Source organism: Coregonus clupeaformis, chromosome 24, assembly GCF_020615455.1.
Source record: "Coregonus clupeaformis isolate EN_2021a chromosome 24, ASM2061545v1, whole genome shotgun sequence".
NCBI lineage: Eukaryota > Metazoa > Chordata > Actinopteri > Salmoniformes > Salmonidae > Coregonus > Coregonus clupeaformis.
This window is the reverse complement of record NC_059215.1, coordinates 1,584,858-1,656,946: the sequence shown is the minus strand read 5'-3', so window position 1 is coordinate 1,656,946 and position 72,089 is coordinate 1,584,858. Positions and strand designations below refer to the sequence as shown.

The 72,089-nt window shown below is 43.0% G+C and overlaps 2 protein-coding genes across 4 annotated transcripts in view; both read left to right on the top strand.

The window, feature by feature from the left end:
* Nucleotides 1–34,714: 34,714 nt before the first annotated feature.
* Nucleotides 34,715–58,301, top strand: LOC121537616 (RNA-binding protein Nova-1-like). The gene is made up of 4 exons (XM_041845200.2): nucleotides 34,715–35,052; nucleotides 37,982–38,125; nucleotides 48,100–48,266; nucleotides 49,753–58,301. The coding sequence occupies exons 1-4, from the start codon at nucleotides 35,049–35,051 to the stop codon at nucleotides 50,770–50,772; spliced, it is 1,335 nt and encodes a 444-aa protein (XP_041701134.2). The 5' UTR covers nucleotides 34,715–35,048; the 3' UTR covers nucleotides 50,773–58,301.
* Nucleotides 58,302–69,930: 11,629 nt separating this feature from the next.
* Nucleotides 69,931–72,089, top strand: part of alkbh6 (alkB homolog 6) — a 5,112-nt gene continuing 2,953 nt past the window's right edge. The window contains exons 1-6 of one of the 3 annotated variants that reach the window (XM_045206827.1): nucleotides 69,931–70,145; nucleotides 70,340–70,435; nucleotides 71,047–71,115; nucleotides 71,222–71,282; nucleotides 71,372–71,523; nucleotides 71,745–71,843. In XM_045206827.1, the coding sequence (XP_045062762.1) occupies nucleotides 70,382–70,435; nucleotides 71,047–71,115; nucleotides 71,222–71,282; nucleotides 71,372–71,523; nucleotides 71,745–71,843 (435 nt within the window). In that variant the 5' untranslated portion in view covers nucleotides 69,931–70,145; nucleotides 70,340–70,381. Of the gene's footprint in view, nucleotides 70,146–70,254; nucleotides 70,436–71,046; nucleotides 71,116–71,221; nucleotides 71,524–71,744; nucleotides 71,844–72,089 lie in introns of all 3 variants that reach the window. The other 2 variants (XM_041845201.2, XM_045206828.1) reach the window with 2 other exon arrangements.

The window sequence follows — 72,089 nt, the reverse complement described above, 5'->3', positions numbered from 1 at the left end:
TGTAGAACTGCACCAGGCTGGGAAGACTGAATCTGCAATAGGTAAGCAGCTTGGTTTGAAGAAATCAACTGTGGGAGCAATTATTAGGAAATGGAAGATATACAAGACCACTGATAATCTCCCTCGATCTGGGGCTCCACGCAAGATCTCACCCCGTGGGGTCAAAATGATCACAAGAACGGTGAGCAAAAATCCCAGAACCACACGGGGGGACCTAGTGAATGACCTGCAGAGAGCTGGGAACAAAGTAACAAAGCCTACCATCAGTAACACACTACGCCGCCAAGGACTCAAATCCTGCAGTGCAAGACGTGTCCCCCTGCTTAAGCCAGTACATGTCCAGGCCCATCTGAAGTTTGCTAGAGTGCATTTGGATGATCCAGAAGATGATTGGGAGAATGTCATATGGTCAGATGAAACCAAAATATAACTTTTTGGTAAAAACTAAACTCGTCGTGTTTGGAGGACAAAGAATGCTGAGTTGCATCCAAAGAACACCATACCTACTGTGAAGCATGGGGGTGGAAACATCATGCTTTGGGGCTGTTTTTCTGCAAAGGGACCAGGACGACTGATCCGTGTAAAGGAAAGAATGAATGGGGCCATGTATCGTGAGATTTTGAGTGAAAACCTCCTTCCATCAGCAAGGGCATTGAAGATGAAACGTGGCTGGGTCTTTCAGCATGACAATGATCCCAAACACACCGCCCGGGCAACGAAGGAGTGGCTTCGTAAGAAGCATTTCAAGGTCCTGGAGTGGCCTAGCCAGTCTCCAGATCTCAACCCCATAGAAAATCTTTGGAGGGAGTTGAAAGTCTGTGTTGCCCAGCGACAGCCCCAAAACATCACTGCTCTAGAGGAGATCTGCATGGAGGAATGGGCCAAAATACCAGCAACAGTGTGTGAAAACCTTGTGAAGACTCACAGAAAACGTTTGACCTGTGTCATTGCCAACAAAGGGTATATAACAAAGTATTGAGAAACTTTTGTTATTGACCAAATACCTATTTTCCACCATAATTTGCAAATAAATTCATTAAAAATCCTACAATGTGATTTTCTGGATTTTTTTTCTCTAATTTTGTCTGTCGTAGTTGACGTGTACCTATGATGAAAATTACAGGCCTCTCTCATCTTTTTAAGTGGGAGAACTTGCACAATTGGTGGCTGACTAAATACTTTTTTCCCCCACTGTATGTCTAAACAAAAGACTCCATTATTCAAGTAACATTTACATTTACATTTACGTCATTTAGCAGACGCTCTTATCCAGAGCGACTTTCAAATTGGTGAATTCACCTTATAGCCAGTGGGATAACCACTTTACCATTTTTTTTTTTGGGGGTGGGGTGGGGTAAGGGGGGGATTAGAATGATTACTTTATCCTATCCCAGGTGTTCCTTAAAGAGGTGGGGTTTCAAATGTCTCCGGAAGGTGGTGAGTGACTCCGCTGTCCTGGCGTCGTGAGGGAGCTTGTTCCACCATTGGGGTGCCAGAGCAGCGAACAGTTTTGACTGGGCTGAGCGGGAACTGTGCTTCAGCAGAGGTAGGGGAGCCAGCAGGCCAGAGGTGGATGAACGCAATGCCCTTGTTTGGGTATAGGGACTGATCAGAGCCTGAAGGTACAGAGGTGCCGTTCCCCTCACAGCTCCGTAGGCAAGCACCATGGTCTTGTAGCAGATGCGAGCTTCAACTGGAAGCCAGTGTAGTGTGCGGAGGAGCGGGGTGACGTGAGAGAACTTGGGAAGGTTGAACACCAGACGGGCTGCGGCATTCTGGATGAGTTGTAGGGGTTTAATGGCACAGGCAGGGAGCCCAGCCAACAGCGAGTTGCAGTAATCCAGACGGGAGATGACAAGTGCCTGGATTAGGACCTGTGCCGCTTCCTGTGTAAGGCATGGTCGTACTCTCCGAATGTTGTAGAGCATGAACCTACAGGATCGGGTCACCGCCTTGATGTTAGCGGAGAACGACAGGGTGTTGTCCAGGGTCACGCCAAGGCTCTTCGCACTCTGGGAGGAGGACACAACGGAGTTGTCAACCATGATGGCGAGATCATGGAACGGGCAGTCCTTCCCCGGGAGGAAGAGCAGCTCCGTCTTGCCAAGGTTCAGCTTGAGGTGGCCATACTGATATGTCTGCCAGACATGCAGAGATGCGATTCGCCACCTGGTTATCAGAAGGGTGAAAGGAGAAGATTAGTTGTGTGTCGTCTGCGTAGCAATGATAGGAGAGGCCATGTGAGGATATGACAGAGCCAAGTGACTTGGTGTATAGCGAGAATAGGAGAGGGCCTAGAACTGAGCCCTGGGGGACACCAGTGGTGAGAGCACGTGGTGCGGAGACAGCTTCTCGCCACGCCACTTGGTAGGAGCGACCGGTCAGGTAGGACGCAATCCAAGAGTGAGCCGCGCCGGAGATGCCCAGGTCGGAGAGGAGGATCTGATGGTTCCCAGTATCAAAGGCAGCAGACAGGTCTAGAAGGACAAGAGCAGAGGAGAGAGAGTTAGCTTTAGCAGTGCGGAGAGCCTCCGTGACACAGAGAAGAGCAGTCTCAGTTGAATGACCAGTCTTGAAACCTGACTGGTTTGGATCAAGAAGGTCATTCTGAGAGAGATAGCAAGAGAGTTGGCTAAAGACGGCACGCTCAAAAGTTTTGGAGAGAAAAGAAAGAAGGGATACTGGTCTGTAGTTGTTGACATCAGAGGGATCGAGTGTTGGTTTTTTTGAGAAGGGGTGCAACTCTCGCTCTCTTGAAGACGGAAGGGACATAGCCAGCGGTCAAGGATGAGTTGATCAGCGAGGTGAGGTAAGGGAGAAGGTCACCGGAGATGGTCTGGAGAAGAGAGGAGGGGATAGGGTCAAGCGGGCAGGTTGTTGGGCGGCCGGCCGTCACAAGTCGCAAGATTTTATCTGGAGAGAGAGGGGAGAAAGAAGTCAAAGCATAGGGTAGGGCAGTGTGAGCAGGACCAGCAGTGTCATTTGACTTAACAAACGAGGATCGGATGTCGTCAACCTTCTTTTCAAAATGGTTGACGAAGTCATCCACAGAGAGGGAGGAGGGGGGAGGGGGAGGAGGATTCAGCAGGGAGAAGAAGGTGGCAAAGAGCTTCCTAGGGTTAGAGGCAGATGCTTGGAATTTAGAGTGGTAGAAAGTGGCCTTAGCAGCAGAAACAGATGAAGAAAATGTAGAGAGGAGGGACAGAAAAGATGCCAGGTCCGCAGGGAGTCTAGTTTTCCTCCATTTCCGCTCGGCTGCCCGGAGCCCTGTTCTGTGAGCTCGCAATGAGTCATCAAGCCACGGAGCTGGAGGGGAGGACCGAGCCGGCCGGGAGGATAGGGGACATAGAGAGTCAAAGGATGCAGAAAGGGAGGAGAGGAGGGTTGAGGAGGCAGAATCAGGAGATTGGAGGAGAAGGATTGAGCAGAGGGAAGAGATGATAGGATGGAAGAGGAGAGAGTAGCGGGAGAGAGAGAGCGAAGGTTGCGACGGCGCATTACCATCTGAGTAGGGGCAGAGTGAGTAGTGTTGGAGGAGAGCGAGAGAGAAAAGGATACAAAGTAGTGGTCGGAGACATGGAGGGGAGTTGCAGTGAGATTAGTAGAAGAACAGCATCTAGTAAAGATGAGGTCAAGCGTATTGCCTGCCTTGTGAGTAGGGGGGGGATGGTGAGAGGTGAGGTCAAAAGAGGAGAGGAGTGGAAAGAAGGAGGCAGAGAGAAATGAGTCAAAGGTAGACGTAGGGAGGTTGAAGTCCCCCAGAACTGTGAGGGGTGAGCCATCCTCAGGAAAGGAACTTATCAAGGCGTCAAGCTCATTGATGAACTCTCCAAGGGAACCTGGAGGGTGATAGATGACAAGGATATTAAGCTTAAATGGGCTAGTGACTGTGACAGCATGGAATTCAAATGAGGAGATAGACAGATGGGTCAGGGGAAAAATAGAGAATGTCCATTTGGGAGAGATGAGGATTCCTGTGCCACCACCCCGCTGACCAGATGCTCTCGGGGTATGTGAGAACACATGGTCAGACGAGGAGAGAGCAGCAGGAGTAGCAGTGTTTTCAGTGGTAATCCATTTCACTGTATTGTTTACACCTTCTGTATCCTGTGCATGTGACAAATAAACGTTGATTTTATTTGATATAGCGTATGCTTACCAGAGACGGTAATGTAAAGAACAACATGACCTGCACCAAAGTCAAATTAGGATATAACGTTAGGCCAATGAGACAGTGTCCAAGTTCTAAAATTCTCCGGTAGAATGCCCTGCTTTTATTTCATCCCACTCACAACCGTAAGCTATTTTCTGTAATTAGCTCGCCATTAACTTGTAAATAATGATCTTGTTGTGAGTTTATTTTCCTGTAATAACAATTACAAATTAGCTCAAGTTAAGATGTTGTCAGCTATATGATATGGTCATTATTAATGTTAGCTAGCTAGCTAACAAGCTAGAAATGAACCAAAACATTGTTTAGAAATTTGCTTTTAGTTGCATGGTTTGCTAGATTGACATATACTACATAAATTTTTTAACGAATGGGTTTATTGGTGTTAAAATACACCAGTTATGCTATTTTGGACCACCAGGCTGCTGATGTCATACAGCCTGTCGTTTTTGTGTTTATACTTTTTCATAACGACAATGACAAGTTTGATATCGGACAACAATAGAATGTTCATGATGTCACTCTGACAACTGTGCTAAACTAGCCTTTAGTCTTGAAATCTTTGGTTTAGTACACTACCGTACTCACTCTGTTTAGCACATGGCCTCACGTTACTCCTTAAAGAGATGGGTGGGGCTAAGGCTTCAGAGGGTGTGAACGATGCTGAATGGGTGTAGACAAAGAAGAGCTCTCCAGTAGGAGTACCAAAACATTCAAGGGCCATTTTCTCAAAAGTGGAGTTACAAGTTTATCAACTTTCAAAGCAGAATTACTTTCCCATTGTTCCTCAACTGCCGTGTATGATATACCATTTTCTAGTCTGAGTCTCTACTTTTATCCAATGTAAAAAAACAATTTTTTATACATAACACCAAATCGAGCCGGTCGGTCACATATAGATTAATGTGCCAAATCTGTTTATGGTCCAATAGCATAATTAAAAGGATCCACCTTCCTTGCGGCTCTGTTTGAACAGTTTGCACATTCAGATCCAAATTATTGTTAATTAATATCATCACCCCTTTTGAGCTTCTTTGATGATGGGAGAAATATATCCCCCCCAGTCCTTTTTCCATACAACTTCGTCTAAAGGTGTAGAATGAGTTTCCTGTAAACAATATATATTATATTCCTTCTCTTTTAGCCAGGTAAAGACTGATCGTCTTTTCTTATTATCTGCTAAGCCATTACAATTATAACTAGCTATACTTATTTCACCACTTACCTTAATGAGATACAAGTTTTGATTATAAACTCAGCAAAAAAAAGAAACGTCCCTTTTTCAGGACCCTGTCTTTCAAAGATAATTGGTAAAAATCCAAATAACTTCACAGATCTTCATTGTAAAGGGTTTAAACACTGTTTCCCATGCTTGTTCAATGAACCATAAACAATTAATGAACATGCACCTGTGGAACGGTCGTTAAGACACTAACAGCTTACAGACGGTAGGCAATTAAGGTCACAGTTATGAAAACTTAGGACACTAAAGAGGCCTTTCTACTGACTCTGAAAAACACCAAAAGAAAGATGCCCAGGGTCCCTGCTCATCTGCGTGAATGTGCCTTAGGCATGCTGCAAGGAGGCATGAGGACTGCAGATGTGGCCAGGGCAATAAATTGCAATGTCCGTACTGTGAGACGCATTAGACAGTGCTACAGGGAGACAGGACAGACAGCTGATCGTCCTCGAGGTGGCAGACCACGTGTAACAACACCTGCACAGAATCGGTACATCCGAACATCACACCTGCGGGACAGGTACAGGATGGCAACAACAACTGCCCGAGTTACACCAGGAACGCACAATCCCTCCATCAGTGCTCACACTGTCCGCAATAGGCTAAGAGAGGCTGTACTGAGGGCTTGTAGGCCTGTTGTAAGGCAGGTCCTCACCAGACATCACCGGCAACAACGTCGCCTATGGGCACAAACCCACCGTCGCTGGACCAGACAGGACTGGCAAAAAGTGCTCTTCACTGACAAGTCGCAGTTTTGTCTCACCAGGGGTGATGGTCGGATTTGCGTTTATCGTCGAAGGAATGAGCGTTACACCGAGGCCTGTACTCTGGAGCGGGATTGATTTGGAGGTGGAGGGTCCGTCATGGTCTGGGGCGGTATGTCACAGCATCATCGGACTGAGCTTGTTGTCATTGCAGGCAATCTCAACGCTGTGCGTTACAGGGCAGACATCCTCCTCCCTCATGTGGTACCTTTCCTACAGGCTCATCCTGACATGACCCTCCAGCATGACAATGCCACCAGCCATACTGCTCGTTCTGTGTGTGATTTCCTGCAAGACAGGAATGTCAGTGTTCTGCCATGGCCAGCGAAGAGCCCGGATCTCAATCCCATTGAGCACGTCTGGGACCTGTTGGATTGGAGGGTGAGGGCTAGGGCCATTCCCCCCAGAAATGTCAGGGAACTTGCAGGTGCCTTGGTAGAAGAGTGGGGTAACATCTCACAGCAAGAACTGGCAACTCTGGTGCAGTCCATGAGGAGGAGTTGCACTGCAGTACTTAATGCAGCTGGTGGCCACACCAGATACTGACCATTACTTTTGATTTTGACCCCCACTTTGTTCAGGGACACATTATTCAATTTCTGTTAGTCACATGTCTGTGGAACTTGTTCAGTTTATATCTCAATTGTTGAATCTTATTATGTTCATACAAATATTTACACATGTTAAGTTTGCTGAAAATAAACGCAGTTGACAGTGAGAGGACGTTTCTTTTTTTGCTGAGTTTTACTTACCATAATATGTTTGTAAACTTACAACTAAGAAGTACCATGATAATTGAGTGTCCATATAGCTGTACCATGATATTTGCAATGTTAAGCATACTGTAGCTGCAACTAAGTAAACCTCTCATTGCCCTCCAATATTCCACCCGCTAAAACCTCCCCCCAACCCAAGTTGGATTGTTGTCCCAGTGACTGGCTGACCATCCTTGTACACATGGATCCTAGGACCTGTAAGAGATAGGGGACAATCCTTTAAAAAGAGCACATGGTGCCACCTACAGTACAGAACCAGATCTGCAGACATTATCATTTTTAACACCCTCCTCTCTGTTGTACTGCATCTAGTTATTTAAATATATATACAGTGGATTCGGAAAGTATTCAGACCCCTTCCCTTTTTCCACATTTTGTTATGTTACAGCCTTATTCTAAAATTGATTAAATGAAAAATGTTCCTCATCAATCTACACACAATACCACATAATGACAAAGCGAAAACAGGTTTTTAGAAATTTTTGTAATGTATTAAATAAAACAACTGAAATACCTTATTTACATACAGTGGGGAAAAAAAGTATTTAGTCAGCCACCAATTGTGCAAGTTCTCCCACTTAAAAAGATGAGAGAGGCCTGTAATTTTCATCATAGGTACACGTCAACTATGACAGACAAAATGAGAAAAATAAAAAATAAAAATCCAGAAAATCACATTGTAGGATATTTATGAATTTATTTGCAAATTATGGTGGAAAATAAGTATTTGGTCAATAACAAAAGTTTCTCAATACTTTGTTATATACCCTTTGTTGGCAATGACACAGGTCAAACGTTTTCTGTAAGTCTTCACAAGGTTTTCACACACTGTTGCCAAAGATTTTCTATGGGGTTGAGATCTGGAGACTGGCTAGGCCACTCCAGGACCTTGAAATGCTTCTTACGAAGCCACTCCTTCGTTGCCCGTGCGGTGTGTTTGGGATCATTGTCATGCTGAAAGACCCAGCCACGTTTCATCTTCAATGCCCTTGCTGATGGAAGGAGGTTTTCACTCAAAATCTCACGATACATGGCCCCATTCATTCTTTCCTTTACACGGATCAGTCGTCCTGGTCCCTTTGCAGAAAAACAGCCCCAAAGCATGATGTTTCCACCCCCATGCTTCACAGTAGGTATGGTGTTCTTTGGATGCAACTCAGCATTCTTTGTCCTCCAAACACGACGAGTTGAGTTTTTACCAAAAAGTTATATTTTGGTTTCATCTGACCATATGACATTCTCCCAATCCTCTTCTGGATCATCCAAATGCACTCTAGCAAACTTCAGACAGGCCTGGACATGAACTGGCTTAAGCAGGGGGACATGTCTGGCACTGCAGGATTTGAGTCCCTGGCGGCGTAGTGTGTTACTGATGGTAGGCTTTGTTACTTTGGTCCCAGCTCTCTACAGGTCATTCACTAGGTCCCCCGTGTGGTTCTGGGATTTTTGCTCACCGTTCTTGTGATCATTTTGACCCCACGGGGTGAGAACTTGCGTGGAGCCCCAGATCGAGGGAGATTATCAGTGGTCTTGTATGTCTTCCATTTCCTAATAATTGCTCCCACAGTTGATTTCTTCAAACCAAGCTGCTTACCTATTGCAGATTCAGTCTTCCCAGCCTGGTGCAGTTCTACAATTATGTTTCTGGTGTCCTTTGACAGCTCTTTGGTCTTGGCCATAGTGGAGTTTGGAGTGTGACTGTTTGAGGTTGTGGACAGGTGTCTTTTATACTGATAACAAGTTCAAACAGGTGCCATTAATAAAGGTAACGAGTGGAGGACAGAGGAGCCACTTAAAGAGGAAGTTACAGGTCTGTGAGAGCCAGAAATCTTGCTTGTTTGTAGGTGACCAAATACTTATTTTCCACCATAATTTGCAAATAAATTCATTAAAAATCCTACAATTTTATTTTCTGGATTTTATTTTCTCAATTTGTCTGTCATAGTTGACGTGTACCTATGATGAAAATTACAGGCCTCTCTCATCTTTTTAAGTGGGAGAACTTGCACAATTGGTGGCTGACTAAATACTTTTTTTCCCCACTATAAGTTTTCAGACCCTTTGCTATGAGACTCGAAATTGAGCTCAGGTGCATCCTGTTTCCATTGATCATCCTTGAGATGTTTCTACAACTTGATTGGAGTCTACCTGTCGTAAATTCAATTGATTGGATATGATTTGGAAAGGCACACACCTGTCTATATAAGGTCCCACAGTTGACCGTGCATGTCAGAGCAAAAACTAAGCCAAGAGGTCTAAGGAATTATCCGTAGAGCTCCGAGACAGGATTGTTTCGAGGAACAGATCTGGGGAAGGGTACCAAATCATTTCTGCAGCATTGAAGGTCCCCAAGAACAGAGTGGCCTCCATCATTCTTAAATGGAAGAAGTTTGGAACCACCAAGACTCTTCCTAGAGCTGGCTGCCCGGCCAAACTGAGCAATCCGGGGAGAAGGACCTTGGTCAGGGAGGTGACCAAGAACCTGATGGTCCAGAGTTCCTCTGTGGAGATGGGAGAACATTCCAGAAGGACCACCATTTCTGCAGCACTCCACCAATCAGGCCTTTATGGTAGAGTGGCCAGACGGAAGTCACTCCTCAGTAAAAGGCACATGACAGCTCGCTTGGAGTTTGCCAAAAGGCACCTAAAGGACTCTCAGACCATGAGAAACAAGATTCTCTGGTATGATGAAACCAAGATTGAACTCTTTGGCTTGAGTGCCAAGCGTCACGTCTGGAGGAAACCTGGCACCATCCCTACGGTGAAGCATGGTGGTGGCAGCATCATGCTGTGGGAATGTTTTTCAGCGGCAGGGACTGGGAGACTAGTCAGGATCGAGGGAAAGATGAACGGAGCAAAGTGCAGAGAGCTTCTTGTTGAAAACCTGCTCCAGAGCGCTCAGGACCTCAGACTGGGGCTAAGTTTCACCTTCCAACGGGACAACGGCCCTAAGCACATAGCCAAGACAACACAGGAGTGGCTTCGGGACAAGTCTCTGAATGTCCTTGAGTGGCCCAGCCAGAGCCCGGACTTGAAGCTGATCGAACATCCCTTGAAAGACGTGAAAATAGCTGTGCAGCGACGCTCCCCATCCAACCTGACAAAGCTTGAGAGGATCTGCAGAGAAGAATGGGAAAAACTCCCCAAATACAGGTGTGCCAAGGTTGTAGCGTCATACCAAAGAAGACTTGAGGCTGTAATCGCTACCAAACGTGCTTCTACAAAGTACTGAGTATAGAGTCTGAATACTTATGTAAATGTAATATTTCTGTGTTTTATTTAATACGTTAGCAAACATTTGTTATTAAGGGGTATTGTGTGTTGATTGATGAGGGAAAAAAACAATTTAATCCATTTTATAATAAGGCTGTAACATAACAAAATGTGGAAAAGTCAAGGGGTCTGAATACTTTCTGAATGCACTGTATATAAAAATCTTGCATATCTTAATTTATTCCCACAATTGATAAATAATATTTGTATTTTTTTTTTTACATTTTAGCAGACGCTCTTATCCAGAGCGACTTACATGAGCAATTAGGGTTAAGTGCCTTGCTTAAGGGCACATCAACAGATTTTTCACCTAGTCGGCTCAGAACCAGCGACCTTTTGGTTACTGGCACAACGCTCTTACCCACTAAGCTACCTGCCGACACTAATAATAATATAATAATATAATATAATTATAATAATGTAATAATATAAGCACTTCTACGAAGGATTGTTACCTATAACAAGGGCTGGCAGTAGGACTTCTACATTTTGTCAATAATAATATGTCATTTGCATACATTTTTACGTATGGGTGGTCCCGGGGATCGAACCCACTACCCTGGCGTTACAAGCGCCATGCTCTATCAATTGAGCTACAGAGGACCACATGTGGGATGCATACACTCACAACCACAAGGTCAAATGTTCACCAGTTGTTCCATCCCCTAGCCTAACTCAAGAGAAGACTTGATGTGTGAATGCGTATACAGTTTGGCTGTTTAAGAAGGCATGCCAAATTGCCAAATTGAGCAGGAATGGGAAGATCTGATTAACCAATATCTAGTCCTAGCTGGTGGAGCTCAGATACTCCCATTCCCCACAACCCCACACACGTTAGTCCCCCATTGTGACCCAATCCTAATCTAGGGCACCTGATTCTAACTAGCTGGTTGATAAGATACAGAAGGGTAATTCTCCAGGAGATCTGAACCTCCATCTAGTCCCCCCACCCTTTTCTCTTGTAACCTCTCTCCCTCTACTATAGCCGTCTTTGGTGATTGAAGTGAGAGGGGATGTAAACACAGACAGCTTGCAGCTACCACATTTAACAATGTGTGATTCATTCCTCATTTCATCATCATTTAAAAGACAGTGAATAATCTTTGTTTCATATTCTTGTTTGTTTGTGCTAAGGGAGGTCCAGTAGGTTAATATGAATAGTACTGATGACTGTATTACAAATATGTTGGTACAATTGACTTGAGTGAAATATTGTTATGTTTTGGTATTGTAATACTTTCTGTAACTGGTCTCATTACCTGCTGCTTGCATTTCAATAGCTAAGTTGTTTATGAATTACACAATTGTCCAAAAGTGAGGATGAATCAGGCTAAGATGCTGCAACATCAGTCAACAGTCATCTTAGTGCAGAACAACATTGCCTGTGTCACGCCCTGGCTCTGGGGACTCTTTTATGTTGAGCCAGGGTGTGTAGGTTCTATGTTATAGTTTTCTATGTTTTGTTCTAGATCATTTATATCTATGTTGGCCAGGGTGGTTCCCAATCAGAGAAAGCTGTAGCTCGTTGTCTCTTATTGGGAACCATACTTAGGCAGCCTGTTGGCACTTTTGTATTGTGGGATCTTGATCCGTAAGGTTTGTGTTTAACCCTAGGACTTCACGTATCGTTTATTGTTTTGTTCGTGTGTGTACTCATTAAAATAATGTACGCTTATCACGCTGCGCCTTGGTCCGCTTCTTATGACGATCGTGACAGCCTGGTTACGTGTACATCTGGTTTGGGCTTAGTGGGACTATAATTTGTTTTTCAACAGGACAATGATCCAACACACCTCCAGGCTATTTTACCAAGGAGAGTGATGGAGTATTGCATCAGATCACCTGGCCTCCACAATCCCCCGACCTCAACCAAATTGAGATTGTTTGGGATGAGTCGGACTGCAGAGTGAAGGAAAAGCAGCCAACAAGTGCTCAGAATATGTGGGACTCCTTCAAGACTGTTCGAAAAGCATTCCAGGTGTAGCTGGTTGAGAGAATGCCAAGAGTGTGCAAAGCTGTCATCAAGGCAAAGGGTGGCTATTTGAAGAATCTCAAATCTCAAATATATTTTGATTTGTTGAACACTTTTTTAAACACATGATTCCATATATGTTATTTCATAGTTTTGATGTCTTCACTATTATTCCACAATGTCGAAAATAGTAAAAATAAAGAAAAACCCTTGAATGAGTAGTGTATACTTAAGTATCAAAAGTAAAAGTATAAATAATTTCAAATTACTTCTATTACACCGGCTCTGACACTCGTCGGATGTGGCAGGGCTTGAAAACTATCACAGCCGCGAGCTGCCCAGTGACACAAGACTTCCAGACGAGCTAAACCACTTCTATGCTCGCTTCGAGGCAAGCAACACTGAAGCATGCATGAGAGCACCAGCTGTTCCAGATGACTATGTGATCACGCTCTCAGTAGCCGATGTGAGTAAGACTTTTAAGCAGGTCAACATTCACAAGGCCGCAGGGCCAGACGGATTACCAGGACGTGTACTCCGAGCATGTGCAGACCAACTGGCAAGTGTCTTCACTGACATTTTCAACATGTCCCTGACTGAGTCTGTAATACCAACATGTTTCAAGCAGACCACCATAGTCCCCGTGCCCAAGGACTCTAAGATAACCTGCCTAAATGACTACCGACCCGTAGCACTGACGTCTGTAGCCATGAAGTGCTTTGAAAGGCTGGTCATGGCTCACATCAACAGCATTATCCCAGAAACCCTAGACCCACTCCAATTTGCATACCGCCCCAACAGATCCACAGATGATGCAATCTCTATTGCACTCCACACTGCCCTTTCCCACCTGGACAAGAGGAACACCTACGTGAGAATGCTATTCATTGACTACAGCTCAGCATTCAACACCATAGTGCCCTCTAAGCTCATCACTAAGCTAAGGATCCTGGGACTAAACACCTCCCTCTGCAACTGGATTCTGGACTTCCTGACGGGCCGCCCCCAGGTGGTAAGGGTAGGTAACAACACATCTGCCACACTGATACTCAACACGGGGGCCCCTCAGGGGTGCGTGCTCAGTCCCCTCCTGTACTCTCTGTTCACCCATGACTGCATGGCCAGGCACGACTCCAACACCATCATTAAGTTTGCCGACGACACAACAGTGGTAGGCCTGATCACCGACAACGATGAGACAGCCTATAGGGAGGAGGTCAGAGACCTGGCCGTGTGGTGCCAGGACAACAACCTCTCCCTCAACGTGACCAAGACAAAGGAGATGATTGTGGACTACAGGAAAAAAAGAGGACTGAGCACGCCCCATTCTCATCGAAGTGGCTGTAGTGGAACAGGTTGAGAGCTTCAAGTTCCTTGGTGTCCACATCACCAACTAACTATCATGGTCCAAACACACCAAGACAGTCGTGAAGAGGGCACGACAAAGCCTATTCCCCCTCAGGAGACTGAAAAGATTTGGCATGGGTCCTCAGAACCTCAAAAAATTCTACAGCTGCACCATCGAGCATCCTGACTGGTTGCATCACCGCCTGGTATGGCAACTGCTTGGCCTCCGACCGCAAGGCACTACAGAGGGTAGTGCGTACGTCCCCAGTACATCACTGGGGCCAAGCTTCCTGCCATCCAGGACCTCTATACCAGGCGGTGTCAGAGGAAGGCCCTCAAAATTGTCAAAGACTCCAGCCACCCTAGTCATAGACTGTTCTCCCTGCTACCGCACGGCAAGCGGTACCGGAGTGCCAAGTCTAGGTCCAAAAGACTTCTCAACAGCTTCTACCCCCAAGCCATAAGACTCCTGAACAGCTAATCATGGCTACCCGGACTATTTGCACTGCCCCCCCCACCCCATCCTTTTTACGCTGCTGCTACTCTGTTAATTATTTATGCATAGTCACTTTAACTATACCCACATGTACATATTACTTCAACTATCTCAACTAGCCGTTGCCCCCGCACATTGACTCTGCACCGGTACCCCCCTGTATATATAGCCTCCCTACTGTTATTTTATTTTACTTCTGCTCTTTTTTTCTCAACACTTTTTTTTGTGTTGTTTTATTTTTAACTTTTTTTGTTAAAAATAAATGCACTGTTGGTTAAGGGCTGTAAGTAAGCATTTCACTGTAATGTCTGCACCTGTTGTATTCGGCGCATGTGACCAATACAATTTGATTTGATTTGATTTGAACATTAGCAAAACAAAAGAGCTGATTGTGGACTTCAGGAGGAATGAGGCTGGACACGCCCCCATCCTCATCAACGGGGCCGCCTCGGCGTACACATCTCAGAGAAGCTGAAATGGTCTAACCACACGGACACCGTAGTGAAGAAGGCACGACATCGACTCTTCAACCTCAGGATGCTGAAGAAATTTGGCCTGTCCTCGAGGGCCCTCACAGTGTTCTACAGGAGCACCATCGAGAGCGTACTGTCGGGCTGCATCAAAGCCTGGTATGGCAACCCATCACCGCGGACCGCAAGACTCTTCAGAGGGTGATACGTGCAGCCGAACGCACTGCCCGCCCTACAGGACACCTACAACACCAGGTGTCGCAGGAAGGCCAAGAAGATCATCAGGGACCCTAGCCACCCAAGCCATGCCCTGTTCTCCCCGCTTCAATCACTCAGATGCGGGCAGAACAGGAGCATCATGGCAAAGACTGGCCAATAGTTTCTACCCTCAGACCATCAAGCTGCTGAATAGCCACTACTAGTCAGCTACCTGCTCCCCCCTCCCCCACTGCTGCTCCCCCTATGGATATTCTCTTTTTTTATGAGCATGGCCTTAATTCTATTACAGCATATTAGATGACTGTCATTCATATTCGATTCACCGAGCTCAATGTAACATTGATAGGTTTAGGATATTACATGATACTCAAATGTTCCTTATACCCATCATGAGGTTGCTACAACCTAGCCTATGAATGAAAGTTTACAATGTAGGTGCACAGGTCAAGACAAAGTTGAGTAATAAAGGTGACAGACAGTGAGTGACACATTCAATACCATCTTGCACACTCTTAACTGCATCTAGCTGATCTAGGGTGTAATCATTAGTCCAACAGTTGCAAACGAGAGTTTCTATTGGACAAATTCAGGTCTGTTTATCCCTCTTTTGTTCCGTTTGCTTCCGTTTAAGAAACCTTTTTCAACAGAATCGGTGGAATGAATACACCCCTGATCACACGCAAACACAGTTTACTTTCATAGTAGCCACATAAATTACAAACAGCGTGATCCCTTTGATCGTTGGATAATTCCCTCTCGCATCTACGCGCTTTCCTCGTCTCACCTTTTCCCTTCACTTGTGGACTTCAGTGCACAACGCATCAGCTGTCTGTGACCAGGTGAAAAAACCTTTCCAAGCCAAACCGTCATATCATAACCGCTGCACACAGCCTACATTGTTGCCACCATATTAGCTAACGTCAAGTCAACATAACTACTAGAATTAACGCTTTAGTAAACCCACTACAATCATGCAATACAGTTAGCAAGCAGTTTGGCAGTTACACCGGTGGGCCTCGGTGGCAATAAATTAATAAAACCAAAAGCTTACCTTGAGTTCCAGTGTTGGATAGCCATAGCCAGCTAGGAACATAGCATCCCTATCTGTTTGAGCCGGGTGTTTGAGTAGGCTAAACTAGCTAGCTGCATTGGCTAGCTAAGTAAGTGAAAGTGAAGAAAAAAATACAAAATATAGGTAGCTCTCCCACTCTCTCTTGCTTCTCCTTAATTTTTTAATAAATTAATTTGTTCAAAACTGTTCAACTATTGTCTTTCTCTCTCTTTGAGTCAACTACTCACCACATTTTATGCACTGCAGTGCTAGCTAGCTGAAGCTTATGCTTTCAGTACTAGATTAATTATCTGATCCTTTGATTGGGTGAACAACATGTCAGTTCATGCTGTAAGAGCTCTGATAGGTTGGCGGATGTCCTCCGGAAGTTGTCATAATTACTGTGTATGTCTATAGAAGGGGGTGAGAACCATGAGCCTCCTAGGTTTTGTATTGAAGTCAATGTATCCAGAGGAGGACGGAAGCTAGCTGTCCTCCGGCTACACCATGGTGCTACGCTACAGAGTGCTGTTGAGGCTACTGTAGACATTCATTGTAAAACAGTGTGTTTTAATCAATTATTTGGTGACGTGAATATATTAAGAATAGTTTTATCTAAAAATTATAACTTTTTTGTTTCACTATTTTTATTTTTATGAAATTCAAAGAGGAGGATGGTCCTTCCCTTCGTCCTCTGAGGAGCCTCCACTGGTATATAGTGTTATTTCTATTTGTGTTGTTTTATTACCATTTTAATTATTATATTTCACTTGTAGCTTGAAGCCTAAGATTTTTACTGTACCCTGCAATCACACCTGCAACCCTGTACATGTGACTATTAACCTCTACGGGATCGGTGTCCCGTATTAGGGACGGTTGAGCTAACGTGCGCGAATGTGATTAGCATTAGAAAGCTTAAATTCTTGTTAATCTAACTGCACTGTTCAATTTACAGTAGCTATTACAGTGAACAAATACCATGCTATTTTTTGAGGAGAGTGCACAACAACAAAAAACTTATCACGGCAACTGGTTTGATACATTCACCTCTGAAGGTAAATAATGTACTTACATTCAGTAATCTTGCTCTGATTTGTCATCCTAAGGGTCCCAGAAATAAAATGTAGCATAGTTTTGTTTGATCAAATCCATTTTTATATTCAAATGTTGGAACTGGGTTCTACAGTTTGAACCCCTGCTGTCTCTGGCTCCACACCCTATATACGTAATATTACACGTTTCTTCAACAACATCTGTTAACCATCAGTGGGCACTCCCTTCTTTAATGTTATTACCTTGTACCCCAAGTCAGTATTTCATGTCCATCAATCATTCTAAGATAAACCTCAGTAAGCTCCCTCGACATAATGGAATCCTTGGTACTCAGACTGTGCGGCACGCATAATCACTTATCTACTAAATTTAACCTGGTTCCCACAACACTATGAAATGACATCATAACAATCCTTCTTTTTTTTTGTGGTAAGTAACATTACTCAGATATAACATTACTTGACCCCAACAATTCACATATAACTTGATATAAAATAAAATGTTCTCCAATCAGTAGTATATATATATGATTAGAGTCTAAACTATGCTTGATAACTGAGTATTCATCATTCTCTCCTATACCTGAATCCAACCAGATTCTCAATATATTTAATCAACAAAGGTATACGTTCTCAGTCACTTAGCTCATGCACAATCAAACCTCTCAAACCTTTATGTAGTCAGTGTCACACCCTGGCTCTGGGGACTCTTAAATGTGTAGTTTCGATGTTGTGTTTTCTATGTTTAGTTTCTAGATCGTTTAGATCTATGTTGGCCGGGGTGGTTCCCAATCAGAGGCAGCTGTAGCTCGTTGTCTCTGATTGGGGACCATACTTAGGCAGCCTTTTGACACCTGTTAGTTGTGAGATCTTGTTCCGTGGAAGGTATGTTGTTTGTATGCTACCTTGGACTTCACGTTTCGTTTGTTGTTTTGTCGTGTGTTTAGTCGTTAATGAATATGAATGCATATCACGCTGCGCCTTGGTCCTTCTCGTTCGTAAACGATCATGACAGAAGATCCCACCAATCCTGGATCAAGCAACGTGACGAGGAGAGAGGATGGACTTGGGAGGAGATGAGCGAGAGTCTGGCAAGAGGGATGGAGGCCATGATCACGGGGGAGAGACAATCCCAAACATTTTTTAGGGGGGGGCTCACGCCGTGGACGACGAGGCAGCAGGAGGCCGCGATAGAGCGGTTCAGCTGTTTAGCAGACGAGGCCACCAGATTAGGGGGGTCATTGGTTCAGAGGGAGCAGAAGGAAAGTGTAGAGGCACGGCGAGAGGAGCTGGTTAGGCAGCAGAAGGAGCGGGGGTTAATGAAGGAACCCAGTCCCGCTCCTCGCATCAATCAAGTGGTGCGTGTCGCCAGTCCGGTCCTGCCCGTTCCTGCTTCCCGCACTAAGCCAGTGGTGTGTGTTCCCAGTACGGTTCGGCCCGTTCCTGCTCCTCGCATCAAGCCAGTGGTGCGCGTCGCCAGCCCGGCCCGGCCTGTTCCTGCCCCTCGCACCAAGCCAGTGGTGCGCGTCGCCAGCCCGGTCCGACCTGTTCCTGTCCCTCGCATCAATCAAGTGGTGCGTGTCGCCAGTCCGGTCCTGCCCGTTCCTGCTTCCCGCACTAAGCCAGTGGTGTGTGTTCCCAGTACGGTTCGGCCCGTTCCTGCTCCTCGCATCAAGCCAGTGGTGCGCGTCGCCAGCCCAGCCCGGCCTGTTCCTGCCCCTCGCACCAAGCCAGTGGTGCGCGTCGCCAGTCCGGTCCGACCTGTTCCTGTCCCTCGCATCAAGTCAGTGGTGCGCTTCGCCAGCCCGGCCCGGCCTGTTCCTGTCCCTCGCACCAAGCCAGTGGTGCGCGTCGCCAGCCCGGTCCGACCTGTAGCTGTCCCTCGCACCAAGTTAGTGGTGCGCGTCGCCAGCCCGGCCCGGCCTGTTCCTGCTCCCCGCACCAGGCCAGTGGTGCGCGTCGCCAGCCCGGCCCGGCCTGTTCCTGCTCCCCGCACCAGGCCAGTGGTGCGCGTCGCCAGTCTGGTACGGCCCGTTCCTGCTCCCCGCACCAAGCCAGTGGTGCGCGTTGTCAGCCCAGTCCGCCCGTTCCTGCTCCCCGCACCAAGCCAGGGGTGCGCGTCATCAGCCAGGTTCGGCCCGTTCCTATTCCCCGCACCAAGCCAGTGGTGTGTGTGTCCAGTCCGGCACGGCCCGTGCCTGTTCCACCGGTGCCTGTCAGCTGCTCCACTCCGGAGCCAGAGCAATCCGCTCCACCGGGGTCCAGTCCAGCTCCGGTCAGCGGCTCCACTCCGGAGCCAGAGCAGTCCACTCCACCGGTGCCTGATCCAGCTCCGGTCAGCGGCTCTACTCCGGAGCCAGAGCAGTTCGATCCACCGTCGTCGGGTCCAGCTCCAGTCAGCGGTTCCAGACCAGACCAGGGGCGCAACAGGGAGGCGGATAATAGGTGGTGGTCACGCCCGGAGCCGGATCCGCCTCTGAGGCGGAATGCCCACCCGGCCCCTACCCTGTTATGTTTTGTTTAGGTTGCGCGGTCGGAGTCCGCACCTTTGGGGGGGCTCTGGGGACTCTTAAATGTTGAGCCAGGGTGTGTAGTTTCGATGTTGTGTTTTCTATGTTTAGTTTCTAGATCGTTTAGATCTATGTTGGCCGGGGTGGTTCCCAATCAGAGGCAGCTGTAGCTCGTTGTCTCTGATTGGGGACCATACTTAGGCAGCCTTTTGACACCTGTTAGTTGTGGGATCTTGTTCCGTGTAAGGTATGTTGTTTGTATGCTACCTTGGACTTCACGTTTCGTTTGTTGTTTTGTCGTGTGTTTAGTCGTTAATAAATATGAATGCATATCACGCTGCGCCTTGGTCCTTCTCGTTCGTAAACGATCGTGACAGTCAGTCTGAGTAAAAGATCGATACATGATTAACTAATATATATTCATGCAAAAAAATCTATGTAGTCAAAACCTTACTGATATATAAGGAAAAATCCCACATAGACTATCCTTCTTTTTTAAATGACCACCTTGTAAACATAATTTTCATATATACCCATCCTCTTAGACATGCTACCAAGAAAAACATACATTTACATTTACATTTTCATCATTTAGCAGACACTCTTATCCAGAGCGACTTACAAATTGGTGCATTCACCTTATGATAGCCAGTGGGACAACCACTTTACTTTTTTGGGGGGTGGGGGAGGGGGAGGGTAGAAGGATTACTTTTATCCTATCCCAGGTATTCCTTAAAAAGGTGGGGTTTCAAGTGTCTCCGGAAGGTGGTGAGTGACTCCGCTGTCCTGGCGTCGTGAGGGAGCTTGTTCCACCATTGGGGTGCCAGAGCAGCGAATAGCTTTAACTGGGCTGAGCGGGAAATGTGCTTCCGTAGAGGTAGGGGAGCTAGCAGGCCAGAGGTGGATGATCGTAGTGCCCTCTCTTGGGTGTAGGGTCTGATCCTGAAGGTAAGGAGGTGCCGTGAAGGTGTGAAAAGTCTTAGGAGGGCAGTTCTTACACAGTATGTATTGTTGTGTATTGGAGATTGAGGAGAAATGGTACCTTTCAATTGTTCTCATACACAACAATACATTTACTGTCTCTAAGCATAACCAAACCCCCTTATTCATCGCAAAGACATATCTGTAAACCTCCCCCCCAGCCCACTGACTTTGACAGGTCATTCTTGTCAATAGTAGCCCTTGGCAGGGGATTTTTGTAGACGTGTCTTTCTTTGTATTGTGTTTTGAGAATCTGCAGAGAGAAGAATGAGATGGTTGTGTCATTACTGTTGTAGTCTTGATTTTATACCTTTCAGTGTCCCTTGCTCGTTTTTGTCCTACAATCTTGTTGTGCGCATAACTGCAAGGTGTGTCACCTTTCCCATGATGTCAAGCAAAGAGGCACTGAGTTTGAAGGTAGGCCTTGAAATACATCCACAGGTACACCTCCAATTGACTCAAATGATGTCAATTAGCCTATCAGAAGCTTCTACAGGCAACTTAATGTATGCAAACTTCTTACCCACTGGAATTGTAATACAGTGAATTATAAGTGAAATAATCTGTCTGTAAACAATTGTTGGAAAAATTACTTGTGTCATGCACAAAGTAGATGTCCTAACCGACTTTCCAAAACTATAGTTTGTTAACAAGAAATTTGTGGAGTGGTTGAAAAACAAGTTTTAATGACTCCAACCTAAGTGTATGTAAACTTCCGACTTCAACTGTAAGTGATTGAAAGTTGGGATTCAGTAGTCATAAAAGTATGCCTTATGTACTTTGAAGAACTACTAAAATAGTGATTTTGTCAGACAGCATAGGCAGCAGCTCTATAGAGATGAGATAATGACTTGGAATTAAGTAATAAATTAATCAAATAAAACAAATATTTTATTAAATTAAAGTAATGTGAATAAATGAAGTGATAAGCAGTAATGGGCAGTCACTACCACCATGGGACTTTTATTAATTGTTTTATGCAGTGTTGTTACAGCATTAAACCCACATAATGCATAGTGCATTTAATGTCAATTTTAAAAAATCTAAACTGAAATTCGAAAAACCGTAGTAAAGTTCTGAGATTACTTTGTGTTGGTCATTCGAAGTAAACCCATCTACCTAGCGGGGCCGTATCTGCATTCGCTATGAATGCTGGACTTTGTGGTTCACTATTAGCAGACGAATGAATACACAGGAAGTATAAACTTCCCAATTCTACCAGTGAAATGAAAATGCACTCATTCTAGCTTGTGGTTTGGATAATGTTGATGTTTATGACAAAAATGTAATGTTGTTAATATAGTAATGACTATATGCCGTGGTAGAGCCACGGTGAAATATTCGCTTTTGTCTGAAGCCGAAAAAGACAGGGAATTCAAAAGCTAATTTGACCTATGCACTAAAAAGGCATTTCAGCATAAGCAGCATGACTACTGCTAGAGTACTGTAGCTTAGTTGATTTACTGTACTTTAAAAACAGATGTACTGACATTGGATGGGTTGATTAGTATTCAAACATTATTTAATACATACTCTTAGAGTAGTTTTACCCCATTAATGTACTTGGTAATGTAAATATGTTTCTTCATGTAAAACACACATGCAATCTGCCACCTGGGAATCTGTTTAATGTTCCTAATCTTGATGTATACCCATTGGTTCATGAAGGGGCAATTTGCAGTACAAACAACAACAAAGCTGACACCCCATCACTGTTTTGGTAAAAAGCTGAAGGATTGGGGGTGGAGAAATGTAACCACTTAAATTCATCGATAGAACTGTGGATACAAAATGACAAATTTAACCACATTCAGTGTTTGTTTACAATTAAAGTGTTTAGAAACAATTCAGTAGAGCAAGCATATATTTTGGGTTCTGATGGGGTATGACAATTGGACTAAGCTCATGAGGCATTTATTATATAAGTTATATTCTTCAAGAATCAATGGGTATGTGTAAATAATTGAAAAGACAAAAAATGTATGAAGCAATTACAGATTGACCCTTTAAGTACTATCAAATAAAATAAAATGTATTGTTCACATACACATGGTTAGCAGATGTTATTGCGAGTGTAGCGAAATGCTTGTGCTTCTAGTTCCGACAGTGTAGCAATATCTAGCAAGTAATATCTAACAGTTCCACAACAAATATATAATACACACAAATCTAAGTAAAGGAATGGAATTATTTATTTATTTCACCTTTATTTAACCAGGTAAGCCAGTTGAGAACAAGTTCTCATTTACAACTGCGACCTGGCCAAGATAAAGCAAAGCAGTGCGATAAAAACAACTACAACATAGAGTTACATATGGAATAAACAAAACATACAGTCAATAACACAATAGAAAATCTATATACAGTGTTTGCAAATGTAGTAAGTTATGGAGGTAAGGCAATAAATAGGCCATAGTAAGTCGCTCTGGATAAGAGCATCTGCTAAATGACGTAAATGTAAATGTAATAGTGCAAAATAATTTACGATTTAGTATTAACACTGGAGTGATAGATGTGCAGAAGATGATGTGCAAATAGAGATACTGGGGTGCAAATGAGCAAAATAAATAACAATGTAAATAACAATATGGGGATGAGGTAGTTGGGTGGGCTAATTACAGATGGGCTGTGTACAGGTGCAGTGATCGGTAAGCTGCTCTGACAACTTATGCTTAAAGATAGTGAGGGAGATAAGTGTCTCCAGCTTCAGAGATTTTTGTAGTTCGTTCCAGTCATTTGCAGCAGAGAACTGGAAGGAATGGCGGCCAAAGGAGGTGTTGGCTTTGGGGATGACCAGTGAGATATACCTGCTGGAACGCATACTACGGGTGGGTGTTGCTATGGTGAACAATGAGCTAAGATAAGGCAGGGATTTGCCTAGAAGTGATTTATAGATGACCTGGAGCCAGTTGGTTTGGCGACGAATAGGTAGTGAGGGCCAGCCAACGAGAGCGTACAGGTCACAATGGTGGGTAGTATACAGTGAGGGAAAAAAGTATTTGATCCCCTGCTGATTTTGTACGTTTGCCCACTGACAAAGACATGATCAGTCTATACTTTTAATGGTAGGTTTATTTGAACAGTGAGAGACAGAATAACAACAAAATAATCCAGAAAAATGCATATAAAAAATGTTATAAATTAATTTGCATTTTAATGAGGGAAATAAGTATTTGACCCCTCTGCAAAACATGACTTAGTACTTGGTGGCAAAACCCTTGTTGGCAATCACAGAGGTCAGACGTTTCTTGTAGTTGGCCACCAGGTTTGCACACATCTCAGGAGGGATTTTGTCCCACTCCTCTTTGCAGATCTTCTACAAGTCATTAAGGTTTCGAGCCTGACGTTTGGCAACTCAAACCTTCAGCACCCTCAACAGATTTTCTATGGGATTAAGGTCTGGAGACTGGCTAGGCCACTCCAGGACCTTAATGTGCTTCTTCTTGAGCCACTCCTTTGTTGCCTTGGCCGTGTGTTTTGGGTCATTGTCATGCTGGAATACCCATCCACGACCCACTTTCAATGGCCTGGCTGAGGGAAGGAGGTTCTCACCCAAGATTTGACGGTACATGGCCCCGTCCATCGTCCCTTTGATGCGGTGAAGTTGTCCTGTCCCCTTAGCAGAAAAACACCCCCAAAGCATAATGTTTCCACCTCCATGTTTGACGGTGGGGATGGTGTTCTTGGGGTCATATGCAGCATTCCTCCTCCTCCAAACACGGCGAGTTGAGTTGATGGCGTAGAGCTTGATTTGGTCTCATCTGACCACAACACTTTCACCCAGTTCTCCTCTGAATCATTCAGATGTTCATTGGCAAACTTCAGACGGCCATGTATATGTGCTTTCTTGAGCAGGGGGACCTTGCGGGCGCTGCAGGATTTCAGTTCTTCACGGCGTAGTGTGTTACCAATTGTTTTCTTGGTGACTATGTTCCCAGCTGCCTTGAGATCATTGACAAGATCCTCCTTTGTAGTTCTGGGCTGATTCCTCATGATCATTGCAACTCCACGAGGTGAGATCTTGCATGGAGCCCCAGGCCGAGGGAGATTGACAGGTCTTTTGTGTTTCTTCCACTTGCGAATAATCGCATCAACTGTTGTCACCTTCTCACCAAGCTGCTTGGCGATGGTCTTGTAGCCCATTCCAGCCTTGTGTAGGTCTACAATCTTGTCCCTGACATCCTTGGAGAGCTCTTTGGTCTTGGCCATGATGGAGAGTTTGGAATCTGATTGATTGATTGCTTCTGTGGACAGGTGTCTTTTATACAGGTAACAAGCAGAGATTAGGAGCACTCCCTTTAAGAGTGTGCTCCTAATCTCAGCTTGTTACCTGTATAAAAGACACCTGGGAGCCAGAAATCTCTCAGATTGAGAGGGGGTCAAATACTTATTTCCCTCATTAAAATGCAAATCAATTTATAACATATTTGACATGCGTTTTTCTGGATTTTTGTTGTTGTTATTCTGTCTCTCACTGTTCAAATAAACCTACCATTAAAATTATAGACTGACCATGTCTTTGTCAGTGGGCAAACGTCCAAAATCAGCAGGGGATCAAATACTTTTTTCCCTCACTGTATGGGGCTTTGGTGACGAAACGGATGGCACTGTGATAGACTACATCCAATTTGCTGAGTAGAGTGTTGGAAGCTATTTTGTAAATGACATCGCCAAAGTCAAGGATCGGTAGGATAGTCCGTTTTTACGAGGGCATGTTTAGCAGCATGAGTGAAAGAGGCTTTGTTGCGAAATAGGAAGCCGATTGTAGATTTAACTTTGGATTGGAGATGCTTAATGTGAGTCTGGAATTAGAGTTTACGGTCTAACCAGACACCTAGGTATTTGTAGTTGTCCACATATTCTAAGTCAGACCCGCCGAGAGTAGTGATTCTAGTCGGGAGGGCGGGTGCAAGCAGCGTTCAATTGAAGAGCATGCATTTAGTTTTACTAGCGTTTAAGAGCATTGGAGGCCACGGAAGGAGTGTTGTATGGCATTGAAGCTTGTTTGGAGGTTTGTTAACACAGTGTCCAATGAAGGGCCAGATGTATACAAAATGGTGTCGTCTGCATAGAGGTGGATCTGAGAGTCACCAGCAGCAAGAGCGATATCATTGATATACACAGAGAATAGAGTCGGCCCAAGAATGGAACCCTGTGGCACCCCCATAGAGACTGCCAGAGGTCCAGACAACAGGCCCTCCGATTTGTCACATTGAACTCTAGAATATATAAATATATAAATATATGAATGAGCAATGTCATTGTCAGAGCGGCATAGGCTAAAATGCAATTGATAGTATATAATACAGTATATACATATGAGATGGGTAATGCAAGATATGTAAACATTATTAAGATAGTATAGAATACAGTATATACATATGAGATGGGTAATGCAAGATATGTAATCATTGTTAAAGTGGCATTATTAAAGGGACTAGTGTTCCATTCATTAAAGTGGCCAGTGATTTGCAAGTCTGTATGTAGGCAGCAGCCTCTCTACTAGGGGGCGGTTTCCCGGAGAGAGTTTAATTTAAATCAGGACTAGGCTAATTCTACTTAAATTAATCCAGATTAACTTCAGATTAATGAGTTCTAAACTAGGGAGTCCCAGACTAAGGTAAATAAGGACTAACCAGTTAATCTTTGTGAAGCCTAATTAGATTAATGATGTGCACTTGGTGCTGACCTGAGGATGCTTCAAAAACCAGGGATGGGACACTAATACATTCTGTAAGCATTGTGTGGAATTGGAGCAAGTCACCTAAACCAAACAATGGACGGAGGTCAAATAAAACATTCAAAGAATTTCAGTGAATTTGAAAAAAACCTTGAAGTGAATTGTGTCAAACCACCCAATTATCGAGAATACACAGCATTATTCATCAACAGAAAACTAGAAAAATAATGCCTGGACTAGCATTTGTAATGAATTCAACTCAAATGAAAGAGTAAATAAAAGGACGCTATAACAACTTCAGGTAAGATACTGTATTTATTGTTGGTCCACTTTTTTACAAATCAGAGTCACTTTGAAATGTATCAGACCCAGATGCAGACCGTGTCGAAGTAACAGGGGGCAGACAAACGACAGGTCAAGGGCAGGCAGTAATCCAGATCAGAGTCCAAAAGGTACAGAACGGCAGGCAGTCTCAGGGTCAGGGCAGGCAGAGGTCAATAATCCAGGGTGGTGTGACAAGGTACAGAATGGCAGGCAGTGGGGCTTAAATGTATTTGTGTCACAGAAATGTAACACAAACAATATCATACATAATAACTAATATAATTTCTATATTGTTTTGTCTTTCTAAGGTCCTGTGGAAAAACATAATAATCTACTTAAAGAAGACAAGTGCTGTTGCTCGTAGGGAGCGTTTCAAGACTGGTAAGACCAGAGACAGATGAGCTGATGGGTAGTTTCACGGACACAGACTAAGCCTAATCCTAGACTAAATTGCACTTTTAAACTGGGGTAACTGAAATTGCATTTCTTGGACATGGTTTAAAATAGTCTCAGACTTGCCCTAGTCTAGATTTAAAAGGTCTGATTTCCAGAAGGACGATTAGAGTTAATCTAGTGAAGGCTTAAATTAAACCTGGCCAGAGGCAGGTTTAACTTCAGATGAATGGATGTTGTTCCCCAGGTTGACCTTGGCAATGGAGGAAAATTGATTACCTGGACTATTTCAATGATGATCAGAAGGCCAGACAGAAGGGTGGTTATAGACAGGAGCAACCCACTGAAGTGATTTTTATGAAATACATTTCTGTGACCGTTTCCGTATGTACAAAGAAAATGCAGCTGATATCATTTGTTTGCTTGAGCCAAAGCTTTCATCTGACTCTCTTCGGGGAAGGCCCATCCTTCCCTCCCTACAAGTACTGATCACCTTGAGGTTTATGGCATCTGGAACCTTCCATCGTGAAACAGGAGATTTGTGTGGTGTAAGTGAACCGACTGTATGCAGAATAGTCCACAAAGTCTGCAATGCTATATGTGAACTAAAAGACAATTACATCAAGTTCCCTGATGCTGCTGCCCAAGCCAACTACAAGGTAGAGTTATATGAATATGGGAACTTCCTGGAGTCATTGGCTGTATAGATGGATGCCATATTCTCATCAAGTGTCCCTCTACAGCAGATGCTGAGGAGTACAGGAATCTTAAAAACTGGTTTCAATAAATGTACAAAGTGTGTTCACTCCCAATTTGCAGTTCTCAAACATTGTTGCACGTTGGAACGGATTATCCAAACTCCTCTTTGTATGCTCAGCTTGTTCACCCCTATCTTCATGCAATAGGACCTGAGCAACAACAGGACAACCAAGCTCATATCCACACCAGAGGTGTAGTGGAGCGCATGTTTGGTTTATGGAAGAGTTGTTTTCAGAGTCTCAGAAACACATTGCGCTTTCAACCAAGAAGATGCTGCATTGTCATAATTGCACAATTATCTCAAACAGCATGGCTGCCCAGATCCTCACATTGAAGATGAGGATGACCCAGATGTTCCCATGGTTGAGGCAGACAATGACAGAAATGGACAAGCCTGCAGATATGTTTTTGCTATGCAGCACTTCTCACAACAAAGATAGCTCAAGTGATTGAAGCAAACAATAGCCATGGATTGGTAACAAAAAGGTTTTTAAATTCACAAATGGAAATGTTGGGACCCCAAACTTGTGCTGGTTCGAGATGAACATTGGTACTGATGCTGCTTCATGTTTCTCTACTCCTTCGTAGCCAACTCACCATGAATGATTTGCATCTTCATATCTTGCTCTTCTTTTAAATACTTTAGTTTGCGCTCATGAAATTCTATGGCCAGTTTCTCATGCATGCTCAGCCTCTTTGTCTTTGTCCTCCAGCCCGAGTTAGTGACACAATCTTCCCTCCTAGCTGCTGCAGATGTAGCAGGCTGATCTTCATCCTATTAAGACAAGTCCCCTCCAAGCTATGGTGTGCAACCAGAGGAAAATAAACTCTAGACCACCTTTACTCCACACACAGAGACGCGTACAAAGCTCTCCCACGCCCTCCATTTGGCAAATCTGAACATTACTCTATCCTCCTGATTCCTGCTTACAAGCAAAAATGAACGCAGGAAGCACCAGTGAATCAGTCAATAAAGAAGTGGTCAGATGACGCAGATGCTAAGCTACAGGACTGTTTTGCTAGCACAGACTAGAATATGTTCCGGGATTCTTCCAATGGCATTGAGGAGTACACTACATCAGTCACTGGCTTCATCAATAAGTGCATCGAAAACGTTGTCCCAATAGTGACCGTACGTACATACCCCAACCAGAAGCCATGGATTACAGGCAACAACCGCACTGAGCTAAAGGGTAGAGCTGCCGCTTTCAAGGAGCGGAACTCTAACCCGGACGCTTATAAGAAATCCTGCTATGCCCTCCGACGAACCATCAAACAGGCAAAGCGTCATTACAGGACTAAGATTGAATTGTATTACACCGGCTCCGACGCTCGTCAGATGTGGCAGGGCTTGCAAAATATCACAGACTACAAAGGGAAGCACAGCCGCGAGCTGTCCAGTGACACGAGCCTACCAAACGAGCTAAATCACTTCTATGCTCGCTTCGAGGCTAGCAACACTGAGGAATGCATGAGAGCATCAGCTCTTCCGGACAACTGTGTGATCTCGCTCTCCGTAGCCGATGTGAGTAAAACCTTTAAACAGGTCAACATTCACTAGGTCGCAGGGCCAGACAGATTACCAGGACGTGTACTCCGAGCATGCGCTGACCAACTTGCAAGTGTCTTCACTGACATTTTCAACCTGTCCCTGACTGAGTCTATAATACCAACATGTTTCAAGCAGACCACCATAGTCCCTGTGCCCAAGAACACTAAGGTAACCTGCCTAAATGACGACAGACCAGTAGCACTCACGTCTGTAGCCATGAAGTGTATTGAAAGGCTGGTCATGGCTCACGTCAACACCATTATCCCAGAAACCCTAGACCCACTCCAATGTACATACCGCCCCAACAGATCCACAGATGATGCAATCTCTATTGCACTCCACACTGCCCTTTCCCACCTGGACAAAAGGAACACCTACGTGAGAATGCTATTCATTGACTACAGCTCAGCGTTCAACACCATAGTGTCCTAAAAGCTCATCACTAAGCTAAGGACCCTGGGACTAAACACCTCCCTCTGCAACTGGATCCTAGACTTCCTGACGGGCCACCCCCAGGTGGTAAGGGTAGGTAACAACACATCTAACACGCTGATCCTCAACACGAGGGCCCCTCAGGAGTGCGTGCTCAGTCCCCTCTTGTACTTCCTGTTCACCCATGACTGCATGGCCAGGCATGACTCCAACACCATCATTAAGTTTGCCGACTACACAACAGTGGTAGTCCTGATCACTGACAACGATGAGACAGCCTATAGGGAGGAGGTCAGAGACCTGGCCATGTGGTGCCAGGATAACAACCTCTCCCTCAGCATGATCAAGACAAAGGAGATGATTGTGGACTACAGGAAAAGGAGGACCGAACACGCCCCCATTCTCATCGACGGGGCTGTAGTGGAGCAGGTTGAGAGCTTCAAGTTCCTTGGTGTGCACATCACCAACAAACTATCATTGTCCAAACACACCAAGACAGTCGTGAAGAGTGAACGACAAAGCTTATTCCCCCTCAGGAGACTGAAACGATTTGGCCTGGGTCCTCAGATCCTCAAAAAGTTATACAGCTGCACCATCGAGAGCATCCTGACTTGTTGCATCACTGCCTGTTTTGGCAACTGCTCGGCCTCCGACCGCAAGGCATTACAGAGGGTAGTGCGTACGGTCCAGTACATCACTGGGGCCAAGCTTCCTGCCATCCAGGACCTCTATACCAGGCGGTGTCAGAGGAAGGCCCTAAACATTGTCAAAGACTCCAGCCCCCCTAGTCATAGACTGTTCTCTCTGCTACCGCACGGCAAGCGGTACTGGAGTGCCAAGTCTAGGTCCAAAAGGCTTCTTAACAGCTTCTACCCCCAAGCCATAAGGCTCCTAAACAGCTAATCAAATGGCTACCTGGACTATTTGCATTGTCCCCCCCAACCCCCCACCCACCCCCTCTTTTATGCTGCTGCTACTCTCTGTTTATTATCTGTGCATAGTCACTTTAACTCTACCTACACGTACATATTACCTCAATTACCTCGACTAACATGTGCCCCCGCACATTGACTCTGTACCGGTACCCCCTGTATATAGCCCCGCTACTGTTATTTTACTGCTGCTCTTTAATTATTTGTTATTTATTTTATTTATTTTTATTTTTTACTTATCTCTTTTTTACTTAACACTTATTTTTCTTAAAACTGCATTGTTGGTTAAGGGCTTGTAATTAAGCATTTCACTGTAAGGTCTACACCTGTTGTATTCGGCGCATGTGACAAATACAATTTCATTTGATTTTATCATCTGCCTCTAGAAAATCATTACATTGCTGCATTAGAGAACATTACTTCTTCAAGAGTTGAGTTAATTACATAATTGTTATTATGGGAGTGCAAGAGATGACTGACAACATTACATATTCCCTGCAGTCTGGGGATGGCACATGTTGAATTAATGTGTCCTACCAAATGAGGATTAGAATGGTCTCCCATCTGAACGTCCAAACTGTCATCATCAGGGATACAGTCCAGAGGTTGCTAGCTATCAATGATCCCGGTCAACATGTTCCCCAGCTCATCTGTTTCTGGTCTTACCAGTCTTGAAACGCTCACTTCGAGCAAAACCTAATTTGTCTTCTTTATGTAGATTATTATGTTTTTCCGAAGGACCTTATAAACACAAGACAATATAGAAATGATATTAGTAATTATGTATGATATTGTTTGTGTTACATTTCTGTCGCACAAATACGTTTAGAACCCACTGTGTTGTGTTTCATTTCAAAGTGAATTTGTAAAGGTGGGCCATCAATAAATACAGTATCTTACCTGAAGTAGTTGTAGCGTCCTTTTGTTTACATTTTCATTTGAGTTGAATTCATTACAAATGGTAGTGGAGGCATTATTTTTTATTGTTTTCTTTTGTTCTCCATAATTGGGTGGTTTGACACAATTCGCTTCAAGAGGATTTATTCAAAGTCACTGAAATTCTTTGAATGTTTACTTTTACCTCCGTCCATTGTTTGGTTTAAGCATCCTTAGGTCAGCATCAAGTGCACATCGTTAATCGAATCAGGATTAACTGGAGTAGTCCTTACCTTAGTTTGGGACTCCCTAGTCTAGAACTAATTTATTGAAAATGAAATACAGAAATATCTCATTTACATAAGTACTCACACCCCTGAGTCAATACATGTTAGAATCACCTTTGCCAGCGATTACAGCTGTGAGTCTTTCTGGGTAAGTCTCTAAGAGCTTTGCACACATGGGTTGTACAATATTTGCACATTATTATTTTAAAAATTCGTCAAGCTCTGTCAAATTGGTTGTTGATCATTGCTAGACAGCCATTTTCAAGTCTTGCCATAGATTTAAGTCAAAACTGTAACTAGGCCAGGAACATTCAATGTCTCCTTGTTTAGCAACTTCAGTGTATATTTGGCCTTGTGTTTTAGGTTATTGTCCTGCTTAAAAGGTGCATTTTGTCTCTCAATGTCTGTTGGAAAGCAGACTGAACCAGGTTTTCCTCTAGCAGTTTACCTGTGGTTAGCTCTATTTTGTTTATTTTTGTCTTAAACTCCCTAGTCCTTGCCGATGACAAGTTTTCCCATAACATGATGGAGCCACCACCATGCTTAAAAATATGAAGAGTGGTACTCAGTGATGTGTTGTGTTGGATTTGCCCCAAACATAACACTTTGTATTCAGGACAATTATTAATTATTTTGCAATTTTGCAATTTTTTTGCAGTTTTACTTTTGTGCCTTATTGCAAACAGGATGCATGTTCGGGAATATTTGTATTCTGTACAGGCTTCCTTCTTTTCACTCTGTTATTTAGGTTAGTATGGTGGAGTAACTACAATGTTGTTGATCCATCCTCAGTTTCCTCCTATCACAGCCATTCAACTCTGTAACTGTTTTAAAGTCACCATTGGTCTCATGGTGAAATCCCTGAGCGGTATCTTTGTAGTGACTGGGTGTATTGAAACACCATCCAAAGTCTAATAATAACTTCACCATGCTCAAATGAATATTCCATGTCTGCCTAAAAAAATATGGGCCTCCCGAGTGGTGCAGCAGTCTAGAGGCGTCACTACAGACACTGGTTTGATCCCAGGCTGTGTCACAGTCGGCCGCGACCGGGAGACCCATGAGGCGGTGCACAATTGGCCCAGCGTCGTCCGGATTAGGGGAGGGTTTGGCCGGCTGGGATGTCCTTGTCCCAGGTTAAGCGAGCCGTGTGTCAAGAAGCAGTGCGGTTTGGCAGGGTCGTGTTTCAGAGGATGCATGGCTCTCGAGCTTCGCCTCTCCCGAGTCCGTACGGGAGTTACAGCGATGGGACAAGACTGTAACTACCAATTGGTATCACGAAATTGGGGAGAAAAAGAGGTAAAAAGTACCAAAAAAACAAAACAAAAACATATGTTTGACTCATCTACCAATAGGTGCCCTTCTTTGTGAAGCATTGGAAAACCTCCCTGGTCTTTGTGGTTGAATCTGTGTTTGAAATTCACTGCTTGACTGAGGGACCTTACAGATAATTGTATGTGTGGGGTACAGAGATGAGGTAGTCATTCAAAAATCATGTTAAACACTATTATTGTACACAGAGTGAATCCATGCAACTTATGTGACTTGTTAAGAACATTTATAGTCCTGAAGTTATTTAGGCTTGCCACAACAAAGGGGTTGAATAATTAACTCAAGACATTTCAGCTTTTCATTTTTTATTAATTTGTACAAATTTCTAAAAACATATTTCCACTTTGCCATTATGGGGTATTGTGTGTAGGGCAGTGAAACAAAATCTGAATTTAATCCATTTTAAATTCAGGCTGTAACAACAAAATGTGGAAAAAGTGAAGGGGTGTGAATACTTTCTGAAGGCACATATATAATACATATGTAATAAGTATTTTTTTTGGTGACACTGCTTGATGATCCTCAGCCATCTGTGGTCATTACATTACAAATTGTGTCTGATATTGATTACATCATTCCTGTTGATCATTAACATGATTGGCAGTTACCATAACAATGGTGGTTTTTTACTGCCGTGTGCCTATTGTGCATTTAGGATTGCTAGAGAATTACTGCCCAACTCGAGGAAGAGGTAGCCTATTGCTTCTTTTATCAGCAACACCCCTCTCCTCTTTCATTCATCGCTCATGCTAATTTAGCCTGTAATTTCCCATGTCCCGAGCCCCTCTTGCTGGCTCGGGTGCCTTTCCTAAGCCTGTGTAGTTGAAGGATTAGGTATGATATGGTAATGTTGCTAATGGAAAGGTTGGCACAGGAATGTGAGCTGGTGAGTTTTTTTGTGAGAAGGACACAGGTGCCCTTGCAGAGAGACGTGACGTGAGCGGACTATGAATTTGCCAGGTGGCAGAGGGAGAGAGGAGGGAGCCTACAGAGAGACAATGCTTATGTACACCAGTGAGTCCGGGTGACACAATGAACGGTTTATTGGTAGAATTTACAGTAAGACGTTTGCCCAGATGCTTATGTGCCTCAGTTATTACCTCCGTTTGCTCTGTGATTTAAAGGCATTGGAAATTAATCTAGAAAAGGAACAAAGAGGCTATGCAAATGGTACTAGTGTTTCTAGAGGTTCCCTGGAAATTACTATTGAGCGGAGCCAACCCCCCTCCCCTGACACACACAGACTCTTTCTCACACACATAGGATACCTCTCTCTATAGTCTACAAGATTTATAGACGTAGTGATTGGCTTCGTTGCCCCCCACCCCTTCCCCCACCACCATTCTGCGGCACTGCCATTTGCAGTGGTTGATGAGGGCCCCCCTCCCACTGAAACATGGCCGTCTGAGGGAAGAGGGGTGGGCGAGATGGGGAGAGGGGGTCTACGGCGCACACTCTCAGATTAGTCCTCTCCTCCTCCACCTCCATCATCCACTCACCGCATCCACACACCTTTTCAGCCATCGCTCAAGGTCACCCCACGTTCTCTCCAATGAAACGCACAAACCAGCCCCACAGCCCATTTCGCGTTTGTCATTTTTCACGGAAAAAGAAAGTGAATGGGCCGCTATGCTTTATAGTGCTGCGTCAAAAGAGGCGGAGTGGGGGAGAAAAAATATATTTTGGGGGGACAGGCATGGGGTGGGGGGGGGTTGTTGGGGAATGACGTGCTGGGAAGGAGGCTGCCGATTGGCCAGGCCAGGTGTCAGTCGTCCACGCTGCTGCAGACGGACGGGCCACTCGATGAATATGGATGAGAGCAGTGAAAAGGGTGATGCGGCAGGGAAGACCCCCCCCCCTTCAAACCGGTGCAGGCTTGAACAATGCGTGGCGTCTTTCACTGAAAATACTGAGAGCCTGCATTAGCATTTTCTCAGACAATTGAGGCTCTGGCCAGCTGCAGGCATGGCTTGGATGTTGCGGTGAAATCTTTTTTTTGCACCCACTGATGTATTAGACCTCTGTGAAAAAGGTTGACTGGCCGCATTCCTCAACGCCACCATTGCACCTATGACTAGCCTAACGTTAAGGTACCCTTACGAGATTGTACCCCGGCATTGATGGCGATCTGACAGAGGATTTTACCAGCAGATCTCAGAATGGGTAAGAGCCAAACTGTTTTTGTCATGACTTGTTGAATTCATTTATCATCCTCAACTCTTTATATTTGACTATGTAAAATCTAATCTGCTCATTATTGCCTGTTTTGTTCCATCGTCCTTGCTGCCTGTCAGCGGCAGGTTGGTTCATTGAAATGCAGAGTGGGTATTTTGAGGGGGGTGGGGGGGGGAGGGGGTGGTCACAAGGCATTTCCTCCTGACCCACCCCTCTTCAGTGACTTCACTAAACACGTTTGGCTCAGTGTCCGTGTCTCTCCTCCAAGCCCCAAGCCATCCCTCCAGTATTGGATGCATGGGGTTTGAACTCAACACCCCCGACTGGCTTAGCTCCCCATACTGCTCCCATTCCCCTGACGGATTGCAGCAACAGATTGCCATGTTTACTCTACCACATGACGCCATTGAAACCTGTTAGTGTGATTTTTCAGACGCTAGGACGGAATGAATTATTGACTAATGACAGCAAACGCTGCTGTGAGGGCAATCGAGTGAATCTCAATGGCATGCTCTCCCCTGCTGGGTTCACATAGAAACGGGGACTTGTGCACCGCTGCCAACACAAGTCTAATAGAGGACATTTCCATTCTTATTGTTCAGTTTGTCCTTTGTGGAGAGTTGTAATAACATTTGTCCTCTGACGGACAGTAGAATAGAGTCTGTAGTTCCATGAAGACAATGTCAATGTCTAAGCCATGGTCTTTACTTTTTCATCAAGGTCATCTATTATAATTTTTTCCTGAAAGGAAAACTTTTTTCTCTGAAAGGGGAAGATGAATGGAGTACAAAGCAGAAATCCAAGCAGGAAAAGGACTTTGGCTAAAGGAGTATGGTTAGTGTCAGAGTGTCTTAAGGGTTTCTCTCCATTTGATAGAGGACTAATGGATGTTCTCAGAAAGGCTCTATCATTCATTAGTGGGATTTACATTATAAATGTGTTGAAAGTGGTGTGAACTTTCATGCAAATGTTGGTTCAAGTAGTCTAATGTGTGAGCAGTGAGGAAGGTCCTTTAGTCTGAATTAACAGAATTGACGTTGGATTTGAGATATCAACGTGCCATGACTTTTAGAGACCTATCAAAATCCAAATGGAACATGAGGGGCATGTTAAAATAATCAGTAGAGAGCTGACACGTAGAGTGACTGAAATCCCTAGATGTCACAGTGCCACATTCATTGTGATCAGGATCTAATGAGCCCATTTAGGAGGCAAACAGAAGGTCAGTCTTAGAACAGTGACATTGATGTGTGCAGACCTCCATCCATCCATCTTCCCTGGATGAGCCTGCAGATCCATCCCCCTGCATGAAGCTATACAACGACGACACAGGCAAACACGCATCTTGGCGTTGGCAACCAAAATCACCCTTAAAACGAACAACAATGTTGTGATATTGCCATTATCTTTTTTTTGTGCTGGTCTGTATAATTTTTTTTTTGTATACTAATATAAACAGTTCTTTGAATGTACGTTCTTGACAGAGTGACGTCACCCTTGCTGATGAAGCATTGAAGACATCCCAAATTGAAGTCATTCATTCAAAAAATGAATGTTAAAGCTAGTAGTTGATATCTGAAAAATCATACTAGATACCTTTTGGGTCATACCAGCACAGATGTTTGAAGAATGATGTAGGCTACTATTATCTCATTGATTTCTGGGGTAATATTGAGTAGTAATTGTGCCCACAGGTTCATACATAGTTCGCATGTCTGTCTCCCCTGTTGATGACTTATGTCTGGAATAGCACAACCAAGTGTTGGTTGGTACAGAGACGGAAGAGGAAGTGAGACATCCCAGTCGCAAATCTTTTCTGGTTCATCTACAGTTAATGAACTAAGCAGCCACCCCTTAAGCAGACTGGAACTGTGACCAATCCACCATATTTGGGTTGGTATTCACAGTAATTGGCACTGTGTCCAATCCCAACATTGGGTTGATTGCTCTTGAATATAGCCTACCCAATCTGGATTTGTTTGGATTGACACACACTGCTCACCTGGGTGATGATTGTCTTCTTGATTAGCTAGTACGTGGAGGGGAACATTCTCAATTATAAGGATGAAGAATAGAAGGTTTGATCGGTCAATTCTTTGAGCTGACATGATATCAATCACTGACTGATACAAGACAGTGTTGTAAGCCACTGAACCCCCTTTTAAACGGGAGGAGATTGAGTCTGTCTTCTTGGCAGTATCCAATTTGAACAAATCAGAGGGATTTCAGTACCTTATGCTAGCATCTCTAACAGTCATTATTCCAGATCACACTGGATTGGATTTCATGCACCGCAAGCATATGATTGATGTGTTTCGACATAGTCCTGTGTGAGTAATATTCTGAGTAATGTTACTACATCCTATAATTGTTTATGCTCCCCTTTGTCTCTCGGATTGAGATTATTTATTTATTTTTTACATTGTAGGAGTTGGATTGAACCATAGATATTTTGTCAGAAGATTCTGATAAAGGATACTAAAACTCCTTGAAACAGTTATAATTAGACCTCTGCAAACTGGAAAGGAGGTCAGCATTTACTCCACAGGAAATCTGGGACAGAACACAGAACGTGTCACAAAACTCTGATGAAATATGGGACTAGAGGCTACAAAGGAATCACACTCCGAACTGAAAAATCCCTCTAGATACCTCCCTACAAAGTGCCAGCCTGACAAAAATATATGTGGCTAGCTACCTATTCAAGTGTATACATCTGATCTGACGCTTACATGTTCCTATTGAGAATGATTGAATGGAGCCAGAGTGAATTGTAGCCTACTCCGTGCTGCAGGCGTGTATCGGCTGAGGTGGCTGGGTTACTTGCAGTATGGTGTATATGTGTGTAGACTTCAGCTTCTTTACTAGCTCTGACCCTCTCCTGTCTGTTCGTTTCTCTCGCTCTCTGTCCCTCCAGAGGAGGGTGAGTACTTCCTGAAGGTGCTGATCCCCAGCTATGCGGCCGGCTCTATAATTGGCAAGGGCGGCCAGACCATCGTACAGCTGCAGAAAGAGACGGGCGCCACCATCAAGCTGTCCAAATCCAAAGACTTCTACCCAGGTAATTGGATCCCACTTTGTCCCCTGATGAAATTGTCCAAATGTAAAGGCGTACACCCAAGTAAGAGCCCCCAAAACCATCGGACACTCTGAATCCAAGTTCAGTACAAGACGTTATTTGTTGGCTACACTGCGGTTTGAATTCCAACTGGGGAACCCAACGAGTTTGATCCAGCCATCCAAATGCACAGTATTTTTACCCAGACAAAATACCTATTTAGATGCTACAGCTGCTACTGACTCAGGAATCGCATTTATAGATACAAGCAATTTCTCTTTCAATTTGGCTGCGCTCTTAGCAGGGAGCTGATCCAATTTCTGTGAAACGTCTGTATTCCCCAGAAGTACTATAATTCTTCATTCTGCTACAATGCAAAGACTGCATTGAATCAATTTCCTGCTTATCTGCCTGGCTGCCATTTTACTCCAAGATGGAGAGAGCACATTCTCCAATGTTGAGGACATGTAAGGTACACTGAAAGCACTAGTCGCTCAATAGGGCATTGTTCTAAAAAACATGGCAACATGGAAAAAGATGCTCATGTTTTCCCAATGACCCCACACTGATGGAGGTCACTGCACTCTCTGGTTGGTGCTGAAGCATCTTGTGTTCGGAGCAGAAAATGTGAGAGCCGCAGTAAAGTATCTGCGTTTGTCCTTCATGGCTGAGGAAGCTTCAACCAGCTGGAAAATAAGAGGTGTCGAGTGGCTCACTGTTGATAAAGATGACTTTATTAGCCAATTGCACACAAATTTGACTTCCACTTTTAACACAACCCCTCCGTAAGACACACATACAGGTTCTTGGAGAGGTGCAGGGGGCTGCAACGCTGGGCGCCTATTGTTGTGGGGGGTTATGTGCCTTGCTCAAAGGCACAACAGCAGGCAATGGCATCTAGGATATGAAACCAGCAACCTTCCAGTTGCCAGGTCACTTCCAGACAGATAAACTCTAGTAATGACTTACTTTTGCATACAATATAGAAGCACTACTTTGTACTGTTGTCACAATATCAGAATTTTGACTTCAATACCGATAAGTTTAGCATCACAATGCTCGATACCAAAACTATACCAAGGGAAAAAAATAAGGCGTATTAGCCAGTCACAGAATGGCACTCGATCCATACAGATCTTTTGAGTTCAATATCATTACATTTGAAATGTTAGATTTTTGAATGGATGCATTAATAACTCAATTATACAAGCATACAATCAATTTGACTTTGTTTTTTACTAATCTAACTACATAACAATATAATGATAATCATTTATTTGAATGGTAAATCTCTAGTCTATTGATAAACTGGGTAAATCAATATGTAGCCTAGGCCTATTTACAATACAGGTGAAAACATATTCAATAGGAGTGTGTGCATGCATTGAGTTATTGAGCTTGTTTTGGCTGAATTCATGGGGCTACAGATGAAAAACGATGTTTCCCTTCCATTTGGGGCTTATTTTATTGTACTGATCAACAACATTTGCATAGAAGAAGCAATCTCTTCTTTTATAAAAGTGTGTGCAGTCTCTTTAAGACCCATGACATCATACACACACTAAGGTTTAGGCTTGAGCAAGGATGATCTTGGGAGAGATGTGAGGCAGGGGAGATGAAGTGAATGAATAAAGTTTTTGGTGACAATCAGCTTTGAAATCAGCAGTATTTTGCATCATGGATTCTATATGATCACAAACAAGGTACTAGGGTAGTCAATTGATGTAAGCTTCAGCTGTAAGCTTTGTTTTGTGAATAGAAATTAACACCTTCAATAGCAACGGTCATCGAAATTGTTAAAAGGGTTTAAAAACAATTCTAATAAATGCCCAATGAATGAAGATACTCCAAGCTTTGGAATTTTTATAATCCCGGTATATTTGCATATACGAATGCATTAACGTAAAGGGGAGGAACAGGGCTGCAACCACCAAACACTTTCTCTGTCTACCCTAACTGCACTCACCTAAACATACTTTACATTGTTTGCGAGATCAGACATAATATCGTTATAATCCGAGTGTTCATTTTCAAAAGTTTCTTTCATTTCAGCGCATCTAATTTGTAAACATTTCAACTGTGTTAAATTATAAAAAAAATTCAATTCCACAAAAAATGGACACCCATGAAAATAAAGCAATTTTTCTTCTCTTTCTTGTGATGTAAGTGTCGAGACGATGAGTTAAATCTCTGACATAGCTTTAGCATTCTTATAGATTCAACGGAAAGCCAATATATCCCATTGAGCCCATTTCAGCTATTACTGTGGTGTGTTTGACAGGTCATTACAAGCATTTCAGCGGTTGCAGGAGTAAAATTAAAGCAATCAATCCAGCGAGATTTAAGTGACAAGCAGATTTAGCACCCCTCAAACACAGGAAATAGATGGCTGAAAAAGACAGATCCTCAGGTGGGCAGGGCATGTGCGTTGCTAGTTTCAACATTTCAACATGCCATGATGCCGTGTTGCATTATTCAAGTGTGTTAACTTCTGTGCAGCATAAGTGATGATGCAGCCCAGACTCCCAGTGAGTGTAGTGGTTCCTCAGGACAGGCTAGAGCCAGCAATGAGTAAGTGCAGCAGGCACGGTGCTCTCGTGCTATAAGGGGACATCGGCTATGCTGATAGACAGATCCTCTCTCAACCAGTAGACGACGTGAGACACATTTGACAGAAGTACCGAAAGTTTTTTATTAAATACAGTGCAACACTATTACTTTGTATACCTAGAAAACACATTGAAGCAGTTGTGCTTTTGTATCCTCTTCCTCTCGCTGGGTGGTGGATGTGTTGATAGGGCACCACCTGCTCTGCCCCTCCCCCTCCTCATCGTGATGAGTGAGGAGTTCAGGCAGAGGGTGCTGGCAGCGATTTGATTGGGTGCTGCTAGGGCCCCCAAAGTAAAATTAAACTACTACACCATCTCACACAATGGGCCGGAACTCTTCCAGAAAGTCTGTGTGTATGTTACTTCAATGTACAGTGAGGAAAAAAAGTATTTGATCCCCTGCAGATTCTGTACGTTTTCTCACTGACAAAGAAATGATCAGTCTATAATTTTAATGGTAGGTTTATTTGAACAGTGAGAGACAGAATAACAACAAAAAAATACAGAAAAACGCATGTCAAAAAATGTTATGAATTGATTTGCATTTTAATTAGGGAAATAAGTATTTGACTTCTCTGCAAAACATTACTTTGTACTTGGTGGCAAAACCCTTGTTGGCAATCACAGAGGTCAGACGTTTCTTGTAGTTGGTCACCAGGTTTGCACACATCTCAGGAGGGATTTTGTCCCACTCCTCTTTGCAGATCTTCTCCAGGTCATTAAGGTTTTGAGGCTGACGTTTGGCAACTCGAACCTTCATCACCCTCCACAGATTTTCTATGGGATTAAGGTCTGGAGACTGGCTAGGCCACTCCAGGACCTTAATGTGCTTCTTCTTGAGCCACTCCTTTGTTGCCTTGGCCGTGTGTTTTGGGTCATTGTCATGCTGGAATACCCATCCACGACCCATTTTCAATGCCCTGGCTGAGGGAAGGAAGTTGTCACCCAAGATTTGACGGCCAAAGCATAATGTTTCCACCTCCATGTTTGACGGTGGGGATGGTGTTCTTGGGGTCATAGGCAGCAATCGTCCTCCTCCAAACACGGCGAGTTGAGTTGATGCCAAAGAGCTCCATTTTGGTCTCATCTGACCACAACACTTTCACCCAGTTCTCCTCTGAATCATTCAGATGATCATTGGCAAACTTCAGACGGGCATGTATATGTGCTTTCTTGAGCAGGGGGACCTTGTGGGCGCTGCAGGATTTCAGTCCTTCACGGCATAGTGTGTTACCAATTGTTTTCTTGGTGACTATGGTCTCAGCTGCCTTGAGATCATTGACAAGATCCTCCCGTGTAGTTCTTGGCTGATTCTCATCGTTCTCATGATCATTGCAACTCCACGAGGTGAGATCTTGCATGGAGCCCCAGGCCGAGGGAGATTAACAGGTCTTTTGTGTTTCTTCCATTTGCGAATAATCGCACCAACTGTTGTCACCTTCTCACCAAGCTGCTTGGCGATGGTCTTGTAGCCCATTCCAGCCTTGTGTAGGTCTACAATCGTGTCCCTGACATCCTTGGAGAGCTCTTTGGTCTTGGCCATGGTGGAGAGTTTGGAATCTGATTGATTGATTGCTTCTGTGGACAGGTGTATTTTATACAGGTAACAAGCTGAGATTAGGAGCACTCCCTTTAAGAGTGTACTCCTAATCTCAGCTCGTTACCTGTATAAAAGACACCTGGGAGCCAGAAATCTCTCTGATTGAGAGGGGGTCAAATACTTATTTCCCTCATTAAAATGCAAATCAATTTATAACATTTTTGACATGCGTTTTTCTGGATTTTTGTTGTTGTTATTCTGTCTCTCACTGTTCAAATAAACCTACCATTAAAATGATAGACTGATCATTTCTTTGTCAGTGGGCAAACGTACAAAATCAGCAGGGGATCAAATACTTTTTTCCCCTCACTGTACACTTATATGACCAAATACACAGTTGAAGTAGGAAGTTTACATACACTTAGGTTGGAGTCATTAAAACTCGAAACTCGGGAAGTTTCGACTTCCTGTGTATTCATTTGTCTGCTAATAGTGAACCACAAAGTCCAGCATTCATAGCGAATGCAGATACGGCCCGCTAGGTAGATGGGATGCGGCCAAAAACTTGGTTGATGGCGTTGTTTACTTCGAATGACCAACACACAGTAATCTCAGAACTTTATTATGTTTTTCGAATTCCAGTTTAGATTTAAAAAAATGGACATAAAATTTTAGTCATTTAGCAGACGCTCTTATCCAGAGCAACTTACTAACTGTAAGTGAGTGCATACATTATTTTTTTATTTTTCATACCCCCCATGGGAATCGAACGCACAACCCTGGCATTGCAAACACCATTTGAGCTACATACCTGCCGGCCATTCCCTCCCCTACCCTGGGCCAATTGTGCGCCGCCCCATGGGTCTCCCGGTCACGGCCAGCTACGGCAGAGCCTGGATTCGAACCAGGATCTCTAGTGGCACAGCTAGGGCGCCTTAGACCACTGCGCCGCTCAGGAGGCACAATACATTATGTGGGTTTAATGCTGTAACAACACTGCATAAAACAATTAATAAAAGTCCCATGGTGGTAGTGACTGCCCATTACTGCTTATCACTTCATTTATTCCCATTACTTTAATTTAATAAAATATTTGTTTTATTTGATGAATGTATTACTTCATTCCAAGCATTATCTAATCTCTATAGAGCTGCTGCCTATGCTGTCTGACAAAATCACTATTTTAGTAGTTCTTCAAAGTACATAAGGCATACTTTTATGACTACTGAATACCAACTTTCAATCACTTACAATTGAAGTCGGAAGTTTACATACACTTAGGTTGGAGTCATTAAAACTTGTTTTTCAACCACTCCACAAATTTCTTGTTAACAAACTATAGTTTTGGCAAGTCGGTTAGGACATCTACTTTGTGCATGACACAAGTAATTTTTCCAACAATTGTTTACAGACAGATTATTTCACTTATAATTCACTGTATTACAATTCTAGTGGGTCAGAAGTTTACATTCACTAAGTTGACTTTTCCTTTAAACAGCTTTGAAAATTCCAGAAAATGATGTCATGGCTTTAGAAGCTTCTGATAGGCTAATTGACATCATTTGAGTCAATTGGTGGTGTACCTGTGGATGTATTACAAGGCCTACCTTCAAACGCAGTGCCTCTTTGCTTGACATCATGGGAAAATCAAAAGAAATCAGCCAAAATCTCAGAAAAACTATTGTAGACCTCCACAAGTCTGGTTCATCCTTGGGAGCAATTTCCAAACGCCTGAAGGTACCACGTTCATCTGTACAAACAATAGTACGCAAGTATAAACACCATGGGACCACGCAGCCGTCATACCGCTCAGGAAGGAGACGCATTCTGTCTCCTAGAGATTAACGTACTTTGGTGCGAAAAGTGCAAATCAATCCTAGAACAACAGCAAAGGGCCTTGTGAAGATGCTGAAGGAAGCAGTTACAAAAGTATTTATATCCACAGTAAAACGAGTCCTATATCGACATAACCTGAAAGGCCGCTCAGCAAGGAAGACGCCACTGCTCCAAAACCGCCATAAAAAAGCCAGACTACAGTTTGCAACTGCACATGGGGACAAAGATCGTACTTTTTTGAGAAATGCCCTCTGGTCTGATGAAACAAAAATAGAACTGTTTGGCCATAATGACCATCGTTATGTTTGGAGGAAAAAAGGAGGGGCTTGCAAGCCGAAGAACACCATCCCAACAGTGAAGCATGGGGGTGGCAGCATCATGCTGTGGGGGTGCTTTGCTGCAGGAGGGACTGGTGCACTTCACAAAATAGATATGTGGATATATTGAAGCAACATCTTAAGACATCAGTCAGGAAGTTAAAGCTTGGTCGCAAATGGGTCTTCCAAATGGACAATGACCCCAAGCATACTTCCAAAGTTGTGGCAAAATGGCTTAAGGACAACAAAGTCAAGGTATTGGAGTGGCCATCACAAAGCCCTGACCTCAATCCTATAGAAAATGTGTGGGCAGAACTGAAAAAGCGTGTGCGAGCAAGGAGGCCTACAAACCTGACTCAGTTAAACCAGCTCTGTCAGGAGGATTGGGACAAAATTCACCCAACTTATTGTGGGAAGCTTGCGGAAGTCTACCCGAAACGTTTGACCCAAGTTAAACAATTTAAAGGCAATGCTACCAAATACTAATAGAGTGTATGTAAACTTCTGACCCACTGGGAATGTGATGAAAGAAATAAAAGCTGAAATAAATCATTCTCTCTACTATTATTCTGACATTTCACATTCTTAAAATAAAGTGATGATCCTAACTGAATTTTTTTTAGGATTAAATGTCAGGAATTGTGAAAAAACTGAGTTTAAATATATTTGGCTAAGGTGTATGTAAACTTCCGACTTCAACTGTACGAGGCATTTGTACCTGTTCAAAGTTTGCACCCGTTATTCTTACTAAGGAATTAAAAGACAACAAAGCTAATCAATGAAACGTTATTTTTACTACCTTGTTCCTCACCGCAAGTCTGTAACCTTCATGTTCGTTCTACCTTTCGTGATTTATTCCCTACAGAACTAAATGCAAACACATTGTAAATTCGGCCACAATATTTTATCTAACGTGTTTTTAATGACAAACAGGTAGGCTATACCATTGCAATGACTTTTCCTTCAGTCTCCATTCTGTGTTGAGAGGCCTATGCTGACATGTCATGTTCATACCAATATGCACAGATCACCCCTTAATCTGTAACACTGCAGCTGCCTTGGCTTACCCTACCTACAGCACAACGAGGATACAGACAGACAGACATTCCACCCAGCAATCCGCTCAATAGTGATAGCCCCGGTTAGAATCCCATCCACCTCCAGTCTCCCATCCACCAGTGTACAGTGCATTCAACATAGATGACTAGAGATAGTGAAGGGTGTGAATGATGCATGATTGTGTGTAAGGAGAGGGGACAGGGGGGCAGGCCCAGAAATAGCCTGTTTCAATCTCTCTCCTTGGAAGTGACAGTGCCCCAGCTGTACTCAAATGGCTCTCTCACTACGCCAAGTTTCCTCCTCCCCTCTCTCTCTCCCTCCTGAGCCTGTTTTTCTCATAGCACGTGTTCTTAATAGTTTGGAAGTTTTATCCAGATTAGATGGCGTTGTGCCGTCTCTAAAGAGTTTGCCTAGTAACGAACAGCCCCAGCCCCCTTTTTGTCATTCGATCGCATCCTTACTTAAACCATACATGACAGAATTACCCATACCCCAGTATGTGAACAACATACTGTTCACTCATACTGTACACACACACGTGCACACATTAATGTGCAGACGCACATGCGCGCACACACACACACACACACACACACACACACACACACACACACACACACACACACACACCTCACACACACACACAATGTTCACAGCAGCTGCAAATGATGCTGAGAGTCCCTGGTAAGGGCGCAAAGAACCAACAATCCAGGCTCCCTGCTTTGTGCAGCTGGCCGTCAGCCCAGCTAGCATATAAAGTTACACACTGTGCTTCACGAACAGATAAAATAGTTATGATGTCATAGGAATATGGTGCTGATGTTTTCGATTAGCTGAAAACCAGAAAGACTGACCTCACCCTGAAAAACGACACCGTCAGTCCATTTTGAGTAAGGTAGTTCGACCCAAAAAGCATGTTACAAAGTTAAGTAACCTCATTGAAATGCTTTGAAGACAGCCTTTTAGTATTCAGAGTGAAACGCAGATAGTTGTTACTGCTTTATAGCCCTCTACAGTTACAAAATTGCAGGCTTTGGACTGAAACCACTGGACTCCAGAATCAAGGTCCTAATTAATTCTGCCTTGGGGACTGCTGCCCTGTGTGCCAGACCTCCCTCTAAGATTAAACACACTGTTACTCTAATTTTTATTACACGCATATCAGAACCTACATTATAACTGCTCCTAATAACGCTGTCAAGTACACCAACCTCAATCCCACCCAAATCACTTGGAAAAAAACCATTGCGGTTCTTAATCAGTCTCAGTCAATGCATAACAGCATTTTGAGGCACAGGCACAAGTATACATAAACCCATGAAGCAACCTACAGTAGTAGCCCCATAGGGACTATACTCTGTCCATACCACATAGCATAACTAGTGAAAGACAATATGGTTGAATGTCTTCGCTTCGGACTCTAAGATAGGAACAGTGGCAACCAGCCAGAGTTGGGAGTTGGATCGAGTTTGAGTGAGATCCTGGACCGTCACCAGACTGTGTGGGCTGTGTGTTTTGATAACTCTGACGGACATTTCCTGAACGTCGACAAGTTCTTCTAAGGGCAGATGTGTGTCACCCAATCCTGTTTGGGCAGATGGAATCACATTTACAGGAAAGGAACACAAATGGCCCGGACTGGCTAGAGTGGAACGATGTCGACCCGCAAAACTAACAGGCCAGTCTCAACCAGCTGGTCTTCCTGATAGGAGAAAACTGACCTGAGTTAGAAGGTTAGGATGACTCTTGTCGCTAGCAGAGAACTCCCCCGAGTTAAAAGGTCTTCTCACTAGCATTGAATACATTTTTCACTTATTGGATTGTTGGATTTGATCAGATTGCTGTTCACCAGCAAGTCATTTCAAGAGTCAATTCATTAATTTGTATTTTGATAGATATAACACAATGTAGTGCTTATTGTAAAGCTGGTGGTGTGAGAAGGAAGGAGAGAAAGACAGCAAGGCAGATGAGGGGAGTAAGAGAGAAAGAGTCAAAGGAAGAGAAGCATGCAGGCTGTAGAAAGGACATGCTGTTACATCACCTGTTTCCACAGCGCAGCTGCTTAACCATGGCAACGGAATTCCGGTAGGGCCGACAACGGGGTGTAAAAAGAAGCCTGGAAGAGGGAAGGGTGTGTGGAGTCTATGGAGGGGGTAGGGGGGAAAGGAAAGGCCCTGAATTCAGGGCCCTGGAAGAGTTACATCATTTAGGAGGAATCCTACTCTTTTAGCTGCTCTTGAGCGCCTATATGGGGGGTAGAGTATTATGGGATAGGTTAGCAATTGGCACCACTGTAAAAATAAACTGTGTTATCAAACTTTGAGCATCCATTTTTTTTCTGCAAATAGTCACTGCATAAGTAGCTATTCAGTTGTAAATGGGGTTGCTTTGCAACACTATGTACTACTTTTAGTAAAACAGGTCCTTGGCAAAAACATGTTTTATCCAAGAAATCCTGTTCCTTAAATTGAACAAGGAAGCCTCTTGCAAGTGATATACAGCCATAGAAAACGCTGACCCCAAGGCACAAGAGTCTACGTTCTCACAAGACTGTGATCCCAAAGAAAGTAGTACTGATACCCCGAGATGTATATGTTTTCTGTTCTCTCCACACAGGAACCACAGAGCGTGTGTGTCTGATTCAGGGTACGGTCGAGGCGCTGAATGGCGTCCACAGCTTCATCGCGGAGAAAGTCCGCGAGATGCCTCAGAGCGCCCAGAAAACAGAGCCAGTCAGCATACTGCAACCACAGACCACTGTCAACCCCGACCGCGTCAAACAGGTGAGGCACGGTCCACTCACGGTCAGCCAGCCCTGACCGACCATCATACTTGACAGATCAAAGCATGTTCCTTCACTGATAATCTGTCTGGATGTCTACAGTATTGACATGTCAGAGTCATAAGCAGGGTTGCCAGGTTCTTTAGCCTAATCTGACTGACTAACCATCAATTTAATGCGTTCTAACAACTGATCAGCAATTGCGATAGAGCTTTGATAACTTCCAATTTAATTAATTAATAATTGCATAATAACACAAAGCTACAACAACAATAAACTGAAGTTATAGGCTATTTATTAAATCCGTTTGCCAGCTCCAGGTAGGCTACACAAGTGGCACTAATTGATTTGTAATGGCTCCAGTGATATCGCCATTTGAACATATTTATTGTATCAAATGGTAGGCTACAGTAGCCTACAATGGTAGATAAATTAATAGGCTACTTGATGGCCAACAGATATCATTCTCCACATTTAATTGTCAGTTCCATTGAGGACTTTTCCCCATAACAGAAGCACACGAGGAAGATCCATAACTTCCATTTGAAATTTCCACTAGCTCAGCCTTCAAGACCCAAGAACTGAGTATGCATAAAACACTTTGTTTGATATGGTTTTCCATAAGCAAAGTCGACATGGTGTTTAAACCACCTCTGAGCAAATGTTTTATCTAATGCGCCTTAAGTCGTTTTCCAGTGCTATGACACCGTTATTTCTTGATGCGCATCAGTTCGACCATGCTCATGTTTTATAGAAAAAGGGTTGGAAAGAAATAGTTGTCTCCATAATGACAATCTAAATAACCTACAACTGGTAAAAAGTTGTCATGACATGCGCGTGTGCTGCTCTGTCTCCTCTCACTCACGTACACTCACGTACAGCCTGCCTCACTGCCTGATAGTCAGCATTTCACAGTGAAATACATTTTTGTTTTAAAGAGAAATGCAATGGTGGCTGCGGTTCAACTTAGAAGCCAAAAACCTGCAGCCCGCGACCAATACATTTTCACCCGCAACATTGTTTTCAAAGTAGCACAATTTGGACGGAAAACCTTGGACATGGCAACCCTGGTCATAAGGGCACATGGTCAGCACATGGCAAGAACACAGTCACACTTGCCGCACACTTTGTCTGACAGGGGCGGCCCTTCTTACCGGGCACCTGCCCCACAACCCGAGCCCTGACAGGGTCAGGAATATGTTAAGGCATGGGGTTCTTTTTAACGGCCGACCGCCCACTAGGTCCTCCACAGTGCCACAGAGCTGGACAGCAGCTGCAGCCTTAACCCCTGGGATTAACAAATTGCTGAGTAAAGCAGGAGGCTGGGATAGTAGAATGACTCTGTGAGAGATATCTTTATCTCGTTCTCTCTCTTTCCTACTTTACAATTACTCTCTCTCTCTCTCTCTCTCTCCCTCCCTCCCTCCCTCCCTCCCTCCTTCCCTCCCTCCCTCCCTCCCTCCCTCCCTCTCACCATTCCTCTGCAGGCTAAATTGATTGTGCCCAACAGCACGGCTGGGCTGATCATCGGTAAGGGCGGGGCCACAGTCAAGGCGGTGATGGAGCAGTCGGGTGCCTGGGTGCAGCTGTCCCAGAAGCCTGAAGGCATCAACCTGCAGGAGCGCGTGGTCACCATCAGCGGGGAGCCCGAGCAGAACTGCAAAGCCGTGGAGATCATTGTGCAGAAGATCCAGGAGGACCCTCAGAGCAGCAGCTGCCTCAACATCAGCTATTCCAACATCTCAGGCCCAGTGGCCAACTCCAACCCCACCGGTTCCCCCTACGCCAACTCGGCCGAGGTCCTCCCCAATGCCGCCGCGGCTGCCGCCACTGCCTCCAGCCTTCTGGGCCAGGCCAGCCTGGCAGGAATGGGCGGCTTCCCGGGCACCATGTCCAGCTTCTCTGGCAACGACCTGCTGGCCATCACCTCGGCCCTCAACACGCTGGCTAGCTATGGCTACAACACCAACACCCTGGGTCTGGGCCTCAACCCCGCTGCCGCCTCCGGGGTCCTGGCCGCCGTGGCTGCTAGCGCTAACCCAGCCGCTGCTGCCGCCGCTAACCTCCTGGCCTCCTATGCCAGCGATGCCTCTGGCGGCTCAGGCCATCCCGCTGTCGGCCTGGGCGGCTTCTCCCTGGGCTCGCTGGCTGCCGCCACAGGGGCCTCTAACGGCTACCTGAATGCCTCCTCCCCACTGATGGCCTCTTCCCTGCTGGCCACAGAGAAGCTGGGAGACGGGGCCAAAGACGTGGTGGAGATTGCCGTGCCCGAGAATCTGGTGGGCGCCATCCTGGGGAAAGGCGGCAAAACGCTGGTGGAGTACCAGGAGCTGACGGGCGCCCGCATCCAGATCTCCAAAAAGGGAGAGTTTATCCCCGGCACACGAAACCGTAAAGTTACCATAACAGGGTCGCCCGCGGCAACGCAAGCCGCCCAGTATCTGATCAGCCAGCGGATCACGTACGAGCAGGGTGTGCGTGCCACCAACCCACAGAAGGTGGGCTAAACGGAAAAGATTTATAGAATAAAGGAAGGATGTGGACAGAGAAAATAAAAGGGAATCGAGGGTCACGGCGAGGGAAAAAAATCGTCCAAATATCCATTCAATATTTCAGTATTAAAAAGAGAAGATCACAAAGGAGGAGGAGGCGTAGAGAAAACCAAGATAAGTTTGTGTGATTTGTGATTGTGTTTTTAGGACCGAGGTCCTGATGTTTAAAAAAAAGTTGTGATGAGTCCTTTTGATGATGGTGATCAAAGTAAAGCTTAACTGGTCCACTGCCAAGCTGCAGATCCAGGGGTGAGCGCACGAGTTCACCCCCATTCAAAAACCTCATAGCTGGGTTTGTTTTGGGTTTCGTTCTCTTCCGTTTCTCTCTTCTATCGTTGTGTGGGTTTTTCAGCTTCAGTTGCAGACCTCCGCTCCAGGTGAGTTGAGTCAGTTGAGGTTCCAGACAAGCTAAAAGAGCAGAGATGGCTGTTTGCTCATGCCTTGTTCCTTTAATGTTAACCTCGCTCCCTGTGAACAAAGCAAAAAGGCCTTGTCTACATGAGAGAGGTTAAATGACGCTCACCAGAGGTCGTCCAAGACCATTAGGAATCCATTTTAATTTAAATTCTTAACGGATATCACAATATTAATGACATGCCACTTTATGATTCATATCAAAATTGAGATTTTAACACTTTGGTTGTTATAATTTTTATTTTCATCAATTATTTATTGAAATATGGTCTCATTCAAACACGTGTAGATTATTTAAACCTGTGAATTCGGGTTGATATGAATGTAAAGACAGTATTATTGTTATTTTGTTATTAACGAGGATCAAATATTGAGTTGCAGTGACAGATATGTATAGTTTTAACCCAGAACTGCACAGTAACTATATATGAGTGTAGATCAGGGGTCAAATGTTCAATGTGAGAGGATAGATGAGACACACAGGAATGTACACACACATACACAGCAACACACACAGACAATCATTCATACATGTATACCGCCACCCACATACACACCACTTTTGGTGCTACGAAAACATAACTACAGATAGGCCTATATCTCCTGTATTACCTAAACTGAAAATCCCTTTGGAGATTGCTCTCCATCTCCTTGATTGTAAGATGCCAAGCGTTGTCCACTCATCTATAGTTTACGGGATTTAGTTCTGCCTTTATGTGCGCAAAGTAAGACTGGATTTCATGCTATGATTGTCAGTCTTAATATTTTACCACAGTAAATCAGTTCTCCTTTAGCTGCCATGGCAAACTGTTTCTTGTACCACCATGGGCAGTTTAGATCCGAATAACATAGTTACTGGTTTAAAACCAATAATTTGTATCCTGTTGTCATAAATTGGCCCTGTACTTTGAGTTTGCCAGCCAATATTGCGCCTTGGGACATACTCCTATGTAGAAATTTGATTAAACCCCCATGGGAAGGAGCATCGTATCCGAGAGGGAAGACAGCACTATACACAGCTTGAGGTATGTTACATTACCTTTTCAATTGAAGAAACATCTAACCAGAAGAGTCCCCAAGGGAACGAAGCACCACGAAGCAGTTTTGTTAAGAAAAGCAGTTTGAACCTTATCTGTGACCGAGAAGACGATTGCTTTAGATTTATGGTGGCTGGTAGTCAAGAGAGACATTAATGGAGTCACCATGAAACACATTTGGACTGAAACCATTTGGAGTTTTCTGTGAACCATTCTTCCCAATCAGAGTCAATACAAATATGGAGTCGAACAGTTTATGCAGTTGGTCAGTTCAACCTGTTAAAGCAGACATTGACGTTAGCTTACATTGGCAGTAGTGCACAATGCGTTGCTGAAAAATTTCGCTGACATTCTGTAAGGATAATTGCAGGGGGGGGGGTAATTGTCTTCTAGAACATTCTCAAACACACAAAGATTACCCTTGCTTGCTTATGTGCTGCTATACATTGGTTTTCATCCGAGTACACTGGGTCTCTTATGACTGCACTGTGAGACACAACGAAGACACAACGCAAAGTGTGCCTGTCCCTTCTTGAGCCAAGTGTTCATATTTTGATGTACATATCCAATAAATAGGCCTACAGCTGACACACATGCATTGCATGTTCTAGAGCAAAACCAGCCGAGCAGTGAGATAAGGAACATCTCCACAAGAACATCCATAATGTGATGTCTTGGAGATGTTTTGGTTTACCAATAATATTGCACAGCAGAGAGCTGCTATACATTCATATTAATGGAAGTCTCTTCTACTGAGGAGTCCAGAGTCATCGGTCAACCATATTGTCTTTTATTAACCCAAATGACTCCTACTACATTTATTTTCCTGCACAGCAGTCCCTGAATCTTATTCTGACCCTCTTTTCCATTTCACACGTTTATCCTTTTGTAACCAGAGCTCTGTGATTGGCTTTCAATAATACAGGACCGGAAGGGATAGCGGCAGAGAATCAAAGAAACAGCAACACTCTCTTTTTATGAGTGAAATGACAACGCCCCTCCTCTACCATACCTACTCAATAGTTATTCTAAGGAATGTTGCTTGAGAAAGAAGTTACCTTTACCCCACCTTACTATCAACTCTGTGTTTGAGCGTTCCGCATGGCATGGCACTAGCCACGAGCCCCATTACCTTGACTCACTGAATACACGTTTCCCTTTCATTGTATTTCTGAAGGGATGTGCTGTGACTTATAACAGTACTCAATGGTCCACTAGTTATTTGAAATGGCACTCCAGTTAAAATATCTGTAACTTCCACCCGTGGGGTTCAGAAACCTTCATATTTTAGCCCTAACCTCACAAAATGTTTACGCTGATTTAAAATACAAGCACAAATCAAGGTGAATTTAATAATATAAGCAATGCAACTAGACTTGGTTTAGAGAGACTACTCTAGAGCTGTCTGATCTATACATTGTCCTCTCTCTCTCTCTCTCTCTCTCTCTTTCCGTTCATTACATTACTTACTTCGACATTTCTCCCACCCTTCATATAGTATTTTTAGTATATTTTAGAACGCTCCTATATCCAGATTCCCTTCTCTCTCTCCTCCTCCATTCTGCTCCCCCCCCTCTCTCCGCCGCCACTCTGCTCCCCCTCTCTCTCCTCCCTCCTGTCTTGTCTACTCATAGGCGCTGACGTCTGGGGTTGCAGGGAGTGCCGAAGTGATTGATAGCAGTTATGCACCATAGGTCATAAGGGTATGCAAATATTTTCACAGCCCATAGAGTTCACCAGGCGAAAATGCACAGAACACCTGCCTCCAAACTGTGACACACCACAAGACCAACAAGCAACATTGGTTCAAACTACGGTATCAAATTCCCTACTAAAAGAAGAACAAGTAGGATTTAGACAGGCTTACATCGTGATCTATGACCTTTTAGGGGAAGGGGGGGGGTTATGTGTTTTTTTCTACTGGAAAGCAAAATAAGAAAGCAAATCTTGGTTGAATGAGCAAATGTCTGTTGGTTGACCAAACAGAACTTCTATTTCAGCCTTTTAACAAAAGCAGGAGTTTATTTGAAAAAAGTAAATGATAGAGCGCAAGAGAAAGATGGGAACTTGTTCGTGACCTCATGCTGAAACAGTGACATCCTTTATGCATATCCTCTTATCTGAAAATTGACTAGAAATTAATTTCTGTGGAATATGTCATGTCAACATGATGTATATGTATGTTATTGTAGCTATTCTAGTTTGTAGTCCAAATGCAGTCCAGCGTCGTCAATACAATGTGAAACTCTATGTTATCGTTGTGTGGATGATGAAGAGTGCCAACTAAGCCTGATTAAGATTAGCTTCGCTATTTGTTTGTGCATTACGATGACTCATCATATGGCGTCCATATTTCTGTCATTTAGTTTGACTTTTAAGAATATTGGAAGCAATATAGTAGCATGTTGTCCTGTTTTGTGTTTTTGTTATGTTTGATGTATGAACCTTTGAAATTACTAAGATTTTGAATTAATAGGTTTACATGTACTTTTTGTAAGTTATGAAAATGCTGCTATTTGATAAGTAAAATATACAAAACATTTTAGTTGAAAAGATGTCTGGTCTGTTGATTAGAAACATGCTCTAAAAGACAGGGGCATAAAATGAGGTGTATAGAATACTATACAGTATTGGTAAGATAGTAACATTAATAATAGACTCTATAGTACAACCTGTGCCAAACTAGACCTCTGCAGCTTCTGAAATTGTAGATGTGCGATCAAATGTTAGATATGAATAACTTGTTTAGAAGTGCTGATCAAGTGCCAATCAAACAATGTTTTTAAGTTAAGAAAAGATAATCAAATACATTACTTAAGAAAACAAAGGATGGATAACTATTTTGTGCATTGTTTTACCCCATAGCTACATAGAGGAAGAGCTAAAGATTGTGATTTTTATGGATCCATGTTGTTTTACACTCCATGCATCCCTTGTGTGTTCATTTGACCTGTGGCTTAAGCACTGCTGTTTTTCACAAATGTATCTATAGGCCAGCATGGACTAAGCATAACATGTTATAAGCATTCATAACATAGCCCGCCATTAATGATCAGACAAAATGTGTTTCGTGGAGTTAGGTGTTATCTTTTTGCATGTCTTCTATTGCATGGTATCAAAGTGAAATATGGAGGGGAAAAAATGAATGCAAAAAAATTGAGTTGTTCAAAGACATAACGTTGCATGCAGTCAGTTAAAACCGCCTCATATTTAAAAAGTTGTTTCTTGTCGTAAGTTGGGAGGGATTCCATTATTGTCATGTTGGCCCAAATTCAACATATTTTAGATCAAATTCTCATACAGTCCATCTCTTTATATTAATACAGATATGATTTTGTTTTCTTAAGGTACCAAGAGGAGTATTACAAATTTGAAACAAGCAAATGCGAAAATGTTATTCAGTGTTATTCTTGTGTTTTGCTTTCTAGAATACCATGCATGCATTTTTTAGGATCAGGTTAAACCTCACAAAACCTGCGTAATATTTTTTTAGATTTTTTATAACACAGCTTGAATTCCCAGATCTAATCTATGAATGTACTCCCATTTGCTCATTATTTCTGTTGAATGTTTATCAGTCTTCAAATGTGAATTCAAGGCTGGAATGTCAACTACATGTAGTGTTAACATATTATGTCAAGAACCAATTTCAGCTTTAGTCAGGTAGGCCGGACATGGCCATAGTCATAACACAGATATGTTTCAACAACACTTCAGACTCACTGTAAACATTATCCTGTTTGTTTGGTGTTGCATAAATGCACTTTACTTTTTACAAATGACATCTCCTATTATTGGATGTGAAACAAAGCAAACCATGTTAATTTTCAGCCGTTTCTGTCATTCTTTGCTGTTGCTCTGATGTTAATGTTTTAGTAAGAAAAAAAAAAGAGAAAAAAACATTGACAATAATGAGAGGGGTTTGTGTATCAGACTTCTCTGAAAAGGTGGCACCCAAGTCCTCACAATATTGATTCTCCATTCCCTTTAGCAAAGATTTGTGTAAATCGCAATGAGCAAATCTCTCTTTGAAGATAGAATCCTTTGTTGCTACATACATTTTTGACTTATAAATTAATGATATATACCCATTGATCCTTGAAGAATATAACTTATACATGCCTCATAAACAATTTAGATATAAACAAACACTTTATTGCCTCAAAAGATGGTTAAAACTAAAATGTTAATTTCATGCATGGTCAATCGTTGCATCCATGGCTCTGTCTATGAATTTGAGAGTTGTTACATTTCTCCAGGCCCATCGCTCAGCTTTGTTATTGTTTCAATGAAGGATTCTAGCTTTAAAAGAGGGAGAGGGAACTGTTCCACCTTGTCATGTTGCATTCTGCTGCCTTGAAGTCTAGAGGTTGGGAGTATTTTTATGAACAAATTGGCATTGAAAGCATGGTCAACCTCATACAACGTCTCTACGTGCTGTTATCAGAGAGTCCACGTTAGTTACGTTACAGAATGCAATCCCAAGGTCTCGCTGATATAATTTTAGATCAGTGACAAATACAGCACCGGAAAAATGTGATTACTTCGGTCATACCGCTGTCAGTGTTGGTGGATTTGACGACAACAACCTTTTAGAACCCTGTGTAACCTAAAATGGCCTAACTACTTTACCACATGCATGCTTTGACTCTCTGTCTCATTCTTCTGCCATGCACTGCTACTAACCCCCACCACTGTTCTAACCCCTCCACTACTGAGTGCCAAACTAAGTCAACACCATTCCAAACATTATTTATTTTATTTAATTTTTATCTGGACATTCACCTAACCCCCAAGGATCCTCCTCAGGTGGGATTCCATTGAACTATCAGACACAGGACTAAGACGGTTAAGGCTGCTTGCCCCCTCTTCTCCTCAACTCTCTTCATCATCTTTTCAGCCTACATGACATTACGATTATGTGTGGTGTTGTGTCTGGCATCTTATATATGACCCTTCTTTGACCCTCCCATGAATTTAGCTGACCTTTGTGTGTTTGGATTATTTTGACCCCAGGTTTATTGCCAGACTTTGCTGAGACTACAACTGTATGAATTTTCATTTTGTTTTTACTTGTTTGTTTTCTTGTCATCCGGATAATTCTGAAGGGTTGAAAGCTAACTAAAATGTTGATTGAAAAAAGCATAACAATGCCTTGCACACTTCTTCGGCTCCATTGCAAATATTATTTTGGGTTAGGTTTTTAATTTTGTAAAACTCTTTTTGTTTTTCCATTTCAAGAAATGGACTGTCAGCATAAGTTAAATGTTAGTCAAAACTAAAAAGAGTTTTGTCAATCTGAATGAATAGCGTCTCTATATTAAGACAGAGAAGAAACCATTTGAAAGTTTAGGCCTCACTTGTCCTTTGACTTAAGCATTTGCTTGGATGCCTTTACACAGACACAGTCTCAATCTGAAAGATACAAGGGCAACACTGTCTTTCCTTGAGCCATTTCAGTGAAGTACGGGTGGGAGCTTTTTAATCGAGATATTTGCCAATACGAGTGCCAAATGCAGTCTCCATTGAGCCAAAAGCCAGCCAGCCTACACACTGAAGCTGTGGTAGCACTGGGATGGTTCACTTCCCAATCCCATTTCTCCCAGAAAACACTTCATTGTTTGACATTTGACATGACATGCCACTATTTTTATATGCTGCCAGTCTATTTACTGCTTTCCTCAGTGAAACATCTCAGAAGCAGTTCCTTTTATAACGATACACTGTTGATCAATGACAGCAACTATGAAAAGGGAATGAAAGGATTTTTTAAAAGTTTCATTTTTGTGAACTTTTTTTAATTATTATTATCAATTTATGTGAACATCATTCATTAATAGATTTAAGGGTAATGACTATATAATGTAACTGTAGTATTGTGTTTGTAAAAAAAATCAGTGAGTTGTGTTTTATGACTCGTGGTCTACCAGTGAAGTCAGCATTTCAGTGTTAATATATTGAATTGTTTTTTAAAGATTATTTTTGCGACGGCACAGCAACAAAGAGTCATTATAAATGTTCATTTTAGCATCACTTGTCTTCTGTTCCTTTATTCTCCTCCACCTCTACTCTCTGTCTCATTGGAGTGAAAGTTCTTGAGTTGATAAAAGTGCATGCGATATGCTCACCGAAACGTTTGTTTTCTAAATGGAGTGCTGAATCTTCACTTATGAAGTAGTCCATGAAAAATGTATATCTCCAAATCATAACTGCGGTTTTATTGTGCATGTTCTGTATGAGTGCTGTCCTAGTCGTTGTTCAAGGTCTTGGTGAAAGCCAAAGTGAGCGTCTAAGCTAATTAGTGCCCACTGGGCACAGACATCTATTCAACGTCTATTCCACGTTGGTTCAATGTCATTTCATTGAAATTACGTGGAAACAATGTTGATTCCACCAGTGTGTGCCCAGTGGGTAGTTCTAGTACAGTGGTGTGTGGGCAGAATGTTGGAGCGTTACAGATATACAGTGAGGGAATAAAGTATTTAATCCCCTGCTGATTTTGTACGTTTGCCCACTGACAAAGAAATGATCAGTCTATAATTTTAATGGTAGGTTTATTTGAACAGTGAGAGACAGAATAACAACAAAAAAATCCAGAAAAACGCATGTCAAAAATGTTATGAATTGATTTGCATTTTAATGAGGGAAATAAGTATTTGACCCCCTCTCAATCAGAAAGATTTCTGGCTCCCAGGTGTATTTTATACAGGTAACGAGCTGAGATTAGGAGCACACTCTTAAAGGGAGTGCTCCTAATCTCAGCTTGTTACCTGTATAACATTTACATTTTAGCAGACGCTCTTATCCAGAGCGACTTACAGGAGCAATTAGGGTTAAGTGCCTTACTCAAGGGCACATCGACAGATTTTTTCACCTAGTCGGCTCTGGGATTAGAACCAGTGACCTTTCGGTTACTGGCACAACGCTCTTAACCACTAAGCTACCTACCGCTGCTATAAAAGACACCTGTCCACAAAAGCAATCAATCAATCAGATTCCAAACTCTCCACCATGGCCAAGACCAAGAGCTCTCCAAGGATGTCAGGGACAAGATTGTAGACCTACACAAGGCTGGAATGGGCTACAAAACCATCACCAAGCAGCTTGGTGAGAAGGTGACAACAGTTGGTGCAATTATTCGCAAATGGAAGAACTGTCAATCTCCCTCGGCCTGGGGCTCCATGCAAGATCTCACCTCGTGGAGTTGCAATGATCATGAGAATGGTGAGGAATCAGCCCAGAACTACACGGGAGGATCTTGTCAATGATCTCAAGGCAGCTGGGACCATAGTCACCAAGAAAACAATTGGTAACACACTACGCCGTGAAGGACTGAAATCCTGCAGTGCTCGCAAGGTCCCCCTGCTCAAGAAAGCACATATACAGGCCCGTCTGAAGTTTGCCAATGAACATCTGAATGATTCAGAGGAGAACTGGGTGAAAGTGTTGTGGTCAGATGAGACCAAAATGGAGCTCTTTGGCATCAACTCAACTCGCCGTGTTTGGAGGAGGACGATTGCTGCCTATGACCCCAAGAACACCATCCCCACCGTCAAACATGGAGGTGGAAACATTATGCTTTGGGGGTGTTTTTCTGCTAAGGGGACAGGACAACTTCACTGCATCAAAAGGGACGATGGACGGGGCCATGTACCGTCAAATCTTGGGTGAGAACCTCCTTCCCTCAGCCAGGGCATTGAAAATGGGTCGTGGATGGGTATTCCACTATGACAATGACCCAAAACACATGGCCAAGGCAAAAAAAGGAATGGCTCAAGAAGAAGCACATTAAGGTCCTGGAGTGGCCTAGCCAGTCTCCAGACCTTAATCCCATAGAAAATCTGTGGAGGGAGCTGAAGGTTCGAGTTGCCAAACGTCAGCCTCGAAACATTAATGACTTGGAGAAGATCTGCAAAGAGGAGTGGGACAAAATCCCTCCTGAGATGTGTGCAAACCTGGTGGCCAACTACAAGAAACGTCTGACCTCTGTGATTGCCAACAAGGGTTTTGCCACCAAGTACTAAGTCATGTTTTGCAGAGGGATCAAATACTTATTTCCCTCATTAAAATGCAAATCAATTTATAACATATTTGACATGCGTTTTTCTGGATTTTTGTTGTTGTTATTCTGTCTCGCACTGTTCAAATAAACCTACCATTAAAATTATAGACTGATCATGTCTTTGTCAGTGGAAAAACGTACAAAATCAGCAGGGGATCAAATACTTTTTTCCCTCACTGTAGCTAGGATCTTAATTTGATCACCGTGTTGTTGCATGAAATGTCCTGCACAGCAGGAAATGCAAACTTGTATTGTATTCAAGGTTTAAAAAGACTTCTAAAGTTGGTAGTTTACACTTTAAAATGTCAGACTTGATTTGCCCTAACTAAAAATCTCCATTAATTATAACCCACACAATAATTCACATTTTCTATTGCTGTGGGATTATTTTCCTGCTGTGAGAAACTGGTAAAATTAAGATCCTACACATGTATCTGTTTTGTGAACCTGTGAAGTTCTTCACAGTGCCTTCAGAAAGTATTCACACCCCTTTTACTTTTTCCAAATTTTGTTGTGATTCAATTGAGATTTTGTGTCACTGGTCTACACACAATACCCCATAATGTCAGAGTGCTATTATGTTTTTAAAAAATGCTAAAATGTCTTGAGTCAATAAGTATTCAATCCCTTTATTATGGCAAGCCTAAATAAGTTCAGGAGTAAACATTTGCTTAACAAGTCACATAATAAGTTGCATGGACTCACTCTGTTTGCAATAATAGGTTTTAACATTATTTTTGAATGACTACCTCATCTCTGTACCCACACATACAATTATCTGTAAGGTCCCTCAGTCAAGCAGTGAATTTCAAACACAGATTCAACCACAAACACAAGGTAGGTTTTTCAATGCCTCGCAAAGAAGGGCACCGATTGGTAGATGGGTAAAAAAAACAGACATTGAATACCCCTTTGAGCATGGTGAAGTTATTAATTACACTTTGGATGATGTATCAATACCCAGTTACTACAAAGATACAGGCGTCCTTCCTAACTCAGTTGCTAGAAAGGAAGGAAACTGCTCAGGGATTTCATCATGAGACCAATGCTGACTTTAAAACAGTTACAGAATTTAATGGCTGTGATAGGAGAAAACTGAGGATGGATCAACAACATTGTAGTTACTCCACAATACAAACCTAATTGACAGAGTGAAAAGAAGGAATCCTGTACAGAATCAAATATATTCCCGAACATGCATCCTGTTTGCAATAAGGCACTAAAGTAATACTGCAAAGAATTTGCCAAAGCAATAGAATTTACTTTTTGTCCTTCCAAATCCAATACAACACATTACTGAGTACCACTCTCCATATTTGGGGTATGCTTGTAATCATTAAGGACTGGGGAGTTTTTCACGATAAAAAATAAACGGAATGGAGCTAAGCACAGGCAAAATCCTAGAGGAAAACCTGGTTCAGTCTGCTTTCCAACAGACACTGGGAGATGAATTCACATTTCAGCAGGACAATAACCTAATACACAAGGCCAAATCTACACTGGAGTTGCTTACCAAGAAGACAATAAATGTTCTTGAGTGGCCGAGTTACAGTTTTGACTTAAATCTACTTGAAAGTCTATGGCATGACCTGAAAATGGTTGTCTAGCAATGATCAACAACCAATTTGTTTGACAGAGCTTGAAGAATTTTGAAAAGAATTATGGGCAAATGTTGCACAATCCAGGTGTGGAAAGCTCTTAGAGACTTACCCAGACTCTCCGCTGTAATCACTGCCACAGGTGATTGGGGATCATGACTAGACATTTTCAAGTCTTGCCATAGATTTTCAAGCAGATTTAAGTCAAAACTCTAAATTTCCCACTCAGGAACATTCACTGTCATATTGGTAAGCAACTCCAGTGTAGATTTGGCCTTGTGTTCTAGGTTATTGTCCCGTTCAAAGGTGAATTCCTTTCCCAGTCTCTGGTGTAAAGCAGACTGAAGCAGGTTTTCTTCTAGGATTTTGCAGTTTGTTTTTATCCTGAAAAACTCCCCAGTATTTGTCGATGTCAAACTGCCACCACCAAGCTTGAAAATAAGGAGGCAGTTTACTCAGTGATGTGTTGTGTTGGATTTGCCACAAACATAATGCTTTGCATTTAGGCCAAAAAGTATATCCCTTTGCAGTATTACTTTAGTGCCTTGTTGCATACAAGATGCAAGTTTTGGAATATTTGTATTATGTAAATTGTATTCTTCTTTTCACTCTGTCATTTAGGTCATTATTGTGGAGTCACTACAATGTTATTGATCCATCCTCAGTTTTCTACCATCACAGACATTGAACTTTGTCGCTGTTTTAAAATCACCAATGACCTCATGGAAGTTTCATTTCTTTCCTGCAGCTCAGTTCAGAAAGACGACTGTATCTTTGATGTGTCTGTGTGGTTTAATATATGTAATCTACAGCATAATTATTAACTTATCTAGCAATGATCAACAATTAACTTGACCATGCTTAAAGAGATATTCAATGTCTGATGTGTTATTGTTACCCATCTACCAATCATTACCCTTCTTTATCAGGCTTTTGAAAAGCTCCCTGGTCTTTGTAAATCAAATCAAATTTTAATGGTCGCATACACATATTTAGCAGATGTTATTGTGGGTGTAGTGAAATGCTTGTAAAAAAATATTTTTTTCCCTCGATATTTGCTTTGATAAAGTCCCCAGCTCCAATAAATGCGGCCTCAAGATATGTGGTTTCCAGTTTGCACAAAGTCCAGTGTAGTTCCTTGAGGGCCGTCATGGTATCGGAGGGCCATCGTGGTATGGAAAGTTGAATCTGTGTTTGAAATTCAATACTTGACACAGGGACCTTACAGATGTTGTATGTATGGGGGACAGAGGAAGGGTTAGTCGTTCAAAAAACATGTCAACCCCTATTATTTCACACAGAGTGAGTCCATGTAACGTATTATGTTATTTGTTGAGGAACATTTTTATCCTGAACTTATTTAGGCTTGCCTAAGCAAAGGGGATGAATATTTAGGCAACGACTATATTTTAGTTATTTATATTTTTTGTTGAAGAATTGTCCTTCCACTGACATTACAGAGTATTTTGTGTAGATTGTTGACAAAAAATTACAACTAAATCCATTTTAATCCCACTTTGTAACACAATGAAATGTGAAGAAATCCATGGGGTCTTGAATACTTTTGCAAGGCATGTAGGTGCGTTTTGAGGCCAGATTTGATAGAGCCTAGAGTCTGAGGTGCCTTGAGGTGGACGGCGGGGAGCAAATTCCAGAGGTGAGGATATGGGATGCTGCTCAACCATGTCTCTGCCACTGTGAAATATATGAATCTAAGGAAGTTATAAGAATATATGTGTCATATTTCTATGGAATGTGAGAGTTTAAAATAGTGTAAGAGCTCTCAACACTGCAATACACCCACAGTAGGCCTACCATGTGAAACTGCTTGGTTTCTCATAGCCTTTGGATGTTCTCATTCAGAGACCCAATAAGTGTATACGGACAGGTGGCTGAGCAACCTCATGAATGAAAGACATTGGCTGTTCCGGCGACTTTGTAATTTTTCTGTGTCTCATCCAATCTCTGAAGTTACATGAAAAACAGATATGGGTTTCCCTGATAAATTAAGCATTTGTTTAGGGTGTTTATTGGAAAGTCATTCAGTAACATGGGATGGTAGTGATAACAGAAAACACTGAAACAGACGTGCCGACAGATGGGTTCACCATGTGTGAAGACTAGCAAATAGCCGGCAAAACCAGTTCAGCAATATCTGGCTGAGTGGATACATTCAACAATAAATGTAATCTATTCTCATCTGTGCTTTGTGCATAATATCAAGGAGAAGGTCTCACCAACTCCCCACCCTACACCGCACAATGTTAAAGGAAGCCAGGTTTTTTTTCTGCTTAGAAAAGTATTGGGCGGGCCGCTTAAGTGTTTTTTGGGCCGCCTATGTCCAAACAGTAAAAAAAATATATATATACAGTACCAGTCAAAAGTTTGGACACACCTACTAATTCCAGGGTTTTTCTTTATTTTTTACTATTTTCTACATTGTAGAATAATACTGAAGAAATCAAAACTATGAAAGAACACATATGGAATCATGTAGTAACAAAAAAAGTGTTAAACAAATAAAAATATATTTTAGATTTTAGATGCTTCAAAGTAGCCACACTTTGCCTTGATGACAGCTTTGCACACTCTTGGCATTCTCTCAACCAGCTTCACCTGGAATGCTTTTCCAACAGTCTTGAAGGAGTTCTCACAAAGGCTGAGCACTTGTTGGCTGCTTCTCCTTCACTCTGTGGTCCAACTCATCCCAAACCATCTCAATTGGGTTGAGGTCAGGTGATTGTGGAGGCCAGGTCATCTGATGCAGCACTCCATCACTCTCCTTATTGGTCATATAGCCCTTACAGAGCCTGGAGGTCTGTTGGGTCATTGTCCTGTTGAAAGACAAATTATAGTTCCACTAAGCGCAAACCAGATGGGATGGCGTATCGCTGCAGAATGCTGTGGTTGCCATGCTGGTTGAGTGTGTCTTGAATTCTAAATAAATCACAGACAGTGTCACCAGCAAAGCACCCCCACATCATCACACCTCCTCCTCTATGCTTCACGGTAGAAACCACACATGCGGAGATCATCCGTTCACCTGCTCTGCGTCACACAAAGACATGGCAGTTGGAACCAACAATCTCAAATTTGGACTCATCAGACCAAAGGACAGATTTCCACCGGTCTAATGTCCATTGCTCGTGTTTCTTGGCCCAAGCAAGTCTCTTCTTATTATTGGTGTCCTTTAATAGTGGTTTCTTTGCAGCAATTTGACCATGAAGGCCTGATTCACGCAGTCTTCTCTGAACAGTTGATGTTGAGATGTGTCTGTTACTTATTTGAACTCTGTGAAGCATTTATTTGGCCTGCAATTTCTGAGGCTGGTAACTCCAATGAACTTATCCTCTGCAGCAAAGGTAACTCTGGGTCTACCTTTCCTGTGGCGGTCCTCATGAGAGCCAGTTTCATCATAGCGCTTGAGGTGTCTGTTTCTCAAACTAGACATTCTAATGTATTTGTCCTCTTGCTCAGTTGTGCACCGGGCCTCCCACTCCTCTTTCTATTCTGGTTAGAGCCAGTTTGCGCTGTTCTGTGAAGGGAGTAGTACACAGCGTTGTACGAGATCTTCAGTTTCTTGGCAATTTCTCACATGGAATAGCCTTCATTTCTCATAACAAGAATAGACCGACGAGTTTCAGAAGAAAGTTATTTGTTTCTGGCCATTTTGAGCCTGTAATCGAACCCACAATTGCTGATGCTCCAGATACTCAACTAGTCTCAAGAAGGCCCGTTTTATTGCTTCTTTAATCAGTACAACAGTTTTCAGCTGTGCTAACATAATTGCAAAAGGGTTTTATAATCATCAATTAGCCTTTTAAAATGATAAACTTGGATTAGCAGACACAACGTGTCATTGGAACACAGGACTGATGGTTGCTGATAATGGGCCTCTGTACGCCTATGTAGATATTCCATTAAAGATCAGCCGTTTCCAGCTACAATAGCCATTTACAACATTAACAATGTCTACACTGTATTTCTGATCAATTTGATGTTATTTTAATGTACAAAAAATTGCTTTTCTTTCGAAAACAAGGACATTTCTAAGTGACCCCAAACTTTTGAACGGTAGTGTATATATATATTTATAGTGTACAAAACATTATGAATACCTGCCCTTTACATGACATAGACTGACCAGATGAATACAGGTGAAAGCTATGACCCCTTATTGATGTCACTTGTTAAATCCACTTCAATCAGTGTAGATGAAGGGAGGAGACAGGTTAAAGAAGATTTTTAAGCCTTAAGATAATTGAGACATGGATTGTGTATGTTTGCCATGCAGAGGGTGAATGGTCAAGACAAAATATTTAAGTGCCTCTGAACAGGGTATGGTAGTAGGTGCTAGGCGCACCGTTTTGAGTGTGTCAAGAACTGCAACGCTGCTGAGTTTTTCACGCTCAACAGTTTCCCGTGTGTATCAAGAATGGTCCACCACCCAAGGACATCCAGCCAACTTGACACAACTGTGGGATGCATTGGAGTCAACATGAGCCAGAATCCCTGTGGAACGCTTTCGATACCTTGTAGAGTCCATGCCCCGACGAATTGAGGCCGTTCTGAGGGCAAAAGGTGGTGCAACTCAATATTAGGAAGGTGTTCCTAATGTGTTGTACACTCAGTATGTATATATACATATATTTTTTAAGAAAATAATTTTCAGATTGTAAAAAAAGTTAGAAAGATATAAAGTATGTAGAAAAGATAATGGACCTATATATTTTTTTATAAGATCATCTTTGAGAACCAAAAAACACCTAAATAAAAGCTAGACAGTCAGGGAGAATCAAAAATTCCAACAATTATGCATTCATTAGTATTTTTGTCACGGCATGGGGCCTCCATTGATTTTGTTATAATATTTGAGTCTCAGATAGCATAAGCCATGGCAAAAGTTGAAGAATTGCATGGAATTTAGCTTTAAATCTGTAACGTTTTTCTCTCATTCCCATAGCAAAATGTGTAGACTTGCAGGAAGTTTTGCTAAAGAAAACTTGCTAAATTTTGTCACTGTGGCCAACAAGGGGGCCTCTACAATTTCCGGTTAGCGACACACCACTGGCCAAGCCTATGGCCACGCCCCCGCTATGCCCACCACCTAAGCCACATTTTGACCCAGAAAAAACCCTGGAACCAAGTGTGGTGGTACCATATATTTCAAGACATTCCCGGCAAACCGCAGTCTTATCTGGCTCTGTCAAAGCATTTGATTCCCTCTGTGGGAGAAGGTAGTGGTGGACTAGAATGATCAAATCATGTTGTCAAGGTAACAGGTTGTACCGAGGACAATATGTCACACTGGGGATGCTCTTGCAAGGATTACATCTGTAGCCCTGGCAACTGAACAACTCAAGATCTGCAATGCACCCCCATCAGGATGTCCAGGTAAGTGCGAGCTGTGGTGATATTTTCTGTTTCAATAAATCATAACGTTTGAAACCCACAGCAAGGTGACTCAGGTCAATGCTGTTGCAAAGAATAATTGGTTCCCCCATTTGTGTGATTTCAAACCCTAGAACTGCAGCACAGCCCTATTCTATTCCTAAGATGGCACTGTCTTGCAACATGGTGAATGGAAAATAAAGGTGGAGACTACTGCAGAATCAAGAGGCACTGAGGCACCCTTAACATTGCTCCTAATGTAACCATGGAAACCTATATTTCATGGTTGGAGTGAATCTTGCTGGAGTGGGATTGAATGGGTAGATATGACTAAAATTTACATTTTAGTCATTTAGCAGACGCTCTTATCCAGAGCATACTTTTTTTTTTTTTTTTTCATACTAGCCCCCCGCGGGAATCGAACACACAACCCTGGCGTTGCAAACGCCATGCTCTACCAATTGAGCTACATCCCTGCCAGCCATTCACTCCCCTACCCTGGACCAATTGTGCGCCGCCCCATGGGTCTCCCGGTCGCGGCCGGCTACGACAGAGCCTGGATTTGAACCAGGATCTCTAGTGGCACAGCTAGCACTACGATGCAGTGCCTTAGACCACTGCGCCACTCGGGAGGTATCTCTGCAGAGCCTTTGTAATACATTATGTTTTACATGGTTCTTCATAATACACCAAGTCTTATCAAAATTATTCAAACATGAACTACTGTGCAGATACTCTTTATACATCCAAACTAGTCTTGAATTCTCAATATATGATGTGTGTGAATTGCACATTATGTTAGTATGGTCAATTTCAGGCAAATCAATAAGGAGATTTTAAAAAACACCGCAGTCTCGTTCTAGGAGGTAACAGCCTAAAACAGACTACAGTATTGCACTGAACCACTAGTCTGGGTACCAGCAGAGAGACAAGAGGCCCAACTCGGCGGAAAATCTGTCTCCCTCCAGCAGGTGGCGTTGTTTCGCCCACAAAGCAAGGAGTTTTTGTATGGAGGTCAATGAGAGAGAGTCGAATTTGTTCAACACTAAAATGAATGGTTGCTATGTGAGGTTTCTTTGATCAAATATAATTTTCGTAATGCTTAAGTTGTTACTAGTGTACTGATAAGTAGGACACGTGACATCCCGGAAACTTTGAGAAAAAAACCAATTTATATTGGAGTTGTCTCGAGATGGCTATGCATATTCAGGATATTAGCATAGCATCTCTCTCCATTGAATACAAGCGGTTGACATCAACAACCCTCATCGAATACTCAAAAAAATATTTAAATAATGAGATTTATACAACGGGTGGGTCTAATCCTGAATGCTGATTGGTTAAAACCGCATTCCAGCCGGTGTCTATTCCACAAGTTACCACCGGCTAAATCTATTATGTTAAAATGCCTATTTACTCTGTTCTATCTGACTGCACAATCCATTGTCTCATCAGCCCAGCCAGGCAATTTATAAACTTGATCTCCACTATAAAAAGCATCTAGATGTTATCTCACATTTCTTTTAGACTAACATTTAGTTTTCAACAGTGGAGATTTGTATAAACCTTGCGGTCTTTCTCTCCGACATTTGCAACATTGTTTAAATATTCAAATTCGATCTCCAGCTGGCCCATAGTAATGAACTTGTCTGGAGTCGGGAGGAGACAGACAGGTAGGCAGCTTTTCTCAGTCAGTCAAAATCTTGAATCAGCTGGCATCATTTTTATGGATATATATACAAAGAAATGTCAATTGAAAAAGGTGAAACCAAACGAAGTGCAGCTAGTTTGCAGTTTTTTCCAGCTTCAGTTTGAAGTGATTGTGTTAGTTGTGCTGTTGGCTAGCTCCTCTGAACAACAGTGTCCTGACGATTGAGCACATTTTCTACGCCAGGCGAAATCGTGCCTCATTAGCTCATTGTTATGGATGTAGCTAAATAAATGTCACTAGAAAACAGCTTAAACAAATGCAAATGCAGCTACTGTTGTTATTCTGGCCGCACTGTTTAATGTGACTGTAAGTTAGCCGTAGTTGGCTAGCTAGCAAGCAAGGGATAAGAACGTTGCCAGCCAGTATGGCAATGGAACATTTAGAACAAACAACTGGGTCGCGCCCATAGATACAGATAAAAAAGACAGAAGGATCCCGTCTCTGGCAACCGAACAGATAGAACGAACGACCAGCCGGCTTGGGTAGCAACCCTAGATTTGTGTCGGGACTATATATTGTGGAAGAATGAAATAGTATGAATACAATCATCAATCATCACGTTTTTAATGAAAATATGTCAATCATTATATGTTGGTAACCCGTTGGCTGTCTAGCTCCCTCCTATACTTAAGCAATAATGCTCTCAAAGCCAGTGTTTGGAGGATATATTGTCTTGGGCCTAATAACTTATTCTTGGGCCTAACAACACCCGTGCCAATATATCCTCCAAACACTGGCTTCTCGGGCTTTATTGCTTAAGTATCCACCAATCCAAAGAAAGGCGGGAGCTAGACAGCCTGCCGTGCCGCTTTGTGGGAAACGACTCCCATTGTTAAGGCGGAGAGACATGTATCTTGTCAGTATATAACATTTGGTACCGAGTCTTTTTACCTTTGGCAAATGAGAGGAGTGGAATGTAATAGCTGAACGGCGACGGTCACCAGGCTACTAAACCACTGAGCTCGATCAAATAATAACGTAGTCTTCATTGCAAAAAATACTAATGACCCTCTGCGTTGCAATATACTCCAGTGCAGTAGGTGGCAATATTTAACTACATATAGATTCAAGTCAGCCGTTAAAGCTCTAGAAGAAGAATCGAATAAACGTATCAGGTAAAATGCTTCTATAACAATTAGCTACCGATTACTCTTATTTGTCCTTTAATATAACATGACTGTGTTGTGTTCATAGTAGCTACGGTTAATACTTTTTTTTATTTAGGGATAAGGCGAGTACAGGTGCAAGTTTGGTTACTAGCTAGCAAGCTGCTAATTTAGCTAGCTAACGTTACTTCCAACAATCACAGCCACTTTTAGCAGGCATTCAATGTCAACTTTCACAAGGAGATATGGAACACCCATGCACTATTTTGGAGGATTTGGAACGATATGTCGTGAAAGACGTAAGAATAACTTTACCACCCCCTCTCATGTACTTCTGTTATCGTAATGTTTGTCAGCTAGCTGAGGCTTAGTCATGACTCTCCTTTACATTACACATAAGTCATTGGACGAAGGCGTGTTCTGTAATTTTGTTAAGAGGCCCGACGCTCAATCTAAACATTAACATGCGTCGCTTGAGTTACGGTTTTTGGAAGCATAAGCACCTTATCTTTCATATCACCGAGAAATAACAATAAAAAACATGTTTTATTGATACACACCTTGATAGGGTTAGTGTTCCCACACGCCATATCTCCATGTTACAGTACTTGTTTAAGGATGACAAAAGGCAACCACCTGTGCTAATTAGCTATCTATAATGCTCGGAACTCCTGTGATTATATTTTTATTTCATTGTAACAAACGTTTGCTAGCTAGATACGATGCTAATAGATTTAGCTAGTTGGCCAATCTTTTTCTAGCTTGCATCTGATGCTAGCACAGATGAAAGGGAAAACGTCATCATAATCATTGCTACTAACTAGTCTAGCTCTAGGTAGGCATACGTTATATTAAAAGGTTAAATGTGCAATGAATATTAATATCTGACAATGGATATTTACATTTTTAGGCTCCACCAACGGTTTACTACATTCCAGATTTCATAACAGAGGATGAGGAGGCTCACCTATTACAACAGGTAATGGAATACAAGGCGAGGGGGTGACAGATGCACTGCACATGTATAGGTATAACACCAGCTAGACATGACATAATGAAATGCCTTTATTCTAATGCTGTTCCAGGTGTATAAGGCACCAAAAACTAAATGGACGCAGTTATCTAACAGAAGGCTCCAGAACTGGGGTATGTCAGTGATTAAAACTGAATGTGAGGTGAATTGTGAATGATATGACTGCTGGGTGAAATGCTATTCTATGCCATACTTAATACAGGTGGGCTGCCTCGTCCGAAAGGGATGCTTGGAGAGCAGCTTCCTGATTGGCTCCTGAAGCACTGCGAGAGAATCTCTGCTCTTGGTGCATTTGCTGGGAAGACTGCCAATCATGTGCTGGTGAACGAATACAAGCCAGGGGAGGGAATAATGGTACAGTCCTCACATCAGGTTCAGTCATTACCACTCTGTGATAGTAACACTGATATTCTTGTGCACTTTTGTGTGTGAAAAGAAGTGTTCAAGACATTCCATTGTGTGTGGTACTTCTTTGCTTTTGTGTCATTGTGTTAATTTTGTATATGACCAGCACCTGGTAGAAGGTGGTGATTTGGCTACTGCTTACTGTAGGGGGGGGGGGGGTGTTGTCACAGCCCCATGAGGATGGGCCTCTGTACCACCCCACAGTGACGACCATCAGCCTGGGCTCCCACACATTGCTGGACTTCTACAGGCCCATCAACGCCCAGGAGGTGAGCTTCCCAACACATCACTGTGTCTGCTCTCATTAATAAATATGTGAAAAATAGATGCCAACATGTAATAATAATGATAATATTTAATCTGTGGAGCGCATTTCACACGCTCAATATACAGATACAGTGTATGTGGAAAGTATTCTAACCCCTTGACTTTTTCCATATTTTGTTACGTTACTGCCTTATTCTAAAATTGATTAAATAAAAAAATCAGCTCAGGTGCATCCTGTTTCCATTGAT

Excerpts from the sequence above, each read along its gene's own strand:
- LOC121537616 (XM_041845200.2), top strand. Across the intron at positions 38,126-48,099 it reads ATCCAAAGACTTCTACCCAG|GAACCACAGAGCGTGTGTGT; the intron begins GTAATTGGATCC and ends CTCTCCACACAG. Across the intron at positions 48,267-49,752 it reads ACCCCGACCGCGTCAAACAG|GCTAAATTGATTGTGCCCAA; the intron begins GTGAGGCACGGT and ends ATTCCTCTGCAG.